General features: G+C 39.3%; 5 protein-coding genes, 2 long non-coding RNA genes and 1 pseudogene across 8 annotated transcripts in view; 2 read left to right on the top strand and 6 right to left on the bottom strand.

Annotated features, from left to right (window-relative positions):
• Window positions 1–7870: 7870 nt before the first annotated feature.
• LOC140674781 (uncharacterized) lies at window positions 7871–8506 on the bottom strand. The gene is made up of 2 exons (XM_072908548.1): window positions 8104–8506; window positions 7871–7929 (listed from the first exon to the last, which is right to left on the bottom strand). The coding sequence occupies exons 1-2, from the start codon at window positions 8504–8506 to the stop codon at window positions 7871–7873; spliced, it is 462 nt and encodes a 153-aa protein (XP_072764649.1).
• A 193-nt stretch (window positions 8507–8699) lies between these two features.
• Window positions 8700–9826, bottom strand: LOC140674780 (uncharacterized; annotated as a pseudogene).
• A 13169-nt stretch (window positions 9827–22995) lies between these two features.
• On the top strand, window positions 22996–24212 carry LOC140674463 (uncharacterized). The gene has a single exon (XM_072908004.1). The coding sequence runs from the start codon at window positions 23028–23030 to the stop codon at window positions 24111–24113; it is 1086 nt and encodes a 361-aa protein (XP_072764105.1). The 5' UTR covers window positions 22996–23027; the 3' UTR covers window positions 24114–24212.
• A 1875-nt stretch (window positions 24213–26087) lies between these two features.
• Window positions 26088–28630, bottom strand: LOC140674511 (uncharacterized). Its single transcript, XM_072908097.1, has one exon. It carries the CDS (start codon window positions 28622–28624, stop codon window positions 26117–26119), a length of 2508 nt encoding a protein of 835 aa, XP_072764198.1. The 5' UTR covers window positions 28625–28630; the 3' UTR covers window positions 26088–26116.
• A 96-nt stretch (window positions 28631–28726) lies between these two features.
• On the bottom strand, window positions 28727–29865 carry LOC140674779 (uncharacterized). The gene has a single exon (XM_072908547.1). The coding sequence runs from the start codon at window positions 29863–29865 to the stop codon at window positions 28747–28749; it is 1119 nt and encodes a 372-aa protein (XP_072764648.1). The 3' UTR covers window positions 28727–28746.
• A 6853-nt stretch (window positions 29866–36718) lies between these two features.
• LOC140674801 (uncharacterized) lies at window positions 36719–38088 on the bottom strand. Its single transcript, XR_012048277.1, has 3 exons — window positions 38016–38088; window positions 37690–37932; window positions 36719–36882 (listed from the first exon to the last, which is right to left on the bottom strand). It is a non-coding gene; the product is annotated as an uncharacterized lncRNA (long non-coding RNA).
• An 11835-nt stretch (window positions 38089–49923) lies between these two features.
• LOC140674778 (uncharacterized) lies at window positions 49924–51163 on the top strand. Its single transcript, XM_072908546.1, has 3 exons — window positions 49924–50144; window positions 50427–50938; window positions 51030–51163. The coding sequence occupies exons 1-3, from the start codon at window positions 49924–49926 to the stop codon at window positions 51161–51163; spliced, it is 867 nt and encodes a 288-aa protein (XP_072764647.1).
• Window positions 51164–59669: 8506 nt separating this feature from the next.
• The window catches only part of LOC140674510 (uncharacterized), a 3285-nt gene continuing 2006 nt past the window's right edge, over window positions 59670–60948 (bottom strand). For both annotated transcript variants that reach the window (XR_012048238.1, XR_012048239.1), the window contains exon 3: window positions 59670–60948. This exon is cut by the window's right edge and continues 1033 nt beyond it. This is a non-coding gene — a long non-coding RNA (uncharacterized lncRNA).

Here is a 60948-nt window from a genome sequence, read left to right as displayed (position 1 = left end):
AATACTTTTATGCACAGAATAACGAGACGAATCAATTGGTATAATTAAAACACATAATTATGTTCAAGTAAAAATCTGAATTTGCAACTAACAGTTACACATTTTTACTTTAACATAATTATGTGTTTTCTTTACACCGATTGATTCGTCTCATTATTCTGTGCATAAAAGTATTAGAGCAAGATAATCAAAAAATGAATATTTTACGAGATATCTTGTATTTTATGTAAAAATATTGCAACTTTGAAGTCTTATAACTCGAAAAGTACTTCACGAAAAAACATTTGATTATAGTGTTTTGGAAAGCTCTCGAGATAAGCTACAAGAATATGCAATAATATGTAGGGTGACCCATTTAAAAAATTAAACATGACATTCATGTGACCTTCAAATGACTCTTCAAGGGCAGACCAATGGTACCTTCTTATGACCCCTCCGAACCAAACACTTTAGCCTGAAACATTTTTTTCTGCCGGGCTTGGTTTTCGAGATATTCGACTAGATCGATCAAAATGGCTCACCCTGTATATATATATATATATATACTATTATACATTATTTTTATATAAAATGTTCGGAAAAGATATTTTGGCAAAAAATTATTGTTTTACTTTCTAAAAAAAATATTATTTAAAAATCAAATTACAGAAATTAATAATTTCAAAAAATAATTAATAATTTTTATATCGGGTGTCAATTAAAATTGTCTTTTTTTAGTTATGCACTTTTGGAAAATGTCCATAAATTTTTAAATAGTTTGAAATTCTTCACTAGCATCTCGGGAAAAAAAGGTCCATATAAAATTGGCCATATATGGATTTTGTCAATATCTGAGCATATCTTGCCAAATATAGTTATATATGATAATATGATAATTAAATAAAATCACATATATGATATCATATGATTTCATTTAATTATCATATAATATCATATATGACTATACTTGGTAAGACATGATCAGATATTGACAAAATTCATATATGGCCAACTTTTTTTTCTGGGACATTAGAGGAAGAACTAATAAAAATATAGTTATACAACTAAATCTATATGTAATTATTGGCGATTCTTTGAATCATAATTGTAGTAGTACATTTTTTGTCTTGAATACCTAATTCTTGAAAAAAAATTACATTTAACTGAATTTTATTTATTTTGCCTCTGTTATGTCCCAGCACCAAAAATTTTTTCATTAGCTTTAAGAAAACACCAAATTTATAATATAAGTCTAAGCGATAAGTTACCGATTACATCTTAGCCAATAAGTTACTCATTAGATAAGTTACCCATCATAATTGTTACCGACTCTAGCCGACAGTCCGAAAACACAAATCATAAATAGTCGCCTTCCCACCACCATGGGACTCCCCCGCTATTCCGAACCCTTAGATAACCCTTCCTACGCGTCCACCCCCACTCTTCAACCCTGACCTGCACAAACCAAGGGACCTCGAAACAGTCCCAAATTTCGACACATAACTCGAGACTCTGAGCGATGCACTTCTCTTTCTAGAAGTGCTCCTCATTCTTGTAATACTATTTCGACACGCGATTCCATTTCAAAGTACCGTTCCAAGTCAACACGTTTTTCCATATCCATATTCGTTTCCATTTCAGTACGCGATCCTATTTCATACGGTTCTACTTCAACCTTATTCTACCTCACGCGAGCGCATACCATACCGTCACCTCGTTATACTACGCCTGTACACCCTGCGTCAGTTCTCCGCGCCGATAGCTCTCAGATTTATACTCACGCGTTACCTCTGTAAACCATCAAATGTAAGTGTAGTTAAAATATACATATTTTCGTGAAACTTCATTGTGCATTAATAACCGAAACCCACCTAAAGCCAGTGCGCATTTTCTGCATTCGACGTCATACTAACTTCTGATCCGACCCCTCAACAAAACCTGGTTTCGACCATTAATAAAAACTGACAACATAGCGGTGCAGACGATTGCACACTCGTTACCATCCCCAAACTTGAATAAATACGAGAAACCTATTTTCGTTATTTAATTATTTGTATTCCTAGCTACTCCTTCCCCTTTCCCGACCGCTACTAACAACCACGTTTTATACGGATAATAATAATAATAATATTTAACCATAGCCTACTAATAACACATCTACATGTGTTACGAGCGACTGCGCCCCGCACAGGAGAGCCACCCCTCCCCTCCCACCGTCAAAGCGCGCCATCGATTAGAAAACGTCCGCTGTACTTATATCTCGGGATTTGCTCACAAATCCGAGCTTACTCCGTATTGCGCATCTTGCTTCGTAAATTCCAATAAAATCGATAGAGACTTACGCGTACTTTAACGTACATCTCGCGATCGACAGTACGCGCTATACCGGTGTATATTGCGCGGCCTGCCTCCGTAACCTAGCAGAGTTTTTCTCGTTCGACTGCGAACGGTGTGTCAACATCTACGCCGACTTCCTCAGAGGTTTAAGAGATAAAAATATTTCCTATTATTCGTTAGAGGACCCTGTTAAAGTATTCGTTAGCGGAACTATCCCCGAGAGATTCGCATCGCGAGACTTCCCTTAATCGGTAATCGCCATTTCTTGCTACTGCCGTATCATCATATATACGGCATCTGGTAACACCACCGCCGACAAAAAAAACATAACGCATCGCACCGTCATACTCCTAATACACCGCCTTTGGTAAAGGAAAATATTCATCGTTCGGATAGCCCTAGTCGCGGGGAATCCCCAGAAGCTTAGCTTCTGAAAATAAGCGACCGGTCAGGCGAAAGGTCCGAGCACTCTTAGGAGCCGCAACCCCGTTTGACGTAACACCTCTTTTTTTTGAATAATTGAAATTTTTCACAAAAATACCTTTTGTGTTATTACACTATTTCTTATTATTATTTATGTGCACACTTACGCGCACGCGCACACACACACAGCACGCACACGCACACGCATACACACACACACACACACACACGCACGCACAAATAATCGTGAAACAGTGATTATATTTGAAAAATAAAAGTATAGTCTTTTGTTTATCTAATATTAAAATAAAAATTTATTTAATATATATATATATATATATATATATATATATATTATAATAGTTAGTGCCAGAGGCGATCTATTCGTGTGCTGGATAAAAAATATTTTATATCAGATGTGGTTTGCATGAACACTCTGAAACTATTTATTCCAGATGCGATTTCCGTGTGCTGGGTATTTAAAAATTATTTATCCCAGAGGCGATCTATTCGTGTGCTGGATGAAAAATATTTTATATCAGATGTGGTTTGCATGAACACTCTGAAACTATTTATCTCAGAGGCGATTTCCGTATGCTGGGTATTTCTTTATCCTAGAGGCGATTTCCGTATGCTGAGTATTTAAAAACTATTTATCCCAGAAGCGATCTATTCGTGTGCTGGTTGAAAAATTCTGTATATCAAATGCGGTTTGCATGAGGATTACAGTTTTTTCAAAATGTTGAAAACGCATTTGTTATTAAAATATATAATTATTAATTTTTAGTATTAATTAGATAAATATTTGTAAACAAAAGACTGTGCATTTATTTTTCGAAGAATATTATTAAAAGTGATAAAATAAATCTTTTTGTATCAACTTTACATAATATTAATTTATTTTTTGCAGGCGACAATTATTGAAGCTAGTGAAGACCAAAGATGACTCCAAGAGCACTAACATTAGTATGGGTACTATCGACGGATCCATCGATTTTCGTAAATCGACAGAATCACTTCCTGATGTGACGGATTCGAAGGGTTAGTATCCAGACAATACAGTGCCTGGAATCAACCTCAGATACAGGTATGTGTAATGAAAATGTCGATCATTGCGAAGATAACTATTTTATTATCGATAATGGCCCTCTGGATATAAATCATATTCAGAAAAGCATGCCTGAAGGCCGTCGCATTGTCGATATTTCTTTCATGTGGAATGAAATCCACAGAACATTCAATAATCATACGCGAGGTATAGAGTGCCAATTTAAAGATTGGAAACTCATAAATTCTCGTCGCATTGGGTTCATGACGCAATTATTTTTCAAGTGCCAAATGTGCAATTATAAAGCCACCATTTGGTCAGAACCCAGAAAATCGGAAACATTGGACATTAATACAGCTGTTGTAGCAGGCACTGTTACAATGGGAATTGGTTATGCCCAGCTTGAAGAGCTGTGTGCAGCCATAAATGTTCCTTGCATGTCCAAAACAACTTATGTCAAATACAGAGAGAATGTGGTTGACGATTTTCAAAAGACAGCCATTGAAAATATGAAAATGGCCGCCGAAGTTGAAAAGCAGCTCGCTCTGGAAAAAAACGAAGTTATAAACGGTATTCCGTATATAACAGTCGTGACGGATGGTAGTTGGATGAAGAGATCGTACGGCACCGCCTACTTACCTCTCTTTCCGGTATTGGAGCCATAATTGGTTACCGCACGGGAAAGATTCTCTTCGTTGGTATCCGCAATAAGTACTGCACATTATGTGATGTAGCAGAGTGTAAAGGTATTGAGCCAAGAGCTCACAAATGCTACAAAAACTTTGATCGCAACGCAAGCTTCACAAGTATGAAAAGCGATGCGATCGTGGAAGGTTTCAAATGTAGCCTCGAAATGCATGGACTGATTTACAAAACTGTTATTACCGATGGTGACAGTCGTATATCAGGCCATTGTTGATAACAGACCATACAGTGAACATAATGTGATAGTAAAAAAAATAGAATGTACTAATCACTTGCTTCGCAATTTATGTAAAAAGCTGAAAGCTGTGGCAGAGACGACTCAGCCAAAAACCATGCAGAGACGGCATGGTTTTGTAAAATTGCGAAATGTAAAGCACAATATTTTAAATATGCGTAAAGAAATAGAAAAGGCCGCCGAGCTACGGAGAAAAGAGGAATAAAATAACATCTTCGATAAAATAACACCTCAACATCATAAGGCTATGGAATTACAAAAAAATATATTGAACATTCCTAGTTTTTGGTGAACATAATCTCGACAAACACAGGGAAGGCAGACAAAATTAAAACAGGAGTCAGGGACAGATCGTTATTACGGTCCGCAATCACAAAAACCGGATCTTCCATCCGATATGTTCGAACAACTTCGACAAAATAATTTAGAAAAGTTGTCCGAAAATGGAAAAAATTGGCAAAAAATTGAACTTGATACCAGAGACCAAAATAAGTCCGAATTATAGTTGTCATTAAGACGTGAAATGTTAACGGCATCTAATTTTGGAACCGTATGTCGCATGAGGCCGACAACGTCTTGTGCTGCGACTGTCAAAAATATTTTATATCCTCCATCTATTGATAATGGCGGCTATGAAATATGGTTGCGATAAGAGGAAATAGCAAGGAAAGAACTGGCGATGAAATTAAATAAAGAGATAAAACGTTGCGGATTATTTATCGATACTAACAATCCATTCTTGGGTGCGTCTCCTGACGAACTTATTGAAGAAAATGGTCTTGTGGAAATTAAATGTCTTTTGTCGGCTGAACATTTAACAGCAGAAAAAGCCATAGAGACATTGCCTTCTTTAAAAGCCATTTTTGATAAAAAAGATCCTAATAAAATAAATCGGAATCACCGATATTTTTATCAAGTTCAAAGTCAATTAAATATAACACAACGAGAATATTGCATTTTTGCTGTTTGGACGCCGAAAAGTATTAAAATAGTGCAGATTAGTACAGACAATACGTTCTGGAAAAATCAAATGCTGCCTTTTTTAACATGCTTTTATCACGAATGCATGCTTCCAGAAATATTGGATAGTCGCCATAATAGGCATTTGCCAAGCAGAGATCCAAATTATATCATAGAAGCTAAAGTAGAAGCAGCTAAACAATTAATTAATCGAAAATCTGTTCGGAAAAATATTATAGAAAACGAAAATCTCCAAGAAAGAAAAAGATTTAAAACTAATATTTTGTCCACAGAAGCAGCAATTACTGCTACTACTACTGCTGCTGCTTTGGATACAGATCAAGATGATAATTGTATCATAGTTAATTATTCAAATCACAAACGTGATATAACTAAAGATGATTTAGCAAGACATGAAAAAATTTTAAATGCGATTGCTTCTCTCTTTGTTATAATGAATAATATCTTGCCTATTGATAACAAAATAAACGATGAATCATTAGAGCGTTTTTTGCGTATCGTTAGAGAAACTTCAGATTATGAAACACGAAGTGTGCAATATCTGGAGTTCCCTCATATGATTGCAGCCAGTCAGAGTAAGAAAAGCTTACAAATCATTGGAGGCAATTGTAGTGATCACTGGAGATGTATTTTTTTTGATGGCATCAAACTTCACGTATATGACAGTCTATCTGGCTGTACATACGACAAGTTGGTAGCTAAAGAGAAAAACTATGTACATCTACGTTATCCTACAATAAGTAAAAGTGATATTATTTTTGAAAAAGTTAAAACACAACCTGATGGCATAAGTTGTGGAATTTATGCTGCAGCTTTCACCACAACTATAGCCTTAGGAGGCAATCCTTGTGAAGAAAGTTACTCGAACAATGTTAAATGTATGAGAGAGCATCTTTTTAACATTATAGAAAGCAATAAACTGCTGCTTTTTTCTAAATAATTTATCATTATCTTGCAGAAACTCTGCAGAAAAAGATGCCTCAATCTTGTTCGTGAATTAAAATCGGAGAGACGTAAAGATAAATAAAATATTTTGGTTGCGTTCTCACGGGAATGGGAGGGGCCCATTATATATTTTCAATATTCAAAACATTTCACATTTTTGCTGATCTATCGTCTTTTATACGTTTATCTAACTGTATCTAAACGTATACATAACAGTAAAATAGATGTATCTGCTTTATCCGCTTTTATGTATTTGAACACAATATTTCTTATATTAATTATTTGCTAAGAATGAAGTGTGACTATATGCCTAGTAAACACAAAACAACAGTAATATAACATTGTTATAATTTTTCACTCAACAATATAAATGTTATATACAAAGCATGTTATATTGCAATTACATTGTTGAGTGGGCAATTATAACATTGATGTTACATTACTGTTTTGTGTTTACTGGGTGTATATGTGTGTGTGCATATATACAGGGTGCCCCAGAACAACCTTCCGTCCGTAAAATGACGTATTCCTGACACAATCTTAAGACAATTTTTCCTTTACCAAAATTTGATTTGAAGCTTAGTTTTTGAGTTATAAGCAAAAATAGCAAATCACACGTCGAGTACAGAAGGCAGATAGGAACGGCGCGGCACATCGCGAGCGCGGGCGCAGCTGACCGTTCGACGAGTGATTACCGCCGCATGAGTCGCTAACTATTTTATCTTATAACATAAAATTATGCTTTAAATAAAATTTTGGTAAAGAAGAAAAGTCTTATAATTACGTCAGGAATAAGTGGTCCTTAAAATAACGTTGGACGCTGCGATCAGCTGATTGCTACACGCGATGTGTCTCTCAGCTGAGCCGGAAAATCAATATATCGATCAGTCTGAAGTCGTTGACGACAATGTCGATGACAATCGAAGGAGCGTCGCCATCGCGGAGGCGGTTATTTCTCTCTCTCTCTTTTTTTCACTCACTTTGTCCCTTCCTTTTACGCACACACTCAGACATACACACATCGCGTGTAGCAATCAGCTGATCGCAGCGTCCGACGGCTGGCGATCCGGGACAACTTTTGGTCATTAAAGTAATGTTATTTTAAGGAACACGTATTCCTGACGTAATTATAAGACATTTTCTTCTTTATCAAAATTTTATTTAAAGCATAATTTTATGCTACAAGATAAAATAGTTAGCGACTCATGCGGCGGTAATCACCCGTCGGTCAGTTGCGCCCGAGCCGCTCCTGCCTGCCTTCTATACTTGTTGCTACCTGGATAAAATCTAGAGAGGTAATTCGAGACACAAAAAGGCTTTTACAGTAGTATAGATATAGTATAGATATATCTGCGGCATATTATACATTTATGGATCACAGCTCGCACAGATTTACGACAATGTAGGATCCAAAATTTCTCTCGTAGATTATTCATAGTAATGTTTATACCTGCATGATTGAATTTCACATGAACGTGTTGAATGATTTTTTCAGTTAGTAGATGTTTCGGATCAAGAATTATTGGATATCTGAAATTGAGATTATCTTGGCGATTGGAAATGATTGTTCGCGTACGGAGTAGCCTCTTATCCTCAAATATATCCAATCCTTGTAAACGTGGATCTTTCACTCCTTTGAACGATTCTTGTTGTGCCAATCGACACAGAAGCAACTCAGATGCGATTATTTCTTTGGCCGTTATTTCTTTATCTTTGATCACATCAGTTTTCCTGCAATTAGTTAAGAATCTCAACGTCCATGCAGTCAAGCGCAAGATTTGAGAGTACGATGAAAATCTTCTCAAATACCACGGAACATTATTTTCTACCGATTCTGCAGAAAGATTGCTCATGACGATATCTTCTTTAATACTAGAGGGACTTTTCTTCTGTGCTGAAGTCTTGCGAAGTTCCTCATTGACTAATTTTTCATCCACTTCTATATCTTCAATTGGCCATTTTTCGTGTGGCAATTTTAACCAGGACGGATCTTCCCATCATCTAGACTCAACAAGTTTCTTTGCATCGCAACCCCGTGATGGTAAATCAGCTGAATTCAATTCTCCTGGTATGTATCTCCAAGACTCTGGGTGAGTGAGTTTCCTTATTTCTTGAACTTGATTCCATACAAATGTTGCCCATTGTTTTTCTTTACGTATCCAGTATAGAACTGTAGTCGAATCGCTCCAGAAATATCTTTTAATGTGTTTATAGTTCATTGCTCTGTCAAAAGTACGCATCATTCTTGCTCCAATCGAAGCAGCAAGCAACTCAAGTCGAGGTATCGTTCTTTTTTCTTGAGGTGCTACTCTCGATTTTGCTTCCACAAGCTGCACCCTGACTTCAGAGTTCAAGCTTACTCGAACGAACAGAGCAGCTGCATAGCCATTTTTACTCGCATCTACGAAAATGTGAAAAGATATCGAGTTTTCATTCCATTGTTCACCAAATATCTACTTAGGAATTCTTATAATTTGAAGTAGATTTAACTGCTGTAACCATTCCAGAAATTCGTTTTTACTGTCTGCATCAATTTCTTTGTCTCGGTGCAACCGTTGAGTCCAAAACCGTCGTAACATTAATTTTGGTTTTAATAACACAGGGCAAGTGAAACCCAATGGGTCAAACATCTTCTGTGACCAAGAGAGGACCACTCTTTTGGTTATCTTTTCCGGAATTGCATTCAAGGAGGGTCCTGATAAAGCCAACATATCTGTGTCTGTATCCCATAGAATTCCGAACACCGTAGTTTGACTATTTTGCTCTTTCATGCCTGTATATCTCCATTCTCTTAAGTCAAACTTAGCTTCATTCATTAAGGAGACGGCTTCATTTTTAAAGATGTGAAAATCTGCATAAGACTCAACACTAGTAATGCAGTCATCTACATAAAATAATTTTGCAAGTTTCTCACAAATCTTCTTTCTGTGTGGAGAATCCGTGGAATTTAAGATTTGCTCAATATGTAACTCAATAGTAGCTCCCAATAGGAACGAACTACTTGACACTCCAAAGACTACACAACGATGTCTGTAAGTTTCAATTCTTTCTTGAGCATCCCACCACAAGAATCTAAGGACATCTCTGTTTGATGGAGCGATACTTACTTGCAAGAAGGCTTTAGCAATGTCTGCAGACACACCTATCTTCTTTTCCCGGAATCGATGCAACATGGCTGGAATCAACTCAATTAAATTAGGGCCCGTCTCTAAACATTGATTTAATGAGGGCTAATTTTTTGTTTTAGTTGAAGCGTCGAATACAGGTCGAATCTTCGTCGTACTTCCTTGTTTAACGACATGTTTGTGCGGGAGATAGTAACTCCTATCAGCAATTTCATCGATTGGTACTTTCTCGATGATACCTTCATCTAGCCAATTGTCGAAAACAGCATTATAATCCTTGAATAAATTTTCTTGCTGTAGCCTTTTCGTTATTAATTTTAATCTCTTTTTGGCCGTGTCTCTGTTGTCTTGTAAAGCAGGATGATTTTTCTTCCAGGGCAATAAAACCTCATAACGCTTTTTCTTGTTAATCTTAGTTGTATCTTGAAATAATGTTTTTACTTTTGCTTGCCGTGCTTCCTTAGACATCGTCTCTATAGGATCATTAATACCTAAAGTATCTAGTCTCCATAAATCCGATATGTCACTTCTTGCGTCATCATAGATACAACCATCAAGGTCGCATCTTCTTCATTTTCGTCAAGTAGATTCTTACCCAGTAAAGTCCACCCTAGTCTAGTTTCTATGGCGGTTACGTTATTATCTAATTGAAGAATGTTCCCCGTGAGCAATTTGCCAGCAACGTCAGCTCCTAGTAATAGAGTAATACGTTCGTTTCCTTCTCCGGTATCACTCAGCTCGAGATTATTTTTTCTAACAAGTACATCTATCCATGACCTGTCGATTCTCTCGGTTCGGGAAGTGTTATGACATATGACATCTTGTTGAAAAGCTATAAAATTACACTTATACGAACTATTCATATTTTCTACATAGATTCGAAAAGCCTTATGAATTTGCGGTTTAGTCTGAACTCCTCCGAACAATAGATGTACCATCTTTTGTTCACCTACGGCCTCATAACCTAATTCCTCAGCTATTTGACCTAAAATATAAGATTTGTGTGAGCCTGTATCGATAACAGTACGAACATTTTTGGTTTCTTTAGGACCTCGCAATCTAACTTTTAACATAGGCAGAAATAATTTAATATCTAAAGATAAATTCGTAAGACAACTGCTTTCTTCATTAAAATCTTGTTGACTGGCATTTTTCTCTTGTTTTCTTTCCGCGACTTTATTTGGTCCTCCTTTATTTGCAAAACTATTGCACAACAGTAAACAGTGACTCTTTCGACATCACGGACATTTTTCTTTGCTACGACATCTTTTATAACTATGACCTATTTTTAAACATTTAAAACAACCCTGCTTGTCCTTTACAATATTAATTCGCTGATCCATAGGCATGTTCCTGGCTTTCTCGCAATGTACGCTGTCATGACTTTCTCCACAGAATAAACATTTCGATAAGTTTACTTCTTTCGTGAGCAACCCAGCGGCTGTAGCTACATCTTCATCTTGACCGTTTTTCGTCTTCTTTTTATTTTTGTATTTCACCGGATCATCATTTGCATCAAAGCACGTCTTTGCCATGTGAATGCGTTCCTCGCTCTCCACTTCTTTCCCTAGAAAGATCATTAAATGCGTAAGACGATCTTTTACAGTGACATTTGTATTAGAAACATGCGCTGATGTAGTCATTGACCGCTGCCACGTTCGCAATATTTCTTCTGGCAGTGAGGATTCAACTAAAGGGAATAACATAGCCGCACACATATCCGTAGTCACGCCTAGAGAATCAAGTGCTCGAATATGCGTTTCTAATTTATCATAAATGGTCACGAGCGAAATATTCTTATTCTTATTTAAGACTAACTTTAAGAGTTCACGTACATAAAATTCTATCAACAAATCTTTTTTACCGAATCGGGATTCAAGACTCTGTTTAGCTTTTTCGTAATTATTTGCCGTTGGAGGGAAACTATTAACAATCTTAAACGCACGCGAATCTTTTACTGTAATAAATAATGAAATTTATCTTCTCTTGACAGTGTTGTGTCATCATGAATTTTTTTAAAAGTACTCCAAAATGATAACCAATCTTTAATTTCACCTCCAAATTTTCTTAATTCAATCTTAGGTAATTTTAATGCACGTATACTTTCCTGAGCTGAAGCGACTGTCGGTTGTAACGACGGCATCGGTGCATCGGTTATATTTTCTTGTTCCGTTATAAGTGACAACAGTATCTTTGCTTGATGATGTTTTTCCATATACTCGTCGGCATTCTCCATTTCCTTAGAAAGAGCTTCTTCCGTTTCTTCAGCTTCGAGCATTGCATCCTGTATCCTGTGACTCAGTTCGCCAAGTTCACTCGCCTTTTCTCTAATTAACGCAAAATGTGTCTGCAGCGAGGTTATGTCAGGCGACTCTTTTTCCATTTCCTTTTGGAAAGAATTGAGTGCTCTCGTGAACGAGTTTCGTGTAACTCTCTGTGCTCGTTTCAATTTATCCATTGTATTCTGAGATAACCTTTTACTACTGTCTGTTCTGAAACCGGTCAGCAACAGTCCAACTAAAATAGTCCTGTCACGGTCGCCAAAATGTTGCTACCGGATAAAATCTAGAGAGGTAATTCGAGAAACAAAAAGGCTTTTACAGTAGTAATGATATGTTTAATAACGTAAATCAGATACAGAAAAACTCTTACAACACACATAGGAAAAAAACTGCGAACAAAGCGGGTACAAAAAAAAGTCGAGAGTGCCAGCGCTCTCAGTATATAATAGCGGATAAAACATCGGTACGCATCGGGACACGTTGAAACCAAGAGAATCGACAGTAGCGCCATCTTTAAATATTCAAAGTGAGAGTGTAAACTAAAAGCTTATTCGCAACAATACTCGATGCGTGATTTGCTAACTATTTTTGGTTATAACACAAAAACTACGCTTCAAATCAAATTTTGGTAAAGGAAAAATTGTCTTAGAATTGTGTCAGAAATACGTCATTTTACGGACGGAAGGTTGTTCTGGGACACCCTGTATATATATAAATTAATAACTATATTAACTCTATTTAATATAATAATCAAATTTTATATAATACTTTGAAATAAAATTTAACTTATTGCTTGTTATTATCTCATGTTATTAGATTACCATGATAGATGACTTAGATGAATATTTTGGACTTCCTGGGAAGAAAACAAAATATCTCTGCGAGAATACCGAAGTATTTTATAAGAGATCAATCAAATCCTTTTGAATATTTTTTTGAAGAAGCTTTCACTAAACGTTACAAATTTACTAAAGATCAAATAATACATTTAATATTACTCTTAGTAAAAGACAAGTTAAAAAGGTCTAACAATAGAGGCTTGCCAGTACCTCCGATCCTTCAGCTTATTATGGCGCTTCGTTTTTATGCGACTGGAAATTATCAAGTCAGTACTGTAGTAATGCATTAAATTATTAATTTTTTAGTGCTAATAAACGTCTGATTTCCAGGCTGTTACAGATGATCTAAGAAACTTTTCTCAAGCTACTGTTTGTAGAAGTATCAAAGCGGTATCAATAGCACTTGCTGAAAAATTACATAATTATGTAAAATTTCCTACAACTATAAACGATCAACGAAAAAATATTCGCAAGTTTTATCAGATTGCTAGATTCCCTAATGTAGCTAGATGCATAGATAGTACACTCATAAAGATTATCTGCTCTGCTAAAACAAATTGGAGAAATGTTTCCCTGTAGAAAAGGCTTCTTTGCTTTAAATATATTGGTAAATATATTGTCAATCAATTTAATTTTTATGACAATTAAAATTTTTATAAACATTTTATAACATTTTATGTAGGCTACTGTATGTCCAAGAGGAGAATTTCTGTTTATAGATGTGCGACATCCAGGTAGTACCCATGACAACACCTGCTTTGACCGTAGTGCTTTAAAGTTGTACTTTGAACAAAATCAAATAAAAGGTATTATAGTTCATATTTTACTTTGTAATTAAAAGAAAATTTAGTTAAAAATGATATAAATAATTTATTTTTAATTTTTTAGGTTTAATGTTAGGTGACAAATAATACGGTTGTAAATCGTATTTACTTACACCAATTTTACATCCAGTAATTTGAATGCGATTACAATAAAAGCCATATAAAGACAAGAAATGTCATTGAAAGAACGTTTGGCAGATGGAAAGAAAAATTTTCATGTTTAAAAAGGGGACTTTTGAACAAATTAGATAATACCATTGCCATCATTTGTGCTACCACAGTTCTTTGGAATTTATACATTGACTTGAATTATCCAAACGAAAATTTTGAAGATGTGGAACCAAAAAATGCTGAGTATCTTGATGATGATCTTCGCAATATGAATGAACTAGATTATCGTTTGGACTTTATTAAAAAACATTTTACTAATTGATTGTTATATTCTCTTGAAAATAATTAGATTTCTCTTAATAATATTTTTGTAACATAAATTTTACATAAAAATTTTTATAAAGTTTACTTATAAATATTAAGTACAATTTTAAGGAACTTGTATTATATATTTATATTATATTTAATTATGTATAAGTAGATATATATAGAGAGTTCTAATCCAGGGATATGAGGGGGGTGAGGTAAGCGGGGGGGACGAGGCGAGGTACCTCGTCACCCCCCGCACTGACGGGGGGAGGGGGAGGGGGGTAGTCCCCCTCAATCGCGGGGGAAGGGGCAAATGTCCCCCCCTAGACTGAGGGGGAAGGGGGAGGTACCAAATGCCCCACCCCCCAGATTAAGGGGGAGGGTGGTACCAAACATCCCCTGATTGAGAGGGGAAGGGGGGGGGCATACATATGGTTCCGCACGTGGAGGGAGTGTCCTCTCCGAAAGACTGCGGAGGTCTGACGGTGAGAGAGAGGAATGTCAACTGTTATAGATAAAATAATCACCCCACTCTGTTTATTCAAAAATGTATATTTGCAATAAATAATTACGTTCGCAACGCGGTAGAGGGAGACGGTGCGATAGACGTCCGCAACGTGGTAGAGGGAGACGGTGCGATAGACATCCGCAACGTGGTAGAGGGAGACGGTGCGATAGACGTTCGCAACGTGGTAGAGGGAGACGGTGCGATAGACGTTCGCAACGTGGTAGAGGGAGACGGTGCGATAGACGTTCGCAACGTGGTAGAGGGAGACGATGCGATAGACGTTCTATATAGCGTAGGACAAGGAGAGTATGACGTGGTGTGAGAAGGAAAGCGCTGTATGTGTATGACAAGGGAGTGCATGATGATAGGAAAAGGAGGACATAATGGTAAGAAAAGGAGAGCATGATGGTAGGAAAAGGAGATATAGGTGCGAGAGAAAAGAATAGAGATGAAGAAGGATAGCGAGAAGGAGAGCGTGTTATGGGGTGCGAGAGAAAGAATAGAGAGGAAGGAGGATAGCGGAGGCGCGATAAGACGGAGGCTAAGGCGTACGCGAGAAAAAGATATTTTTTGTATGTTACGTTTTTTTTTTTCTAATATTAAATGTTATCTTATTATCTAATTATATCTAATACAGAGGAAGAAGGATGGGATAGATGATGAAGGTGGAAATAAGTAATATATATATATATATATATATATATAAGTTTAACATAAATTTTTATTTAAAAAGTGTGTATGTGTATACATATAAAGTGTGTGTGTGCGTTTGTGCATGTATTAAAATTATTATAATATAAAAAAGAATTAAAATTGTAATAGAAAATTGAAAAAATTAAAATATAAAAAGAATTAAAATTATAGTATAAAATTTTAAAAAATTAAAATAATGATCTAGGGTAGCAGCTCTGAAACAGAAAAAAACATTTTTTATTAGTACTTTAAAAATATTTTCTAAAATGATAAAAATTATAAATACTTACAATCTATTCGGAGTCTCTCTCTCTCTCTCATCTGACGACCTGGAGTCCTCCTGCAGAGTTTCGGGGAGCCACGGTTCCTCTGTCTCCCACACCTCATACGGAAGCTCACCAAAGAGTTTCCGCAAACAAAGACGATCCTCGTTAAACTGAGGAGTCACCTCCTCGCGCCTCCGGTTCTCGGGAGTGTCACCCCAAAGATCATCACGCACCCATGCGTATAACTCTCTCTCGTGGCGCCGGAACATCCTTTTAATTTGTCTATCATAAATATTTACGAATCCCTTAATTTTTATATCAGCCTGTGACTCGTACTGTAAAAAAAAAATTTATTATTAGTACTATTAGTAACGCTATTAGTGCCAATATTATTTTTAAAAAAATAAATACTTACATTTTTAAATGCTACTATATTTAGCACAACTCTTATTAATTCATGTGCGAGATCCCTCATCGTCCTTGCCAAATAACCCCAGTTTTGAATAAAAATTATATCCACTAACGAACACATCTCGTGGTGTGGCATCCTTAAAACTTGCGCACTTTAGTCGTTCACAGACTAACACAGTCTTGATGAAAGTTCTAACGGAGTTAGCCAACGTCTCGGGAAAGAAAAGTAGGGGATGTGTAGCAGCATCTAGGCTTAAATTACACAGCAAGGTCGATAGACAAAAGATCCTTTGAGCCTTTTTTAGTTTTTTTCAACACATGTGTATGCATTAAATGAGTTATGTACAAATCGCTTTCTTCTTTCTTCTAAAAAGGCTTTCCTTCTTATTCTTTTTACCAGTCGCAGCCTAATTTTTTTAAGATACCTCATTTCCGGAATATGTTTTAATCGCGTACGTTCTATATCGGTATTTTCATCAATGAAATCACATAAAAAATCTATTTCATCACGGATCTCGAAAAACAGTTCTAACGATCTTGTATAAGTCTTTGGTAAACCAATTTCACGATTTTGTAAAAATTGCACTACAGAATTCATGGCACTACCGAAGGCGTTGTAGTTTAATGTGTGTGTGTGTATCAAATGAGTTATGTACAAATCGCTTTCTTCTTTCTTCTAAAAAGTCTATCCTTCTTTCTTTTTTTATCTGTAACAGCCTCTCTTTTCGAAGATACTTTATTTCCGCAACAACAGGATCTTCAAATTGCATAAGTTCTATATCGGTATTTTCATTGACCACATCACATAAAAAATCTATATCGTCACGGATCTCGAAAAACAGTTTTAACGATTTTGTATAAGTCTTTGGTAAACCAATTTCGCGATTTTGTAAAAATTGCACTACAGAATTCATGGCACTACCGAAGGCGTTGTAGTTTAGGCGATACTAAACTATTCAAAAGCTCGAGCGCCATGTGTGGCTGTCGTATGATGAAATCTAATCAAATGTATACAACGATTGAAATATTCGGTTACAAATGTATACGCCAAAGCGTGAGATAAAATTTTTGGCTAAATGATAACATAAACAGACCGTCGACAGTACGGATGTTTGCGCTAAAGAATAACGTGCCGCATAGTGGGTGGGCATTATCATATATATTTGACTATAAATGTAAATAATAAATATAATCAGGCGTTCTATAGTACGATGTGGTGTATGTGTAGGACAAGGAGTGCATGACGATAAGAAAAGGAGAGCACGATGGTAGGAAAAGGAGATATGGGTACGAGAGAAAGAACAGCGCGCATGGTGAGAGAAAGAATAGAGAGGAAGGAGAGCGCGCATGGTGAGAAAAGGACAGCGCTATAGACGTAGGACAAGGAGAGTATGATGTGTAAGGAAAGGAGAGAGCATGATGGTAAGGAAAGGAGAGAGCATGATGGTAAGGAAAGAAGGTGACAAGTAAAAGAAATATATAAATGTATAAAAATTCCAAATTTATTTAAAATTAAAAAAATTTAATTACAGAATATAGAAAATAATACTTGAACTATAGTTTTTTAATGTAAATATGGGTTGATTGAACCTTCATGATGATGATTCGACCACCAATTGAATATTTTAAATACATTTTGTAAAGCGCAATTTCGTACATGTCTATCGCAACGCAGAGTAGCATCTAATTTATCTAAAGCAGGAACGTCATCATAGTCGTTATCCAATGTCTCGATAATAAGACCGATTCTCGCATCGTCTTCCAGTAAATTTGCCAACCATTCTCGTTTTTCATGTCCTTTGACATACACTCGAGAAGATGTATCTTTCAACGTCACAGCCTCAGTGATTAAACGTTTAGCCATGTAGTATGGAACGTTCCCATCTTCCCATTGCAGATTATGATGTTTTCCAACCAACCATGCAACCTGAGATCTCTCAGACCTCGTGAGCAAACGAAATGGTGTAAGACTCGTAAAAATATAATGAGAGAGTACAGATCCCTTCGTCAAAATCGCAATTTCTTTCACGATAAACTTTCCTCCAACGATAAATCCTTGAAGATCCACAAACGTTGGCACAACCATAATGAAGAGATATTAGCGAGAACTACGACGACGAACGACTAACGTTAATCATCGAGTATCGCAAGTTTTTATGTTATATGATCCGGTATGCGATTCTCCAATTTCGTTTGCAGAAGAATCGAACGTTGGTTGGTTGGCTGATAAGACGAGCGTTCCTGCTAGTGTTGATTCATGTAATTTTACATACTACGTTCGTTAGAGGATTGTATTCGACAACGCGATCATGCAAAATGAGACAATAAGCGGTAGTGTTTGCCGGCACATTTTCTTTACAATCAAATTCTATTCTTACGTCTACGGTAGCATTTTTCACCGATTCGTTTTGTCGAGAACAATCGATGATTACAAACGGACCGTAAAGTAGAAACAGTGAGACGGTGAGGCTCGGTTCGAGGTACTCGTATCCGTAATAGTTTTTGCAGAAACGCGCGTACGTGTCGTATAGAATCGACCATCTGTTTTTATCGAAATCCAGATTCATATCGTCGTACGGATAACATTCCGAGTTCAGATAAAGTTTCACGTTTGTTAATTTGCAGTCGTCGAATTTACTCATATCCTCGAGCATAACATTCTTCCGACCTGTCTGCAGAGCAAAGATAACGTATCGTGGTTTCTCTAGCTGAGTCGCGGTCTTAATGGCCCACGAATGCTTGGTTGTACGCTGCAACAGCGGAAACTCATACAGATCCCACGAGCGAAAACCCATGCTGAGGTAGCGTCCGCTTTCCAGAGCGCGCAGCATAGACAACTTCTTAATTTCACTCAACAGCACATGTGGCATTCGCCATTTATCTTGAATATGTTGATCACAGGCTCCACCACCGAAGCTCCAACCAGACAATTGTTGTCATTGCGCGATCGTATTAAGATCAACTCGTGACGAGCGTTAATTACTATGCGTCTGTAATCCTCGCAAAATCCCAATAACATGTAAAGCGGCACGCAAAAATTAAAATGTCCATTTACAGTAGTTGGATCACTCCAGCCAGCATTTCTCATAATCACGCTTTTATCGGATGATATTGTTACATAGTTTTTGAGCATACTCGTTATTCCCACGTTTCTGTTGCGATCAATCTCCACGCCATTGAGTTCGTATCGAATCTCATCAAACATGAATGCTACGCAATTATTTTGCAGTACCACATTAGATCCGTCAGTTGGATTTTTTATCTTCAATTCTCCCTCGATGTATAAGAAACTCTCGTACGGTAATGTATACAGATCCTGTTGTTGTATGGGTATTCTTATCTCGTCACTGTGTCCGAACGTTGTGTTGGCGAATGGGTTGTATGCGTGAGTCTCAATCTTGACGATGCGATCGTCAAAGATCGGTTCGTCCGCGATGTTGAGAATGTCAGTCATCGTTCAAATGTTTCGCACCGCGAATCCCAAAGATTGTAAAAACGCAACGTTTGATGCGTTCAATTTCTTTTTCTTAGCGCAAGATGATTGCATATTAGCAAATCTCGATGTTGTTGTTGTTGTCGTCACGGGCGTCGTAAAAATTGTGTTGTCTCTCACGTCTTTCGATCCGTTCAGCACGAGCATCACACGCTAATTTTGTCGCCGTCGTACATGCACTCTAATGGTGATCTCTTCTCCTCGAAAATCGAGTAATCGTCCTTCCTGATCGACAACGCGTAACGTTAAATCCGTAATGCTCCGTACGATGATCGGTAGGTAAATGATGTGCGCCGGTGTTTCCGATATCTTATATCCTGGTGGTACCCTCGGTGAAAATTCATGTATCGTATGAACGAGTTTACCGTTGTTGTACGCACCCGCGGTGACATTACATTCGACGCGGATAATGTTCACGTTGATAATGTTAATCGGCACGTCCGACTCGTACCATTTTCGCGGCTGCAGTATACGGTTCGAGAATCCTAGCAGCGATCCAATATTGTTAGGCTTGCTAAAATTTATTCTGTAGGCGCATTTGATCTCGCTCCGCATCGTATTGTAATTAGCGCGGAGCACTATCGGCCATTCTCCAGCCTCGAAGTCATCGTCGTCAGTTTGTTTTTTATCACCATCACGAACTGCGTGTTGCGAACGTTTTCGTGAAATTGTTTTTTTTAAAAATTCATGTATCGCTTGCAGCTCGTACGATCCCTCGGGAATCGTAATTTCAGCATCGTCTTTGCCAAAGTAAAATTTATTATTCGAGGAATTCACGTTCGATATCGTGTGATAACTCTCAAAATCCGCTAGACCGAGTTCGTATTCACCATCGCTTAAATCTACGGTGGGCGAGTAATTTGCCGCGAGAACGCTGCTCTTCCCAGTCAGCGTGAATGTCATAGACATGTTGACCAAACTGTTTAACGAATACTAAATTAAATAGCGGAATGTATGTCTTTAAATTCGCGTGCATCGACCGCTCGGAAAAACTGCAAGCACAATAGAGCGTATGACAAGGAGAGTACGACGTGGTGTAAGAAGGAAGGCGCTATAGACGTAGGACAAGGAGAGCATAATGGTGGGAAAAGGGCAGCGCTATAGACGTAGCACAAGGAGAGTATGATGTGTAAGGAAAGGAGAGAGAGAGAGAGAGCAAAGGAAAAGGTTGCAGTAAAAGAAATATAAACGTAACTTATTAAGATATTAAAAGTATTCTTGACACATTTCCAATAAACTATACATTTCGATTAAAAAATATATCAATGTAACATATTATTATTATTATTATATAATATACAGGAAGAAGGATAGGATTTTATAAAGAAGATACATAGCGATATATATGTTTAATATATAATTTTTATTCAAAATGTGTTTTCATACATATAATGTGTATGTGTTAAAATTTAAATTCGCGTGCATCGACCGTTCGGAGAAACTGCAAGCACAATTGTCCGCAGATGCTTTGATTATAAGTTTGATAGGATGTATAATTATAATCTATTTTTGACACATTTAAATATCGTATCAATTCATTCGGCGGGCGAAGATTGCCAAAACTGTCAAAATATATAGCGCGATTCCCTCTCTTTGCATACGCTACCCAGTGAGTACCCGAGCCTTTAGCGTTATCCAAATTTATGATACCGCTCTCGTTTCGATATATACCACCGATCGGTAATGAGTCACGCATAAAAACGCCTCTAAAATATGGAATGCGCATACGTTTTGCTAGTTGCAGCAGTTGTACGTTGGTAGTTGCACCCTTTGGCATTTTTAGTGTCTCTTTGACGTTTTTTTTTTTCTTCTTCTTTCTCATTGAGATTCCTCGTCCGTATTTGTATGGCGCGAGATACAATCCGCGACCTTCCATGGCGCGATTGTGACGTAGCATCTCTTGAAACTGACGTTGCGTAGATTTTCCGTCGTTTACCATCTTCGCTACACCAGCCGCTCCACCAATCAGAGATCCGAGAGCACCCAACACTGGTAGAATCGGTAATACGCCTCCGCGTTTCGCTACCGGAAGTATTCGTTTTTTCGTAATCTTTTTCTTCGTCGATGACTTTTTCATCCCCATACCCATTTTCGTCTTTGCTTTCATGACCGTCCAAACGGCCGTGGCGGCTGCTCTTTCGCCAAAATTCGAATCTTTCGCGGTAATACGTTCCCGCGCCCTCGCAGCTAGTATACTATCCGCTACGTGTCGTTCGCCGAGGTTGTTGCTTCGCGAGTAAGCTAAATCGTGTTCGCGAGACGCGACGTCCAATGGGTTGATGCCTCGATCGCCTCTAACCAATCGTTCTTGTAAACGAGTTCCCGGTCCGCAAAACTGATATCCAGGAATATGTAATTCGATAGGGAGTGCGTTTATCGCGCGATTCAACAGACCACAGCCTCTTACGGTTTTCGCTGACATTCGTAACAATCTTTTATCATCGGCGCTGGACCGTCAATGTGCGTTCGTTGCCACGGTCGATTGTAATGTTCGAAACAGCGACGATAGGTCTGAACCTCCGAATCAGCCTTTATATATTCCGGAAGTTTGTCCCACAGACGTTCCACGTAACGACCAAACTGTTTCAATAAAATAATCTTCGGTATATATTGCAACTGTTCTGAGGTAAGGTTGAGAATATCACAGTCATCCGACAGTGAAAGAAACATGTTTGACACTGAGCGGTTTCGATTTGATGCGCATCTATAAATAGGCTCTCCTCACCCTCCTCCTCCTCATAAAGTATCGTTAAGTCTGATTAGACAAGTCATGCGATTCGTGCTACAACCAACGGTAATTAAAGTAACAAATTTTGACAATAGACTAATGCCTGAAAAAGAAATACACAAACATGGAAAAATGTTACCGAATACAATACGCGGTCTCATTTGCGGCCCTTCGAATTGCGGTAAAACTAACTTGTTGATAAGCTTGATAGAAAGTCCAAACGGCATACGCTTTGAAAATTTATACATATATTCAAAATCTCTTCAACAACCAAAATATCAATATTTGGAAAATTTACTATCATCGATAGATGAAATTGGTTACTTTACGTTCTCTAATAACAGCGATGTCATTTCATCGAGAGAGGCGCTTCCGAATTCGGTTTTTATCTTCGATGACGTGGCATGCGACAAGCAAGATACGATAAGAGAGTACTTCTCAATGGGTCGACACTCAAGCGTCGATTGTTTCTATCTCTGTCAAACGTATGCCAAGATACCCAAGCATCTTATACGCGACAATGCTAATCTGTTGATTTTATTTAAACAAGACGGTACAAACTTGCGACATGTGTACAACGATCATGTAAATACTGATATGTCGTACGATGATTTTTGCGCGTTATGCCAAAAATGTTGGCAGCACAAGTATGGATTTCTAGTAATTGACAAAGACAGTTCAATGAACAATGGACGTTACAGAAGAGGTTTTAATGAATTTGCGGTACCGTAAAATGATCAGTTGCTATCGAAACATTGACAGAGCAACGTCTACATAAAAAAAACATGAGTGATCGTGAAAAGATTGCGCGAAAAATTGTACAGACGAGCGAGTCAATTCGCAAAAAATATCGCGCGTTAAAAACTGATAAAATTGAGGAAGATGTAGCGTTGGAGAAACAGTTTAAACCGATTAGCGAGCCTCTAAAACAGCTTGTTCAAAATACCATCGATGTAGAATCCGACGTATCGAAAATCGAACCGTTCGATATACTCGAAAAAGACCATGTGGAAAAGAAAATTATTAAAGTTAAAAAACGACCAAGAATCTCATATAATGATTTGAGCTCAAAGCAAAAACGATTAAACGTCTCATTAAATGATTTGCCGATAACTTCTACACCTAATCAAAGACGAACGATACCGGACACATCTACTCAGATAGAAATTGCGCAACCGCGTCAATTATCGTACGAGCAACCACCCGTCGACGAAATTTTTGAAACCACACCCGATTCGTTGGTTACGACGGTACAACGTGAATTGCAAACGTCCGCAGGTGTAAACATATTTCGAGAGCATTTAGGTCCACTCGGACAAAAATATATATTAACTGTTATGAATCAAGATAAAGATAAAGCTATGGATTATGTGTACGGCATTAAGTTTTCTAACGATGGAATAATGCTCGGTGATAAACATTTTGACGTAGACAAAAATGATAATATAATTATCAATGAAGTAAAATATACGGGAACGCCTGGTCTCTATGAATTAATTTTCAAAAAAATCCCCGACGATGAAATATATACCGAAGATGATTTGCTTAAATATAAAAGTATATTATTAGCGACGAATGCGCATAAACGTGGGAACAAAGCACATAATCCAGTATTAGGGACTAAAGGATATAAGTATAAAAATGTAATTGCGCCGTTGTTGTCTAGCAGAAAAGCTGGAAAGGGTATACTACCGCGCGCTATGACTCTAAACGACAATAAGATCGACTACGTGCATTGGAACGATCCAAACGAGTTGGTAGATCGTCTGCGATTACTGGATGCTTCGCGTCGAGCCGGTAACAATGCTCACGACAATGAAATCATGTCGATTATCGAAGAACTTCGCGAAGATGGTCTTATTATAAATTGAATGATGTATCGACAAAACTAATCAGTCGATCAGCGTCGCGTGACACTTTACGAAGCGTCGGAAAAAATGCCTATCAACAAATTTGGCTTATTCGATTCAAGAAATGATGCAACCGGTACAAACGGCTCTTGGGATAGATTGGTAAAAAGTTATGTGCACGAAAACGCTCTGTGTCGCATCGTTACAGACTTCGATGCGAGGTCGCGTAAGATTCGTCGTGTAGCGCAACCTGAGGCTGACACCGATGCCGTCAACAAATTGTACGTACAGTCTTGCGTTAAAAGATTAATGAATCGACAGAAACAATCAGACGAGAAGCTTACTTCGCTTGAGAAGGACGTGCGAGCATTACAGATTGCGCTAAACAATCTTCAACGCGCGGCTAACGTTAACTCAGAGACGGCTATCAACCCGAATGAGCATCAGTGAACGGGTTAGGAGCGGCTATCGAACGGCTATCGAACAGCTACGAAGGATTATCGAACGGCTGCGAACAATTATCGAACCGCTACGAAGAATTACCGAACTGCTATCTAATATACTACAATGAGTGGCAGTGGTAGTGAACGACCTAGCAGCAGCAGCAGCAACAACAGCCTCGAACGAGGCTATCAACATCTCAAGCAGGGCTGTGAACGAGGCTACGAACACGTTCTTCACGGCTACACTCAAGGTTACAAACAACTCAAGAACTCCTACGATCGTTCGAAAGACGTCTGTGAACGAGGCTACGAACGGGTCAAAAGCGGCTACGAACGAGTCAAAAACGACTGTGAAAAAGGCTGCGAACGGATCAAGAACGATTTTCGAATGGGTGAAGGACGGCGGTGAACAACGCAAGAACGGATTAAGAACGGATCAGAAAACGTGAAAAAATAAAAAAAACATAGAAAAAACGGAACTTAAAGAACGGCTCTTAAAGGACGATAAACGAAAAATGAGTGATAAAAAAGCAAACAACAAACAACCATCGAGAAAAACTGGCAAAGCAAAGAATCAACATAGTTTGGAGAGACGGCAGTTGGTAAACGAGCTGCACGCGCCAGCGAGAAAAAATTTTCCCCGAAGACACGTCATAGTGCGGGGATACGATGATCTGTGGCAAGCCGACATCGTCGAGATGCGTCCGTATGCTCGAGTCAACAAGGGATACAATTACATACTCACTGTTATCGATGTGTTGAGCAAGTATGCGTGGGTCGTACCGCTCAAGAGTAAAGGTGGAAACGAGACGGCCGATGCGATTGCGGAGATAATTCGAGACGATGCGAGATGCCCGAAAAATTTTCAAACCGATCAAGGAAAAGAATTTTACAATGCAAATGTACAAAACCTCATGAAGAAACACGATATTAATCATTATTCGACATATTCCGTCATGAAAGCCTCGATCGTGGAACGCTTCAATCGTACTTTGAAGAATAAAATGTGGAAAATGTTTACGCTCAATGGAAACTACAAGTGGATCGACGAACTATCGAGACTCGTTGAAGAGTACAACACGCAAAAACATCGCACTATCGGTATGAGACCTATCGATGTTACTCCAGCCGTCGCGGAGAAACTTTTACATACGGTGTACAGCAACGTAAAGATTGCGGCGCTGGCGAAATTTAAAATAGGCGATTCGGTGCGCGTGAGTAAATTCAAGACTTTATTCGAAAAAGGCTACACACCAAATTGGACCACCGAAGTGTTTGAAATTGTTAAGATACAGAAAACTAATCCCGTGACATATATATTAAAAGATTCGCGCGGAAATCCCGTCGCCGGTGGATTTTACGAATACGAACTACAACGCGTTGCTAATCCCGATATATATCTTGTGGAAAAAATATTGAGGAAGAGAGGGGATGAAGTTTTTGTGAAATGGTTGGGATTCGATAGTTCACGGAATTCTTGGATTCATAAAAATAATGTATTGTAAAAATATAACAAATATTATATAAAGTTTACATATATAAATATATATAATATTCAAATATATACACTTTTTTTCTTTTTTACAACGGTATTCTGTAATGCCCCCATGGTAGCGTATCGATACTTTTAGGTATTATATACCGTTTATCATCGTGTGGACTTAGAGCAATTTTTTTCTGCCGCATGGTATATACTTTATGCATTTTTGATCTTATAGTCGATTGCTGTCGCGTCATTTCAATTCCTTCGTTCAAACATTGCATGTAATCGTCAAATGTTATCGTTTTCGCGACGACGCTATTCTTGACACCTTTTACCTTTTTCGTATCCTTTTTACCATCTATTTTTAGCGCGTACATTTTTGCTCTAAGCCCGACAAATTCTGTCATTATCATACCGTTGTTTTCATCCTTCATCAGACCCGGTACCTTTTTATTCACGAGCGGTATACCGTACGCATTGTCTATCGCATAGTCGCTCGTGTCGAACTTGTCGATGTCGCGCTTCATATTCTCGTACACGTCTTCGCACTCAATGTGATATATGAGACTATCCGTGTCGGTGTACATGACTTTACATTTTTCTCTATACATTGGAATCATGTAATCGTGATGAAATTCGTACAAACACATCTTGGATACATCAAGTATACACATACCTACATAGATTGGTTTGTAAAACTTCACCTCGAGTCTACGCAATTCCACAGCGATTAAATTTTCCGAAAAAATGCTCCTGCTATGAAAATTTGGTTTCGCGATCATCGCCTCTGCGCCGTACCTATCGTCCCATTTTGTTATAAGTTTTACATCTACGCGATTGCGCACATTTTCCATCGTTTTGCCGAAAACTGCATTATTCATTAATTTGTATAAATTCTTTTCAAAATCATTTTTAGCCATTGTTCTAAATTGCGTGTTTAATTCAATATATGTACGTAACCATGGAGATTGCGCGAATTGTAATATGCGATGAATTTTTGTAACGCGAAGACCGTGTCGCGTACATTGCTGCAGATTGCGGTAGTGTATTACGTATCGTTTCTTATCGTATAAGGTCGCGAGCAACTTGTTCTCTCTCTTGCCGGGTGGTTTGTCACGCGTCGGACAAAACGGTAAGTCAGTATGCGCGTCGTGAAGATGTTGCGGGTACTCGAGATCGACTTCGAGGATATAGCCTGTAGGCGAATCGGACGCGATCGATGATAGATCAAAATTGCATATATTGTCGACCCATTGAAAACTAGCGTAAGGCAAAGGTTGACACATTGCCCATCCGTATAAATTATTTACATCGAAATACATTAGATACGATGACGGTTTCAATGGGTCGTATGACTGCATGTACTTGTTATTAGCATGCGCGTATCTGTTGGAACATTGACTCAAACCACCGCGTATACCTCGTTCTATAAACATTACCATATCGATGTCAGTGAGCAATTCAAACTTAATATTTGTATGCTTCAACATGGCATCCCACGTGTATCCGGGCAGAGTATAATAATGCGCAGGGTCGAGCCCGTAACTCTTGATACAATTGTCACGAAAATTTTCAAAAACATCTGCTAACAACAAAACATCGATTTTTAAATACAGATCGCTATATTCGCCTAGCGTTCGAATGGAGAATCGCTTCCACACAATCTCAGCGTGCGCGTAATCGCTCTCAGATACTGTGTTACCTGTCAAGGAACTGTAAAATAATTCGCGCGGAGGTAAACATGTATCGTGCAATTTATCTACACAATCGATATATTCGTACGGAAAGACGCCTTTACGCGTTAACAGATCAAAGTCTTCTACCCGCAAATTTTGATATTCAGATTGTAAAATTTTTAATTTATCTTTACTGAGAAAAGATGCTAATTTGTTGAGACTTGTTGTGAGAAATTTAAAAGAATCGATGAAACGTAATTTAATGTGATTTCGCCAATTGTCTTCCGTAAGTTTAACATCTTTCGTAAATGAAACGTATTTTTCTTTAGTTATCGGAAGTAGATCGATTCTTCCTTCGAACGCTGTAGCTATTTCCTCGATTATAAAATGTGAATCGTAACCGGATAAATTGTGGAAAATAATTGGAATATAAAAGGATTCCTTATAATTTAGATTGCAATTTGAATGCGCGGGACCTCTGTACCGCCCAGTGAGGTGGCAATGATCGTGTACGCGCGTATCGTCTTCCACGAATGGTTTCTCACATATGTGACATTGAGTAGCGCTGTTAAACTTTTCCAATTCTTCACGCGTCAAATTTATCATGGGAAGATTTGTAGATAAAATTGTTTTCACGCTCGTTGCTAAATTTTTTAATTCTTCAGCAAACCATGCGACGCAATTGGCTTCGCGACGAGAATGATACGCGGACAACAAATTATCGTACGAGCAATGTACATAATAAGCGATACTAAACACTTGATGATGCTGATATAAATTTTTTTCTGCTTCTTCTTCTTTGTACGTCTTTCTCAAAACACATTCCAGGTCGGCATACACGACGAAAGGAACCTGCTCCTTCCTGTTATAGTTGTTAAAAGCGAGCCACTTATCCTTATCGCTCGGTAATCGGATAGCGCAGTCGTTCATCTTCCCGCAGTCTACAGTATGTGACTGTAGTTTCTCATTCGAATAAAAATAATGTAGACATCTATAAAAAAGAAATAATAATTATATATATATTTTAACATTTATAAAAATAGAAATAATAATTATATATTTATTTTGAAAAAAATCAATAATATTAAATATACATACCGATCACAGATATATTTTTGTCCATTGTGTTTATTGAGTTGCGAACTCACGAGTCGCGATAAATTCTTGATCCACGCGAAATGTCCGATATCTTGCGCATCTTGAATGTAGAGCAAATTGGCGTGCTTGTCCCTCTTTTGCTCCGAAAGACGAATAGGAACAATATTTTCGTTTTCGATGGTATACACATTGATTGAAATATTGTTGTTAATTTCAAACTTTTTAATTTGATTAAGAGTCACTGGAAACTCAATGTCTCGAAGATTTAGCACATCCGTGTAACGCGGGTACGATAATTCTCGTTCAACCCTTCTTTCAGCGGGATACATAGCAGCAGTCACTGCCCATGCGAAACATGCATTGTCTTTGGATCGCACGTTAACTATCGCTCGCTTCATCATTATCTTTCGCGGTAATATAATATGACATCCCGCACGCATAGGATTATATTTATTTATATTTACAGTCAAATTATGTATACGCGATAATGCCCACCCACTATCACGTTCTTGAAATTCTTCGAGAGATGCTAAAGTGGGCTCGATAACACGTTGCTCGTACCATTCGCGTAAATCAGATGTACGAAATAGTTCACAGTTTTTTGTACTTACACTTTTATCGTTGTGCTTTTCACCCGCCACAAACTCACCGTTAAACATAGTATTCACTTTCACACTGCAGTGTGTTTCGATAGCGTCTCGCACATGTTCGAGCACGATATCACTCGCGTCTTCGAGAAACTGGCGAGGTTCGATATAATTGCTATTGATTATCGCACCAGTCGATATACGGTTCTCGAACGCTGTATCAATTTCTCGCCAAAATAGTGCAGCTTGATGCGCGCTGTGTCCGGCACCCGCGTGTACGAAACGTTTGCGCAACGCATTTTTCAGTCCTTCGAGTCGCGCGATCTTTGCGATCAACAATTGTCGATATCCGATCGATATTCGCGGTCGTTTAATTCGACTCTGCTCTTCCAACGACTTGATATAATCATCGCATCGCACCTCCCACGCAAAGTACTCCTCCACCGAATTTATCAAGGTGGATTGATGCGTTAAAACCTGCTCCATTTTTTTTTTTTTTTTTTTTACATATAAGGTACACTCGTGCAAGCTTCGACAATAATGGCGAGATGTGACTCTCCGTTCTGATTTATATCTAATCGTTATATTCTTTTCAGATTGCGAAAACGTTATTCTTTCGTATAAACATCCGTCATTTCTATAATATCACGTCTCTTTATCTCACGCATATTTTCGTGGTAATATAATATAATATGACATCCTCTCCGCATAGGATTATATTTATTATTTATAATCAAATTAAATATACATGATAATGCCCACCCACTATGCGACACGTTATTCTTTAGCGCAAACATTCGTACTGTCGGTGCGTTATTCTTTAGCACAAATATCCGTACCGTCGACGGTCTGTTTATGTTATCATTTAGCCAAAAATTTTATCTCACGCTTTGTCTTATACATTTGTAACCGAATATTTCAATCGTCGTATACATTTGATTAGATTTCATCATACGGTGGCCACACACGGCGCTCGAGAAAGCACGTGGGGACGCGATTTTTAATAATTTCTAGCAACCTTACATTGGCGCTTGCAAAATTACGTCACAAATACTCCCCTCCTCATTACGTTTTGCGATATTACAAATTGATCGCAGTACTTTCAATAGTTTAGTATCGCATCAGTTGTCCGTGCATAAGGTTGTGCTAAAAAAAATGTGCTCCACAAAAGAAACCAGCAAGATGAATTTTTACATTCCGATTGAGAACGGTGAAATTCAATCAAAGAACATGTAAGTTTCAATTATTTTCTAAATATTATTTCCTAAAAATTATTTTCTAAATATTATTTTTTAATATATTTTAATATTTTATATAGCGTTTCATCTCGTCGTGCGGTTTGCATACTTGGAAGAAGGTATATCTTAACCCCGACATCTTACAAATATTTGGAGATTGGAATAAGCGTTGGAGCTATGTCGTATGTCGAATTGATACTTGGTGACAACCGAGGTAATCGATTAGTATTGCCTATCGTACTCTGGCACTCATTGATGCAGAAACGTGCAGACATTGAACGACATGTACAATCGACTGAAAGTCAACCATTATGGATTTGTGATCTATCTATCCAAATGATCGCATTAAACGGATCGAGAATTGTTAAATTAACATTATCTAATAAGTCTTTGTATATGCAACCTCAAACATTATTACATTTATTCGATTTTGAAGATTGCATCGATCATATGCATTCATGGTTGTGTCAAAATACACATTTCGTGAATGAAAAATTTAAACAATTTTGTAACGTCTTGCAACGAAACAATATTACTGATGTAAATGATGCTGTGAAAGCGATTCGCGAGAGTGACGCGTTCGATAGTGGATCACTCGTAGATTGCGAATTGTTGGCGTGTGCTATAAATGATATACTTTATGATACTTGTAACAAATAAAAAATTATTATTAACATTAATGTTTCTCTTCACACTATTTTATTCTACGACTCTTCCTCCTCCTCCTCGCGCTCTCTTAGTCTCAGTCAAACAAAGACGTTTACCTCTCATAGGATCATATGCATAGTCTATTTAAAAAGAGATACTCTGTTTAGAGAGAGATGGGATATGGGATCCCGTGTATATATTTGAGATAAATGTGCGTGGCGCGTGGTTAGTTTTTCCTATACGCTCTAAGAAGAAGCTTATTGCGTACTCGTGTCGCGAGGAAATATATGAATTGTGCTCGTGTCGCGAGGAAATATATGAATTGTGCTCGTGTCGCGAGGAAATATATGCGTTGCGCGTGTGTCTTCCGAATATGGATGAAGATAATGGTGATAATTATTTTATGATAATTTCCGATGAAGAAGACTCAGACATTGAAGTGCCGCTTTTAGAACTATCTAGTGATGATGATGATGACAATAACGCCAATATTGGAAATATTGGTTTGGATGTTATAGAAAATAATGGTGATATTGATATGAACAGTTCTGACGAAGAGGGTGATTTGGACGTTGAAGTACAACACTTAGTTGACAGTGACTATGAAAGTGCTGAAAGTGTTTTCGAAGATAGAATTGATCGTGCATTGGACTTAGCGGATATTAATTCTTATAATGAATTAACAAGAATGTGTTGCATATATTTTTGTTATGCAACTGCAGATGGCACATACTTCTGCACATCGTGTTTCATAAGAATGGCGTACCTTTTTGACGAGATTTGTGCTGTGCGTGAACACTCGATTAATATGTACGCATTAATACTCGGTTTATTTTGTAGTGAGTGTCGAACTCCATTATTTCAAATTTGACCTTGCAATATATGCCCCATTTGCATGACTTAAGACTTGTGTGAATACTACAAAAAAACTTTTATTATTATTGTGTAAGTGTAGCACATACACCGAGGACTTATGTGTAAAAACTAAACAAACTATTATTGTTACCTTTGGGGTGACACTTCCGAGAACCGGAGGCGCGAGGAGGTGACTCCTCAGTTTAACGAGGATCGTCTTTGTTTGCGGAAACTCTTTGGTGAGCTTCCGTATGAGGTGTGGGAGACAGAGGAACCGTGGCTCCCCGAAACTCTGCAGGAGGACTCCAGGTCGTCAGATGAGAGAGAGAGAGAGAGAGACTCCGAATAGATTGTAAGTATTTATAATTTTTATCATTTTAGAAAATATTTTTAAAGTACTAATAAAAAATGTTTTTTTCTGTTTCAGAGCTGCTACCCTAGATCATTATTTTAATTTTTTTAAATTTTATACTATAATTTTAATTCTTTTTATATTTTAATTTTTTCAATTTTCTATTACAATTTTAATTCTTTTTTATATTATAATAATTTTAATACATGCACAAACGCACACACACACTTTATATGTATACACATACACATATGTACACACTTTTTAAATAAAAATTTATGTTAAACTTATATATATATATATATATATATATATTACTTATTTCCACCTTCATCATCTATCCCATCCTTCTTCCTCTGTATTAGATATAATTAGATAATAAGATAACATTTAATATTAGAAAAAAAAAACGTAACATACAAAAAATATCTTTTTCTCGCGTACGCCTTAGCCTCCGTCTTATCGCGCCTCCGCTATCCTCCTTCCTCTCTATTCTTTCTCTCGCACCCCATAACACGCTCTCCTTCTCGCTATCCTTCTTCATCTCTATTCTTTTCTCTCGCACCTATATCTCCTTTTCCTACCATCATGCTCTTCTTTTCTTACCATCATGCCCTCCTTTTCCTATCATCATGCACTCCCTTGTCATACACATACAGCGCTTTCCTTCTCACACCACGTCATACTCTCCTTGTCCTACGCTATATAGAACGTCTATCGCATCGTCTCTCTCTACCACGTTGCGAACGTCTATCGCACCGTCTCCCTTTACCACGTTGCGAACGTCTATCGCACCGTCTCCCTCTACCACGTTGCGAACGTCTATCGCACCGTCTCCCTCTACCACGTTGCGAACGTCTATCGCACCGTCTCCCTCTACCACGTTGCGAACGTCTATCGCACCGTCTCCCTCTACCACGTTGCGGATGTCTATCGCACCGTCTCCCTCTACCACGTTGCGGACGTCTATCGCACCGTCTCCCTCTACCGCGTTGCGAACGTAATTATTTATTGCAAATATACATTTTTGAATAAACAGAGTGGGGTGATTATTTTATCTATAACAGTTGACATTCCTCTCTCTCACCGTCAGACCTCCGCAGTCTTTCGGAGAGGACACTCCCTCCACGTGCGGAACCATATGTATGCCCCCCCCCCTTCCCCTCTCAATCAGGGGATGTTTGGTACCACCCTCCCCCTTAATCTGGGGGGTGGGGCATTTGGTACCTCCCCCTTCCCCCTCAGTCTAGGGGGGGACATTTGCCCCTTCCCCCGCGATTGAGGGGGACTACCCCCCTCCCCCTCCCCCCGTCAGTGCGGGGGGTGACGAGGTACCTCGCCTCGTCCCCCCCGCTTACCTCACCCCCCTCATATCCCTGGATTAGAACTCTCTATATATATCTATTTGTATATTATTGAAGATTTGAAATAAAAATACACATTAATTTTGTAATTTTCTGCTTTATTTATTAAAAAGACAATTATTTTCAACTAAAAAAATTTGACACTTTCTTAATTTTATAATAAAAACAAGTATTTTCCTTTGGTTTATAAATGATTCAATATAAATCAATTTATGACAAAAAGTTTTATATGATATAACAGTATTTTGTAATAATTTGTTAATATCTTTTCTCACTATATGTATATGCTTTGTGACGGCACGCCGTCACTAGCGGTCGCGAAGCCGAACGCCTGCTCCAAATTTTGCGACCCGGCGCCAATGGGCGCCCCACCGCGCGAACGATCGCGCACGCCACTGGGATCCCCCTCTCTCTCGAACGATCCGAGAGAGAGGGAAAGCTCCCGGGTATATAAGCCTGACCGACCGACGACCAGACACCTGTCCTGATCCTGAATCCGGCCGGGCAAGAGCTAAGCTCTGAAGCGAAGCCCACAGCTAGCTTCGATTCTCTCTCCAAGTTCCTGACCGTCGATCCGGGAGAAGGGTGTTCCCGGTGACCGACTCCGCTCCCGACCACGCGATCCGGGAGGAGGGTGTGCTCTCCTTCTGCCGGGTGTTCCCGGCGGTCACCAGCAGCGCGCCCCGGCGGCCCGCTCGCGAATAACAGCGCCGCGATCAGCGTACCCCCACGGCGACTCGCCCAATTGTATATAGTCGCGTTGCACCGCGAACCGTTGCGCACCCGCCTAGCCTGTAAGATCTTGCATGTACGGCGACCCGCTCGCAACCTCGCGCCGCTCAGCCTGATAGCACACCGCTTGTAACGCTTGTACCGTTCACGTCGCTCGTAGATAGCCGCTTGCCTAGTTCGTAAGTAACCGCACGCCTAGCCTGTACGTACACATACCGCTTGCCGACCTCGCTTACACCCCACATACACTCATCACACCTACACAACTACACTTGTATAAAGCACACGACCCATCTACATGTAAATACTCCCAATAAATAAACCACTGTTGTACGCAAACCCGGTCTCGTCAATTGGAGTCTTCCCCTTCTCCCGAGCCCTGGAACCGACGAGCTGGTCCGAGACGTCGGGAAAGGTGCACCGTTACAGCTTTATCACAATTTTTTTCTTACTCTGTAATATAATACAACTTAAACATTTAATAAAAATACTATATATATATCACACAAACTTTAGTATCCAAACTTTAGTACATACGCTTTATTATCTAATAATTATAAATACTTTATAACTATGTTAATTTAACAGCGTCTAATTATATTTTTCATCTTATCTTTTTTTATTTAATTTTTGTCATTAATTTAAGAAATAATTTTTTATCAAAAAATTCTTTTTTTTTAACTTAAAGTCTTAATAATATTTATATACTAATTTAAAAAAATTAGTAGCAATATAAGTTTTAATATTTTTTTAAAATAAAAATCTGTAATAATAAAAGCAGTGTTTTCAACTCTTTGTATCTGTTTGGTTATATTATAAACGTATTAAAGCTTAAGCTCTGATTAAAAAATTATGTTCTAAATATAACTAAACTTTTATATCACACGCACATGTTTTTACAAGGTACAATAAGTATAAAAAGAAAAATATGCTTTAAATTGCAACACTTAAGTTACATAAAATATTAAAAAGCAAAGTAATGGTAGCATTATTTCATTATTATAAATTTTAAAATATAAAATTTATACATAAAAATGACATTAGGAAAGACCATTAGTACCTAATTTTGTTTCTCTTCCCAATACTTTATTTGTGCTTTCATTGCTTTAATTTCTAACATATAAACACTTTTTTTCAATATGACAGTCTTTTTCATTTCTTCCCAATACTCTTTCTCCATAGTTATAGCGTGAAGTCTTTTCTGATGTAATTCAACTTGCTGTTGTGTTGCTTCTTCCAATTTCTGTAATCGAATATCTTGCTCTATTTTAACGCCAGATGAAATTTTGCTTTTGTTATATAAAATTTCACGTTTACTTTTTTCTAGTAATAAAAAACATTATTAATACATCAAACAATCAATGAAAATTAAAGTTACAATAATAAGTAATCCATAAATATAGAAAAAAAAGTTATTCAAAATTTATATACATTTAAAAAAATATATAATTATTTTATATAAATCTAGTTTTTTTGTACATTTTTTTATAGTAAATATTGAAAAACATAATTTTAAATTTAAATTTGAAAAAACAACAAATATAAATTTTATATGTTAATTATATGTAATTAATATGTAATTAATATGTCTCTTCATATCTTTACATTTATTAAGACAATTCTTTAAAATTTTGTTATTATTTATTGTAGTATTTGCTTTTACAGAATATTTCTTTAATCTATTTTAAATATTAGATATATTACTTTTATATATAAAATACATCTTAATTTGTTTTCATATGTAGATATATTATATATGTTTCCAAAATTACCTGACACTGCATTTTTGTTAAATTGACTCAATGGCTTTATGGCAAAAATATTGGTATCTGTTAACATTTTCTTTGCAACGTTTTTAACACTGCTTGTAAAAAGGCGTTTCCTTGGCTGAACATTATTTACACTTGAATCAGTGCTTGCACTGAAAGTTGGAATTTGGTCGTTGTTTTCACCAAAGTCTTCATAATACTTATCATCATTATAAGTCTCATGCATTTCCATATTTTCTTTTTCACATGAATTATCAAAAAGCTCTTTATTTATACTGCATGTTATATCTTTTAAATTAAATAAGCACATAAATTTCATTTAAATATGCATACATGAAATATATCATTATATAAAATTAAAATAAAAGTAATTATTACTTTCTAATTCAGCTGTGCTGTCCTATGGATTTTCTAAAGTTAAATTTATTGTAAGAACAATGGAATGAACAATTTCATTTATGTCTTCGTTTTCGTTCATTTTAGCTAGTGGACCACCACCAGTCTGTAGCTGATATTGTTTTCTGGCTGAATCAGATTTTCTACATCTACAAAAAAATAATGTTTTCATTGATTGTAATCCTATTAAATATTATATAATAAGACTTAATTATAGAAATAATTTTAATTAACGGCATATTTAACACACATATAGACATAGGTAATTTCAAAGACATAAATTTCAAAGATTATTTTTAAAAACATAGACATAATAGACGGTTATTATATTGTTAAAAATAAATATAATAAATATAATAAATGATACAAATATAAACATTCAATATCAACACGATAAATAATAAAATTAAAGCAACAATAAAAGATTTATTTATGTATAGGAATTTGCATTTCTGTTTAATTTATTTAAAAAAAATATATATTTTAAAATTAAATTAAAAAGATGATGACAGACAAAAATATTGTATTTTGAATATCAACTTATGTTGACATAATAACTTGGCTAAATATATGTTAAAGTCAAGTATCAATTTATTGCTGTTAATATTTGGTACATTATAAGAAACATGATAAATATGAAAAAAACATTAAATATTTTTTTAGCAAATAATCAAGATTTAATCGAGATCTGTACAAACTATGGAATAAAACATTTTTTCATTAAAATCTTAAAAAATGTTTATAATGTACTTTGTCAAATCTTTTATTTTAAATATAAAATTATAAATTAAAATATATAGGTTATGCCTGATCTTTATTATCTTAGTATTTAAATTTTATAAAGTACTTCTTTGCTTGAATTTATAGTTGACGATTAAATTTTTAGTGAAATTTCTAAAATCGCTATTGAAATTTTTAAAAAGCACTATAATTATACATTTACATATATTTCTTACCTATGTTTTAAATTAATCCAACATCTTTTTAGCTGGGCCTCTGTTCTTGGAACAAATATACCATTTTTCATTGCACTAACTCCATACTATTGAGCAATAGCTTTCCAAGCATTGTTTTTTTTCTATTGTTGCTCCATCAGTTTTTCGACTTTCTATGATATCTTTATAATCTTCAATTATCGACGTCAATAACATAAATTCTTTTTTAGAAAATTTTGGTGTTGTTTTTTGCAATTCATGTACCTAAATTATATTTATCACAATTGACAATAAAATTTTATAAATAATGTCAGTTTTTGAAATATAAATGAATTTGTTCTGTTTACCTTATCATAAATTTTAGATTCCATTTTGATACACTAAATGTCGAAGTGGAAAGAATATTAGACAATATTTTTTTTACTTTTCACTTTTTATTTATTATAGTCACTTACATTTTACATATTACTTATTAAAGGTTATTTTTTGTTTTTCTCGCGAGTTACCTTTCTTTCTTTTCTTGAACCATAGATTATAAAACAACCAAGATCAGCTCTACAATTTAAAAAGATTTAAGATTTAAGAAATTCTTAAATCTTGAGAAACGACTATGAATTCGGGCCTTAGTAGAGCACAGTCGACTGATATCGGAACAGGGTAGATTATTGAAATATTGACATCTACTTGAACACTTATTACGTATCTCTCGTTAATTAACAAAACATTGACGATAGTGTAAAAGTCACCGTAACACGGAAGAACAAATTCACTACGAACTTGCGGCTCTCTTGGCTTTTCCTCCCGTACGAGCGGGTGAGAACACGCGGCCAACGGTAGTTTACACATATATACACCGCGGACCGCCAATTAATGTTCGAATGTTAACTAACAACTATAATTGTCGACACGTGCGCGTAACCCGATTGCAACAACAATGGCGGCCATTTTAGGAAGCGTACAGCATCGAACATAATACCTGGTTAAGATCGAAGGCATAGGTAGTTCGCAAAGTCACCAGACGGAAGGCTGGTTCTTATGAGCGAATGCGTTCAGCGGCGGCCATTTGTTTGACGCAGCCAACCTCTCGTGTCACATTATGAGGAAACTAGGGCGCGTACAGGTGATTCGAGCATAGGGTAGCGATCACCAATGAGAGGCGAGCTCGAAATCAGTGACCATTGGTGCAAAGTTTAGGGCCTGCGCAATTGCGCTATGTGTGCCTCCGGGGATGCGCGTCGAGATTTTTGGGGACTAGGAGACCTCCCCCCCAAGCACCCCGAGTATCTAAAAGTTACTATCGATGCGCAGTAAAATACTGGTCTTCGCAGTGCATGCGCACCGACACGGGGGCATTCTGGGGCCTTCATAGAGTGCCCTTGACTGGCTGATATGGTGATTTTATCCCCGAGTCAGCTATGGTAAACAAAAAGCGTATATCATCGCATGACGCTTTTATAGTGGACTAGATGGACTTGTAGGCTATTTGTATATACGTTTGATTTATTTATTTACTTGCGTTCACGATAGTTATATAATTTTTGTTGATCGCGATATTCGCACCGCGTTTGATTATTTATTTAATCCTTTTGTTAATCGCGATACTCGCACTGCACTATATTTGATTTTATATATTTAGCATAAGTTATAAGTTTGGCTTTGTTTTGTTTATTAATTACTTATCTTGTATATACTTAATCTATAGTGATAGATAGATGTATTTAGTTCATAAGTTAGCTTAGACCTCGTGCCTACGGTGTGAGGACGTGCCAAGGGGCTCGTGGTTGCAACGAGGTAAATAGGTGCAATCTCGAACGACTCCTGGGGGTACCGGCCGACCTCTCCCCCAGTGTTGGTAGGCTTACCTGAGTAAGCGGCTCTACCCAGGCCGACTGTTAATTCCGATACCACTCGTGGGACAAAAATGGATAATACTCAAACTCAAACATAAACAAAATTAAATAAGGAAGAAGTAGGAGCAGGGGCGGAAGCAGGTAGTGCTGCGACCGCTCTGGACGGAAAGCTAGGAACGGAATCGTCCGCTATGCAGGAAGTAAGTAGGGCCGCTTCTATTACGAGAATCGTAGAGTTGCCGATAACGACGAAAGAACTGTTTTTCACACCGGTTAGAAAAGAACCGGGAAACGAGATGCAGGCGCTGTCAACGACAACTAGTCGAGATCTAGCAGGTAATTCCTCTGAATCGGAGGAGGAAATGGAAGTGCAACCCAATAAAACTGCGAAGAGGACACGGTTGTTCTCGGATGACGAGGACGATGAAGGATCATCAAGAGCCAGCAAAAGCTAAAGAAGGACATCAGACGGCGATGTTGTTGACCTAACGGGAGTGGACGAACTCGTATTTAGCTCTGCACAATTCACGGATAAAAACGGCTCGACGGAGGCTGAAAGGAATTCGTCCAGCAAGAAGCGGACCAGGAGAAAACGGGCGATGAAGGACCCCAAAGATGTCTCGGTCGAGTCGCAACTAGAATCGTTGCCGACGAACCGTAAATCATTAAAGAGTCTTCCCGCCGCAAAGCTGAAGACGGATATCAATAGATGGATCCACGAAGCGGACTTAATGAGGCACGGTACCATTAATATGAAAGGCACCTTCAAGCGATGGATAAGAGATAGGTTTGAACTAGTAACGGAAGCTGTTAAAATCCTGGCTGATCGAGAGCAAGAAAAAAGAAATCCGGCACAGCTCAAAATCGAAAACATTGAGTTACGGGCCGAGGTCGCTAGCTATAAAATAGAGATGGATGGTCTCAGGAGCGACCTGCAGGCCATGCAGAAGGTAGAAAGCCTCCAAGCTACTAAAGCGAGACTGCAGGCGACAGATAAGATCCTAGTAGATAAATCTACCTCTTCTAAAGAGAATTTCGCGGAATTTGAAAAAACCACAAAAAAGAAGAAGGAAGACTTCCCAGCGCTTAAACCCTCGGCAAGTGGAATGGATATGTTGATACCAGGTGTAGCGATGAATCCGCTCCCTGGAACCCCCAAGGCAATATCGGAAAAAGTAGCACTTTTTGGTTTGCCGCAGAGAACCCCTCGGGTTAGAGGCGTTCCAAAAGTTATAAGCAATGTGCAGATTGCCTCACCACGGGAAGCGCTGCATCTACAGCAGACAGTGAAACAACGACGACGGAATGGCGAAGACCTAAAAGGAAAAGGAACAGAACACCCACAGGTAAACACAAGGAAGCCACAACAGTTACGAAGCCCACAACGGTCCCCAACAACCCTAAGGTGAGACGGAGGGTGCCCAGGACAGCAGCGGTTGCTATTAAGAGCAACACGGGTGACTTCTCATATGCTGAAGCAATTAGAAGAGCCAAAAAGGACTCTATCAGTGACTTTGGAATTACAAAACCAAACATGCGTAGAACAATTAACGGAGGTCTCATAATTGAGATATCCGGCCCGGATAATGGCCACAAAGCAGCTGCGTAACAAGCTGGCTGAAGTGCTAGGTAGTGAGGCTACCATAACTAGACCCTCCGCGAAGGGGGACATCAGGCTGATCGGCTTTAACGGCTCAGTGCAGGCAGAGGACATTGCGCAGGTCATCGGAGAAACTGGAGGGTGTTGCCAACAGGACCTACGGGTTAGTGCAATTAAACCGATGCGCAATGGTATGTACATGGCCTGGGTACAGTGCCCTCTGGCGGTAGCGGTGAGGATGGCCAACCTAGGAAAGATCCTTGTGGGATGGACGATGGTACGAGTAGAATTGCTAGAAGCAAAAGCGCCCCAGTGCTTTAGATGTCGGAAGTTTGAACACACTATGGGAATGTGCAAATCACCGACGGATAGAAGGGGCAACTGTTTTCGTTGTGGATCGGAGGGCCACCAGGTTAAGGATTGTAGTAGTGAGTGGTTTCGTTGTCTCCCGTGCAGGGAGCTCGGTTACAATATTATCCACCCACTGAGATATGAGCGTTGAGGAAAGCGCAGAATGGCTGACAAAATCGCTTAGGGATGCGTGCAACGCGGGAGTCCCAAGAACTTCTAAACCACCAGATAAGAAGCAGATGTATTGGTGGAATGAAGGCATCGCTGAATTGAGAAAAGTCGCCATTACGGCTAAAAGAAAATGGAAGCGGCATCTGCATAAACGGATACGAGGAGATGGGTATGACCAGTTAACCAGCAAGCTACATTGGGAACATAGACTGGCTAAAAGGAATTTAAGGATCGGGATCGCAAAAGCCAAGAGTTAATCGTGGCAAGACCTCATTGACACCATAGAGGAGGATCCATGGGGGCTACCATATCGAATTGTCTTCAAAAAACTCAGGAGGTCATCTCCTACCATCACGGAAACGATTGGCCACAGTGAGGCTACTAAGCTAGTTTCATCACTGTTCCCAGCTAATCCTGGTGTTGGTATTAGAGACGCGACGCGTTATGAAGGACTACCAGGACGACGGAGAGTGAACTAAGACATAACGGAGATCACTTGGAGAGATATGACTCAGGTGTTCAGGAAAAGACCTGCTGGGAACACAGTACCGGGCCCGGACGGAGTACCCATGAAGGTGCTGCGTATGTTGCCGGATGAAATATTGGAGGCAATTAGGTAAATATACAACAGCTGTTTGAAAGAAGGGGTCTTTCTCAAGGCGTGGAAAAAAGCCCGTTTGGCCCTTATACCTAAAGCCGAGCAGAACGCTAGGGCGGTACCAAAGGTAAGGCCTATTTGCCTCCTCAATAACATCGGGAAGTGCCTGGAACGCATCATCATGGAGCGAATCAAGGAGGTTATGAAGAACAACTTTGCTATCCTTGTCAAACATCAGTTCGGCTTTAAAGAAGACAAGTCGACCGTTGATGCCCTTGATCTAGTGAAGGGTATAGCCGTTCGTGCGATGGACCGGGGAAACGCCGTTGCGGTCAGCCTGGACATTAGGAACGCGTTCAACTCCATACCGTGGGTGGTGATCAAGAATGCTCTGCTTAGGAAGAGGTATCCTTGGTACATTAGAAGGATTGTGCGACGCTACCTATCGGATCGCCGAGTGAAGTTTCAGACCGAGCAGGGTATTGTGGAAGTGTTGGCTGTGCCACAGGGATCGGTGCTGGACCCGGTCCTGTGGAACATCGCATTTGATTCAATTTTGGACCCCACCGGGAAAGACGGTTGTGCGACTATTTGCTTCGTGGATGACACATTGGTGCCTGCGGAGGCGGGTAGTGCCGGCCTCGCAATTGAAAAGGCCAGAAATCAAGCCGGTAAGGTATTGAGAAGAATTAAGAATCTAGGGCTAACTGTGGCAACCGAAAAGACCGAGATGATGATTTTCTACGGTAAGCGATCAAAACCGTCGCATCCTCTATCGCTGAGGGTAGGTAGTGACAATATAAACGTAGGATTTTCTATGAAGTACCTCTGATTGATCCTAGATAGTAGGCTTAGCTTTAAGAGATATTTTTCATACGTCGAGAACAAAACCTCTAAGGTGATTCGAGCGCTGGCGAGACTGACGCCTAATTTGCGTGGACCTGGCGAAAACAAGAGGCGGCTGTATGCGTCAGTCCTTTTATCAGTCATTATGTATGCGGCACCTGTGTGGTCCGATGCGTTTAGACGGAAAGAGATGCGTATTGGTCTCAATAGAGTTTGGAGAAGCACGGCGAGCAGAGTCATCTCAGGCTACCGGACAGTTTTCCTGGACGCGGCAACCCTACTCGCGAGAATGCCGCCATTACACCTGGTGGCAGATGCGAGAACGCGTGTATATGATGAAACCGTAAAACTGCGCAGGAGAGGAGCGGTCACCGTACGGGCAACCAATGAAATCAAAACCGCAGAAGAAGAGCACCCAAGGAAGGAGTGGCGCGTCTAGCTTGGTGGGAATGATGTGGCAGGAGCTAGGATCATTGAGGTCATTTAATCCTGCTTCGATGCGTGGTTGAAGAGGAGGCACGGGAGGCTGAATTTCAGGCTCACTCAGGTCCTGACTGGTCACGGCTGTTTCGCGTCCTACCTCTATAGAATAGGGAAGCTGGAAAAACGGGACTGTTTTGAATGCAACCAATCAATTGAGGATACGACGGAACACGTACTTCAAGCATGCCCCCGATGGACCACCTACCGGGAGGAGCTGGCAGGCAAGATAGGACGCGACCTTGCGCTACCCACTGTGGTTGGCGCTATGCTAGCAGCCAAAGAAAAATGGGAAGCTGTTTACATCTTTGCGGGAACAGTCATGTCGATCAAGAAAGAGGAGGAGAGACTGGGTTTGGTTCCTTGTCGCTCCCTGTCTTCACATGAGATGAACCCCAGGGGGCAGGCGGTGGAGAAAATAGTTTCCTCGTCTTTCTCCCGTGGAGTGCCTGACTTAGAAATAGAGTCTTGATTCAGACATCGACTCCGGTAAATAAACAAATAGTGAGCCCATCAACAAAATAGCATAATTTAGGGATAGTATTTATAGTACTCAATAAATGTATTATAAACCACTCATGAATGTAAACGTAAATATAGCTATAGGATAGTATGTAAGATAATTCTAAGGAGTGAAGTAGAACTTAGGGAGCTCTTGTGGTCTCTCACGTTCTGCTTCCGCTAATAGGAATGGCGGAGCATGACAGGGTCTTACGTGACCCGGTGTCCCGCCTAGTGTAGGAGGACCCGAGTGACAACCGTGTCAATATGGGTCGAACATGGAAGAGCGGAATACGAGGACCTACACGACAACCCCAGGTCCCCATTATTGCTATCCCCGGCCCCAAAACTAGGGCCTCGCCAGGAACAAGAAGCCCCGGGCGGGGGGAGTTGGTGGAAGCGGGAATTAACTTGCCTTCCCCCTCTCCTGTTCCCCGGAGGCCTAAATTAGGAATTGGTAAGATGATGGATCCAACCGGGATGGAAACAGAAGAGGCGCTTTGCGCCACACCGCCCGGGTTGCGGTAGTAATGCGACCGCGTCTCCGTGACCCGGGTACATCGGTGGACAGACAGGCAATTGCCTGGCGGGGGGGGAGAGTTTGACTCCTCCCCAAGGGGGGTTTAGCGTGGTAGGCTCAGGGGCAGTTAGCCTGTCCGGTCTATCTACCGGCGGCTTATCGCTTCTATTGCACAGCAGTCCCGCACTATCCCTGGGCCGGCCTAGGGATGTACATAAAGTATTTCCACCTCCCGGTCAACGAAACAAAAAAAAATGGCGACCGTGGCCTGAAATTCAGGTAAGAGAGCCCGTCTTCGGGGTGTGCTCGGGAAGAGCGTCTTAATAGACCCTATAGGGGACCAATAAATTTGAACGGTTCGGTCACACTCCAACCGTCCATGGGGTTCCCCGGTTGGCACCACCTGCTGTGGTACCTACGAGGTCGGAGACGTAGGATCCCTGAAAGCCCATGGAGGCGTAAAAACCTCAATGGGTCAGTAGGGGGCTGGGGACCAATGCTGGGGATGGCCATCCCCCGGCCCGTGTCGTATGCCACCTCCTCGAGGGAACTCGGGGCCCGGTCGTGGAGTGTTGCCGCTCATGTTTCGGGACACTCTGCGACCGGTGAGGGTACACCCTGGGTGGCGGAGCGGGGCGTGGGATTTACTAAAAATGAATCCTAACGATACACATTAGTTTTGACAACTGCGATTTCGTTTCGCAGCTGTCGGAGGAGCAGGAACAACAAAAGGCTCAACTCATGGATAACATGAGCGGGGTAGTGGACGGAGAAGGCGAGGTGCTCGTTGGGAGGTGCAAAAGCTCTCCCAAGGTCACCTGCGTCGTGTCCCTTGACCGGCTAGTGGCAGTGGCAGCTAAACCAGGCCCTGCTTAAAAAAAGCCTGAGTTCATCTTGAACTAGGAAAACTTCTCCCCTTCTCTCTCCTGGTGAGAGGGATAGGAACGGGAGAAGGAAAAGGAGGACCGAATCCTCAGATAGTGAGGAGGATAAGAAGCGTAGCAGATCCAGGGCTTTCAAAAATAAGCAAGGAGATGAGTCTTGGGACGAGACAGAGGTCATCTTGGGCAATAAGACTCCTCCAAACACCTGCTTTAGGGGCAAAAAGAAGAAGGGAAAAAGCGGGCCAACAACAATAACAACTGGTAAATATGTTGGCCTAGCCAAAGCTAGGAAGAACCTAGTGGCTATTACAGAGAAGGAAAATTTCCTTGCAGCGAAAAAAAAACTCTGGAACAAGAAAAGTCCCAAAGAGAAACGAGAACCGCGATGGCCAAGAGCTGGAAAGAGGAGGTGACCCGAGACCCCGGAAAGGCAGAAGAAGGAAAACGTATAATCTGCCTTAGACAGGCAGAAGACTATGCAGATTCTTGCCTAAGGGTCGCGAGAATGTTCAAAAATTTAAAAGGGACGTTTGTAAAACTTCTAAAGAACACAGCGGAGAATATAAGAGATGCCTCCAAGAAACTGGGAGAACTCACCGCTACGGACGAAATAAGAGCCCTAGAAAGAGATAAACTAGCCCTCCGTGGAGAATTGGACCTTCTCAAAAACGAGAAGATCAAGGAGGAAGTGAGAGGGCTAGGCAGCGACTCTCACAACCTTCAAATGGCCTTCTCACCACGGAAATGGCAATTACCGGAGTGGATAAGGGGATAGCAGGCTCCTCCATGCTAGCGGGAAAGCAAACCAATGCCAACCCGACGAGCATGGAGGAAATACTTCAGAGATGGGCGGGAGACGTCCTCCGGCAAACAGGACAACTGATATTAGTTTCGAAGTAATCGAGGACAGATTAGTGTCTGAAGAAAAAAACAAATTCAGGCATACATCAAATAAAAAGTTGGGAGCTCTCACCACAAGCTCTAAGAATTTGGCAGAAGCCAAATCCAAAAAGAGCAAAAAGGAAGCGAATATAAAGATCTCCTCTCCCATAAATTCTGCAAGCTCACCACAACAGAAAAAAGAGAAAAGAGGAGAGAATGCCATAAAGGAAGTAAATGCAACAGCCCATATGGATGTAGCAGCAACAGCCCATATGGATGCAGCAGAAGCCCACCCCTCCCAAAAGTCTCAATCAAAATGAGCAGAAGTTGTAGAGAGGAAAGGAAAAGGAGAGAGAAGGAAGGAAAAGATAGAAGATGTCCCTAAAAAGGATGCCCCCAGAAGAGTGGTCCTCCCTCTTCCACAAGGGCCTCCTCCACCCCCGTAAAAGGTGTGGGCTCAGGCCGAGGGAGGAAGGAGTTTTACCCAAAAAGGGGAAAGGTAGGAAAAGGAATAGAACGGCAGCGATCACCTTAAATGTCCTACCGCAAGCGGAAGCAATGGGAGAATGCACCCCCTTGCCAACATAGCGGGAGAGCTCATGCAGAAAATAGACCTCAAAGAATGTGGGATCGACTACTGCAACCAAGAAGAGCGAAAACAGGAGGACTCATTTTGGAGATACCAGAGGAGGACAGTGTTTCCAAAGCCAACCTCCTAGCTAAAAAGATGGCAAAAGCCTTGAAAGACAGGTTGGAGGTACGCATGGCCAGGTCGGTGGAAATGTCAGAATTTCGTATAACCGGTCTGGACGATGCGGCCACAATATAAAAAAGTGGCAATCGCAGTAGCGGAAATTAGCGGATCCAATGCGGACGAAATCCGAGTGGGTGCGATTAAAAAAGCCCCGTCGGGCTTAGGAATGGCTTGTGTTAAGTGCCTTAAGGTTGTAGCCCAAAAGATTGCGAAAACAGGAAAGGTAAAGGTGGGGTGGTCTATGGCAAAAGTAACGACGTGTCTCTTGAGTGTTGGACGGGTTGGGACATGTCGATACTTGAGCCAAGACCACTCCAGTGCCACTGCAGGGTTTTAGCCATGTCAGGGCCAAATGCATTGCTCTGGAGGACCGTAGCAATAAATGTTACAGGTGTGGTCTTCCGGAACACAAAGCAGCAGAATGCAAAGCGGCTCTGAACTGCCAGCTATGTCAGGCCAAAGGAAACCCAGCGGGGCACAGGATCGGAGGAACAGTTTGCTCTCTCTCTCTCATTTTTAAAGGAAAAAAGGGAAAGAGAGCAGACAAGAAGAAACTGTCAAAGGGAATGAGAAGGAAAAGGCGGGACAGTAATCCAAGCCCAAGTCCTAGTCACCAAAATAGGAAGAGGTCAACAAGCCAAAGAAGAAGTCCAAGCCCAAGGAAATAGAGGGCAGTAAAACAGCTCTTCTCCCTCCAGGAAAGAAGGAGGAGAAAGAGAAGGGCATAAATGAGGAGAGAGGCCTGGAGGAGGCGATGGACAATCGTAAATGACTGTCTATCGCTTTCTCCAGGCCAACCTGAACCACTTTGTCGCGGCGCAGGATTTGTTATACCAGCATGCGGCGGAGTGGTCAATAGACCTGGTAGTGGCGACCAAACCGTACTCAGTTCTCCCGAACAAAACGCTTTGGGCGGGGGACGAGTGTGGCTCGGTTGCCATAATGTTCAGTGGTAGGCCGGGCTCTCTCCCCTTCGCACCAGTGGCGAGGGGGAGGGGTTTTGTGGCCGCTACGTGGGGAGAGGTGCTCGTGGTGGGGGTGTACGCCTCACCAAATAGAGGTCGTGTCAACTTGGAGTGTTGGACGGGGTGGGACATGTCGTTAGACGGTTCCTGCCCCGCCCTGTTTTGGTCGCCGGGAACCCTAACGCCAAATCGCGGGCGTGGGGCTCATTGGTGACCGATGCAAGGGGCACGACCCTTGAGGAGTGGGCCGAGGAGCTTGACCTGGTAATCTTAAACCAGGGCCTGGTCCTCACATGCGTTCGCGGCAACAGAGGATCCATCATAGATGTATCGTTTGGATGTCCTCGTGTCGCGCGCAGGGACTCCGGGTGGCGCGTTATGGATTTAGCAAAGACGATGTCTGATCATAGATATATAAGGTTCAGCGTCTCCGACCCGTTCATGGATGCCATGTCGGGGAGGCCCACTGGACGGGGGGGGCTACACCCCCACAGAGAGAATGGTGCTTGAAGAGGCTCGACTGTGACCTTTTGATGGTTGCCGCCGTCGCTAAATCGGCGACAGAAGAGATGACCCGTCCCGTCGAGGATGTTGACGAGAGGACGGCTCGACTCCGGGAGATGCTCACAGAAATATGTGACGCATCCATGTCCCTAAGAGGAGCGTGTACTGTGGTGGTCGCCTGAGCTTGCCGAACTCCGCTCGGTATGCAATAGGGAGCGCTGCCGGTACATGCGCCAAATGAGACGACGGGACTGGGCTCAAACGGCGGCATCGCTGCGGGAAGCGTATTATGACGCTAAAAAGTCTTTGCAGCGAGCCACCAGAGCGACCAAGGCCGGGGCATGGGACGAGCTCGTCCAATCGGTTGACGGTGATCCGTGGAGGCGCTCGTACAAGATTGTGCGGAAAAAGCTCAGTGCGGGCGGTCCACCGATCACCGAGGGGATGGACCACAGGTCCTGGAGAGGGTGGTTCACCCTCTTCCCGGGGGACGCGGGCCAGACAGACGATATTTTTAGATATCCGAGGGTCGGCTGCGTCCTCTGGACAGAGGACCTGGGGGTCACGAGGGACGAGCTCGCGTAGAAGATCCGTAAAATCCAAGGCAAGAAAACAGCCCCGGGCCCAGATGGGATCCCCGCAAAGGCACTGGCCTTGACCGCTGAAGTCACAATAGAAATGATATCGGGCCTCTTCAACGTGTGCTTGAGGCAGGGAAGGTCCCCTAAGGAGTGGAGACGTGCACAGCAGGATCTTCTTCCGCGTACCGTCCCATATGCCTCTTCGCTGAGGCGGGCAAGCTTTTAGAACGCGTCATTGCTGCCCGCCTGAGGAGGCATTTGTCCCGGAATGGTCCCGACCTGGCGAAGCGTCAGTTCGGGTTCCGTGAGAGCTTTTCAACGATTGACGCGATAATGCGTGTAAAGGCCCTCACGAAACAGGCTATGGCCGAGGGGAGGGTGGCAGTGGCGGTATTTTTGGACATCGCCAATGCATTCAACACGCTCCCCTGGAAAGGTGTGCGCGGGGCCCTAAATTATCATAGGGTTTCCGCGTACATTCAGGATGTAACTCGGGACTATTTCCAGGACAGAAAGATCATGTACCCGGGACGGTACCATAAGATCAATGAGAAGGAGGTCCATTGAGGAGTTCCACAGGAGTCGGTCTTAGGACCACTCCTGTGGAACCTAGGGTATGATTGGGTCCTGCGAGGGGCCCTCCTCCCGGGACAGGAGTTTGTGTGTTATGCAGATGATACACTGGTCCTGTCCTGGGAGGACGACTGGAGCAGCGCCATCCGTCTCGCTGGAGTGGGAGCGAGGCACGTGGTCGACCGCATAAGAAGGATGGGTCTTGAGGTAACCCTGTCAAAGACAGAGGCGATATGGTTCGCCCCTGTTGGCAAAAGGGAGCCGCCTCGAGACAAATCAAAAATAGAAATCGAGGGTGTCGTGGTCGAGGTTGGGATCCAATTGAAGTATCTGGGCCTCATCCTCGACAGTCGGTGGAGCTTCGGGCCTCTCTTGGAGAAACTAGCTCCCCGAGTGCGGGCGTTCTGCCTGTTTGGGCAAGCTCATGCTCAATCTCGGGGGGCCGGGTGATGGGGCTCGCCGCCTCTATATGACGACGGTCCAGTCCGTGGCATTGTACGGAGCCCCCGTGTGGCATAATACGGTAATGGCCAGCAATAAGAATCTGCAGGCCCTCCGGGGCATGCAGAGGAGGCTGGCCATCCGCGTCATATAGGGGTATCGGACCGTCACTTTTGAGGCGGCGTGCCTGATGACGGGGATCCTACCCTGAATCCTCACGGCGGGCGCGTATGCTGAGATGCATCGGATACGCGTAGCCCGCCAGGAGGATCCGGACCCGGAAATATCGGGATCCCTGCCACCAAGGATGATTGCAAGGCTCAGGCTCCAGGCTCGACAACGCAAATCTTAGAGTGGGAAGAGGACCTGTCCAATACTAGGACAGGTCTACGCGCCGCCGAGGCTATTCGCCCAATCTTCATTGACTGGGTGGACCGACGACACGGCGCCCTCGATTTTAGGACGGTGCAGGTGCTCACCGGACATGGTTGCTTCGGGAAGTACCTGCACCGAATAGATAGGAAGCGGTCGGCTGCGTCCCACCATTGTGGCGCCTCGGAGGACACGGCTGAACACACTCTGGCTGAATGCCAGGCGTGGGAGGACCAACGCCGTGTCCTCCGGGACGCCATAGGGGAAGAGGTCTCCCTGGCCGCCATGATGAAAGCCATGGTGACCGGGGAGGACCAATGGAGGGCGGCCGCCACCTTCTGTGGGGACGTCATGTCCCGGAAGGAGGCGGCCGAAAGAGAGAGGGAAACGGACCCAAGTTCCTCTCCCTCTCAGAGAAGGAGGGGGGAGTGAGAATGCGGGCGTACAACGCTCGCATCCTTTAACCCCCTTAAGTGTCCCTTCTCCAGGGTCGCGGGTGACACTCGCGTCCCATTGCACCGCGACCCATAGCAGGGGAAGCGTTGCGAGGTGGTCCCGCAACGCCGCCATCGGTGCGGCAGCGGGTGTCTACGGACATCCACTGCCGCCCGCGCAAATGTGAGTCCTCCCTCCTTCCGCCCTAAATGGGGCCGAAGGACGGAAGATTCGGCGGGGACGGGTCCCGGTCAAATGCGAAAGAGACCCTAGGGCCCGTCCAGAACCGCAGCGTGAACCACCGACAGATTTTAGTGGATATGCTCGACCATAAATAATTGGTCGGGAGAGCCCCACATATCCTCTGGGAGTTCCCGCTCCCAGAGGAATGCGTTAAATAAGGAGGGCTGTTGGGTCCTTAGGTTCTTCCCTTCTCTGAATTGAGACTGGCCCGTGTTGAAACCAGAGGGGGAGCTCCGTTCCTCAGAGAACGGCACTAAGCCGTCAAACCGGTATTCCTCTCCCACATACCTTCCTTTCTCGTAGGGGCGCTTTGTTGATCGGCGTCCCACGGGTTTGGGGATGGGGTGGGTAGGGAGAGAGGGTCCGAACGGGGTCGATATGAATATATCGACCCCTCGTCTCTCTGCCGCGGGAACCGGTCGGCGGTCGGGATTGGGGGGGCGCGCTGGGGAAGGGCGCACCCCGGTGTCCCTCTCGTCTTCCCCCTTCCGGAACACCCATTTCGCGGCGCGTGTAGGCAGGGGGAGGTCGAGGCAAAGGCAGAGGGTCGAGGCACGACGAGCTAACGCGTAAGCGTGCGCTTCTGGGCTCCGACTCCTCCCCTCCGCTGGGGAGGGAAAGGGACTCGGGCAGGAAACCCGGGTCTCCCTTCATCCAACCTCCTCAGTGAAGGACGGCGGAGTGAGTGGTGCACACTCCGCCGTCAGGCCAATGGTGCCACTTCAGAGACGCTGCAGCCACACGTACACGGCTCGTTCTTTGTGTGACGCTCGACCAACTTCGGCTAATAGAAAAGCGCAGACATACAATACGTTTTCTCTTTCTTTCGCGCTATAGCTGATGTTGGCTGAAGCATTGAGGTTTGACGCTTTGAGATTTCTAGAATCATATTAGCACGACCAAAGTAATAGTTAATTAAATAAAATTGAGACATAATAATAATTCGACGAATTAAAATTATATAATATAATAAAAATTCGAAATTATTTTTTATGTCCGATATTATTTTTATATAGACGTAATTTTAATTCATCGAATTATTATGACACGCCGTTTTATTTTTTTAAACTTTTATATTGAATGAAATATATTCTATGCTATTAAAAAGTAAAACAGCGTGTCATAATAATTCGATGAATTAAAATTACGTCTATATAAAAATAATATCGGACATAAAAAATAATTTCGAATTTTTATTATATTTCGACATAATTTTAATTCGTCGAATTATTATTGTCTCAATTTTATTTAATTAACTATTACTTTGGTAATTATTTACTATAGGGGAGGCAGCTCCAATGACCTTGATGAGCCCGCTTTATTAAATATATATATATGTGGTGTGAAAATTGTCTTATTTATGAAACTTTCTTTATTAATAACTTTTTAAGAAATAACGAGCGACGGCTAAAACCTTTTAAACATTACTCAGGACAGTGATCTTGACAACATATGTCAAGATCAAGGTCATTGGAGCTGCCTCCCCTATAGTAAATAATTACCATTACTTTTCAAATTTTTCTTAAGACAATAATTTTTATTATATTGAGAGAATAGATGCTTTTGTAGTGTTAAAAAGTAAAATGGCGTTCGATAAGCGCGGCTTGACTCATCGTCTATTTAGATTTCACGATTAAATCTAAAAAATGTATAAAATTATTAATTACATAAATTTTTTAATTATATTATTATTCTGTATTATATAAAAGAGATGTAAATTAATTAAAGAAATAAGAAATAGAAGAAATAGAATAGATGAGGAATAGCAAAATAATAAAAATCCACTCCTGGCCAACATGTAGGTCAAAAACAAATCATGATAATATTTCATTTTATAAATCATTCATAATGGACAACGTACATGTTGTTGCTCGACGAAAACCGCGAGAAGGTGGTGGTCTCTTCCGTCAAGAGGAAATGTAGAAAAATGTTTTCTTCAATGTTATATAATATATAGTAATATATTTAATATAATAATAATTTTAATATAATATTAAAAACACAATTTTTGTACATTTCCAAAGAATGTAGATATAATGGAGAATAGAGAATAGGACAGTAGAAAGGATACATATAAAATAGATATGAAAGGATAGATAGGTATAAAAGAAAATATAAAAAAGAGATAGAAAACAAAACATGAAAGAAAAACGCGCATCATTAAATCTGAAAAAAGCGCACGTTCTACTTAATATAATATAATATTGAAAATGGTATATATAAGAATATTTCCAAAAGTACTGAGTTGAATTACAGCAATATTGCGGCAATTAATACAGCTAATTATTGAAATTAGTTCAACAAATATATAAATATAAATAATGTTATAAAAACAACGGACATAAAATTTAATTTATATACCTCTATATGATCAAATTATTTTTATATATTTCTTCCTTACACAATAAATATCAAAAACAAAATAGAGAATGTTTTTTTTCTATTTTGTCAAGGAATATTTGAGGAAAATATCCTACTTCTAAAACTGTAATAAAAAATATACAACTTTAAAAAAATATAATTTTATAAATATAAATATTTATAAATTTCCCTACATTTTTTATCTATTTTGTAAAGAAATTTTAAAGCTACCTCTATATGTTATTAATATTTTATTTTTTAATTATATTTTATTTATTTTTATTTATTATAATTTTTTGAGTATCGCCGGATCTAATGTCATCTAATATGAATGGGAAAAAATTACTCGATCGAATTTTCACGTGTATATATACAAGGTGTCTCCAAATTGGCGGATCAACTCTCGTCGGTAGATAGAGCGTGTTAAACTGAACAAAAAAATCTTATATCATTTTGCTAAATTCGCAATAATTAATAAGATATAAATTAATAAAGATCGGCTAATCCATGCCAGTATAAGCGCATGGCGCGAAAAAACCTCCCAGTTGTTACTTTATACTAGACGCGCGGCAAGACATAAACGCAGAACGCTACAGTGCGTGTCTTTTTAAGTACGCCCTTTGTACGTTCTTTGTACGTCCTTTGTAGAGCGCTCCGCCTACTATCTCGCCGCGCGCCTAGTATCAAGTAACAAGTAGGAGGCTTCTTCGCGTCGCGCGCTTATCCTGACACGTATTGGCCGATCTTTATTAATTTATATCTCATTAATTATTGCGAATTTAGCAAAATGATATAAGATTTTTCTCTTCAGTTTAACACGCTCTATCTACCCACGAGAGTTGATCCGCCAATTCGAGGACACCCTGTATATGTGTGTGTGTGTGTGTGTTGTGTGTGCATGAGCAGAGATATTTTAATTCTATATTATTCAGTCACTTGAATCGATTTAATGATGCGTTCTCGTAAAGTCCAATAATGATTAGTGTTGTTAATGATCCAAACTTTTTCAAATTGAAAGTAAAGGCTGAATTCTTCTTTAAAATATAGTGCTCTCTCTCTTGAAATTCACGAAGAGCAAGTGAAGAGTATAGATGAAGAGTGCATATGAAAGTGAAGGCTAAATTCTTAAAAAAATTTAAATAGCGACGCTCCTGAACCGTTCACGCGCGATCGGCGGCTCGGTCGTCGAGCTTCGAGCGGTAGTGGGGGAACGGTAGGCGTCGCGTCGAAAATCGGAAATGAGCAACTATCTCCGAGCACTGTAATATAATATTGAAAATAGTATATACAAAAATATTTCCGAAAGTACTGAGTTCTCTTCTTTAAAAAAATATAATAAATAAAAATAAATAAAATATAATTAAAAAATAAAATATTAATAATATATACAGTTAGCTTTAAAATTTCTTTACGAAATGGATAAAAAATGTTATCCATTCCAAAAAGGGAAATTTATAAATATTTGTATTTGTAAAATTATATTTTTTTTAAAGTTGTATATTTTTTTATTACAGTTTTAGAAGTAGCATATTTTCCTTAAATATTCCTTGGCAAAATAGAAAAAAAAACATTCTCTATTTTGTTTTTGATATTTATTGTATAAGGAAGAAATATATAGAAATAATTTGATCATATAGAGGTATATAAATTAAATTTTATGTCCGTTATTGTTATAATATTATTTATATTTATATATTTGTTGAGCTAATTTCAATAATTAGCTGTATTAATTGCCGCAATATCGCTGTAATTCAACTCAGTACTTTCGGAAATATTCTTGTATATACTATTTTCAATATTATATTACAGTGCTCGGAGATAGTTGCTCATTTCCGATTTTCGATGCGACGCCTACCGTTCCCCCACTACCGCTCGAAGCTCGACGGCCGAGCCGCCAATCGCGCGTGAACGGTTCAGGAGCGTCGCTATTTAAAATATACTGGCGTCGTATCTTAACACAAGAAATTAAAACATTTTTCTCGTCAAGTAATTTTTATTTTTTTAACTAATTAAATATTATAAAATTTTTATTATTAATATAGTAATATAAAACTATTATACATATATAAAATGTTATGTTATGATAATATATTTTTTACGATAATATAATTACAATTTTGGCAATAGCTTTCCACATCACCCGTACTATTGTTCAATGCGTTTTTTTAAAGTGTTTTCCCCAGTAGGCCTATTCCACTAATAATAAAATGTTGTGGTTTAGCAACAAGAAGACAATTTATAATTTAACATAAAAATCTAATGCGATTTTCTAAATTTTAGATTCTTACTTACACGATTCTACTAAGGCTAATTGCCTTTGCATCATCAATTTTATGAAATTGCACACTTTTTTAAAGTTTAAAATATTGATATCAAATTTTTGGTTAACATCTTCAAAGATATTAATATCTATTGTTGTATTATGTAATAGGGAAAAATCTAAGAGCTTCTCGATATATGAAAAATCATCATTTTGTACGATTCGAGTAAAAATGCTCAATCGACATGCCGATTTTTATCAGTATTCTTATCAAGACAATGGAAAAAAAGAAAAAGATTCTAATAAAGATTTTAATTTTTTCTAACTAAGGAAAAACGACATTATTTATTCGAAATTTTATTGTGTTACTTAAAAAAATACTAGCAGCTTCTTTAACAGTTAACGAATTTTCTTTCTACTGTTGCGATTTTTTACAAATATTTTTTTTTCAATAAAAGGTTTAGAACTTTTCACGACAAGATTCGAAATGACGTTGCTAGAGTTTTTACCGAAGTATTATCGATATTTGAAATATTACTTTTTTTATAAATTAATTTTAAGACTTCAATAAAATTAAATTTTTTCTAGTCCATATGTTTCTTGTTTTCTCATTTGAGAATTTAACTTTATAATGCCTACGAAGAATGTATTTTTTAAGAAAAGGTTGACAACTACAAAGAAAACAAACGCGATTTTATTACAAATAAATGCGAAAGAAGTTTCTTTCCATTCTTATCAAAAGGTTGTACGTATCTTTGCTCACATTTTCCGGTACGAGTACAGTGATAGATTTAAAATATTATAGCAGCAAAAAAATAATATTTATACAAACACATTACATTTTGCTCTTTTATAAACATTAAAACATTTAGCACTATTACACTTAGCATTATGACTAATATGCGAGTATTATTTTGTCTATTAATATGTATAATTTTTTAATTTCGCGGCTTTATGTAAGGCGCGAACTCCTACTGCGTATACGCCTCCGCGCATTGATCTTCAATTGTTTTATGCATCTCCTCCGTTGTTCTCGCTCAACGGTTATTACCAGTATACCAGTGATACGTGCGCATTAAAAGTCTCGTATAAGAATACACAAAATGATTATTATCATTGAACAGTTTTTTTCTCTTTTTCGACTTTTTCTCTTTTTACGACTCGTATTAGAAATATGGATAGCAAAGTTATGTACAACAATTTGATAAGGTATGGGAAGAAATTTTCTTTGCATGTATTTCTAATAAAACCACTTGTCTTTTGTGTGGTTATCAGCCACCTCTTGTGAGAAAATACAATCTGTATAGGCATTACAAAATTAAACATTTAAATGAGTATTCTAAATATGTGGACCCGGAGAAATCCCATTTAATTGAGGGTTTAAAATTAGTTTATCAAGAAGGTTGTAGTTCGAATACTGATAATACTACACCTTCGGTAAAAGCTTTTACAGTGTCGTATGCTATTTCGAATATTATCGCGAAAAATTCAAAACCATTCATAGAAGGGAAATTTATAAAGGAATGCCTCATCGCAGCAGTAGAGTCGTTCGGAAATTCGTTGACTCTTGAAGAAGCTGCTAGCATTCCTTTAAGTGATAAAACAGTAAAATCTCGCATAAATGATATCGCCTTTTCTTTAGAAAAAAGATTAAAATCTTTATTAGAATCTTGTTCTTTTTTTTCATTATGTCTTGATGAGAGCACCGATAATCGACATGTGAGTCAATTGAACATTTTTGCTCGAATCGTGCAAAATGATTTTTCATGTGTCGAGGAGCTCTTAGATTTTATTCCGCTTCATGATACAACGGGTATTGTTATTTTCGAAGCTGTTCATTAAACTCTAAAAAAATTTGATATCGATTTTACAAAATGTTCTGCTATCGTAACTGATGGCGCAAAGGCAATGATAGGTTCGAAAAATGGATTCTTCGGTCAATTAAAACAGCGAGATTTAAAATTTCCTGTCATTCATTGCATAATTCACCAAGAAGCATTATGTGGGAAAGTTGTAAAACTATGTACCGCAATGAAAATTGTAACAAAAATTGTTAATACAATTAAAGGCGGTCACAAATTTCTTTCTCATCGGAAGTTTCAATACTTTCTCGAAGAGCATAATGCAACTTATACAGATATACCTCTGTATTGTGAAGTTAGGTGGCTTAGCGCAGGAAAATGTTTAGAAAAATTCTTTGCAATAAGAAAAGAAATTTTCCTTTTCTTGCAAGAAGAATTTCCTGTTTGATGAAAATTTGATGAATTTAAATTTTTTTCTGAAGATTTAGATTCTCTTTGTGAACTTGCTTTTATAACTGACATGACAAATCATTTAAATATTTTAAATTTGAAGTTGCAAAAGACCAATCAAATAATTTCGCAATTAGTTAGTCATGTCGATTCTTTTCTCAGAAAGCTGCAATTATTTAAAAATTATTTAGAAAATAATATTTTTCATTTTTTTCCTCCTTGCCAAATTATTTTTGAAGAATACGGCAAAAATTATAATTTTAAAAATCAAATCTTTATAATTAATTCGCTAATAAATCAATTCAACACGCGTTTCACTGATTTCGAAATGCTAAGGAAAGATTTAATACTTTTTGAAAATCCTCTTACTGTGCAAATCGAGGAGCAAAGCCTAGAACTTCAGGCAGAACTTTGTGATTTGCAAAATGACCTTACTTTGAAAGCACGGTTAGAAAAGGGGGTCGAATTCTTCAAAATTTTAGATGTATCGTGTTATCCACGTCTCAGGAATTTTGGTCTTCGAATTTTCTCCATGTTTGGATCCACATATTTATGCGAATGTTCTTTCTCAAAAATGAACTTAGTAAAAACAGAAAAACATTCTTCTTTAAATGACGATACATTATCCTCGCTGATGCGAATTAATTGTTCTAAAATTTCTATGGATATACCATACTTAGTAGAATCGTGCAAACGACCTAGAAGATCACAGTAAATTTTTATGTCAAATATAAATTATCTTCTTGCTAAGCTACAACATTTTATTATTAGTGGAATAGGCCTACTGGGGAAACCACATAAAAAAAACGCATCAAACAATAGTATCTCACGGGTGATGTGGAAAACTATTGCCAAAATTGTAATTATATTACCCTAAAAAATATATTATCATAACATAACATTTTATATATGTATAATAGTTTTATATTACTATATTAATAATAAAAATTTTATAATATTTAATTAGTTAAAAAAATTACTTGACGAGAAAAATGTTTTAATTTCTTGTATTAAGATACAACGCCAGTATATTTTAAATAGCGACGCTCTTGAAGCGTTCACGCGCGATCGGCGACTCGGCCGTCGAGCTTCGAGGGGTAGTGAGGGAACGGTAGGCGTCGCGTCGGAAATCGGACCGAAATGAGCAACTATCTCCGAGCACTGTTATATTATATTAAGTAGAACGTGCGCTTTTTTCAAATTTAACGTTTTTCTCATGTTTTGTTTTCTATCTCTTTCTTTATATTTTCTTTTATACCTATCTATCCTTTCATATCTATTTTACATGTATCCTTTCTACTGTCCTATTCTCTATTTTCCATTATATCTACATTCTTTGGAAATGTACAAAAATTGTGTTTTTAATATTATATTAAAATTATTATTATATTAAATATATTACTATATATTATATAACATTGAAGAAAACATTTTTCTACATTTCCTCTTGACGGAAGAGACCACCACCTACTCGCGGTTTTCGTCGAGCAACAACATGTACGTTGTCCATTATGAAAAATGAATGGTGTATAAAATGAAATATTATCATTTGTTTTTGACCTACATGTTGGCCAAGAGTGGGTTTTTATTATTTTTCTATTCCTCATCTATTCTATTTCTTCTATTTTTCATTTTTTAAATTAATTTACATCTCTTATATAATACAGAATAATAATATAACTAGGAAATTTATGTAATTCATAATTTTATACATTTTTTTAGATCTAATCGTGAGATCTAAATAGACAATGAGCGCTTATTGAATGCCGTTTTACTTTTTAATACTGTTTCCGAATGTCACGTCGAAGAAAAGGGCGAGGGTCAACGCTTCGTTATTACGACACAAATTGTCTCCTTTTTTTGCGTCCTTTTATTAAATTTGTTCAAATCTCAACAATTCACAAAAAAATAAACAAATACACAATTAATAAACCAGTTGTTCACGAAAGTAATCGCGAAAGTGCAGCGCGTCAGAAGCGATGATATTAGTATTGCGAAGAACAGCGGTCGATCGCAAAGCGATGCCTTTGACACGGCGATGGTGCGCGTATTTTTTCAAATCAGCGGTGTTACAAGAAATGCGGGCAAAGCGGTTTTTCAAAAAAGACTGTAAACGTTTATGTTTTGCGGTGATTGCTAGAGTGTCGTTGGCGCCAGAAAAAAGTTGTTTTTCTCTTGATTTTGAAACTTGTTTGTGCGATTTGTTTGGCTTTTGTGATCGAGAACTTTCTTGCTGGCTTGACACTCTAGCAATTAAAAATCGTATAACGACAAATTTGATTTGAAGGAAAAGGGATTTTGCGAAATGGCATGCAATTTGTTGTGCAAGTTTTCGTATTTCCAACAAATACAAAAGCATCCATTCTCTCAATATAATAAAAATAATTGTCTTAAGAAAAATTCGAATTAAAAAGTAATAGTTAATTAAATAAAATTGAGACATAATAATAATTCGACGAATTAAAATTATGTCGAAACAATAAAAATTCGACATTATTTTTTATGTCCGATATTATTTTTATGTAAACGTAATTTTAATTTATCGAATTATTATGACACGCTTTTTTACTTTTAACAGCATAGAAAATATTTCATTCAATATAAAAGTTTAAAAAAATAAAACGGCGTGTCATATGTGTTAATATGATTCTAGAAATCTCGAAGCGTCAAGCCTCAGCGCTTCAGCCAACGTCAGTTATAGCGCAAAAGAAAGAAAGAAAGAGAAAGCGTATTGTATGTCTGCGCTCTTCTATTAGCCAAAGTTGGTCGAGCGCGAGAAAAGCGGAGAACTTAAAAATCAAACTGATCGAGGTTATCGAACAGAAGAGGCGACCATCACCAGACCTGTCACCAACC

The sequence above is a fragment of the Anoplolepis gracilipes genome, chromosome 16, assembly GCF_047496725.1.
Source record: "Anoplolepis gracilipes chromosome 16, ASM4749672v1, whole genome shotgun sequence".
Lineage (NCBI taxonomy): Eukaryota > Metazoa > Arthropoda > Insecta > Hymenoptera > Formicidae > Anoplolepis > Anoplolepis gracilipes.
Note: the sequence above shows the minus strand (reverse complement) of the source record. Positions and strands in the feature narration are given on the sequence as shown.

Excerpts from the sequence above, each read along its gene's own strand:
- LOC140674779 (XM_072908547.1), bottom strand. The coding sequence starts at position 29,865 with ATGGAGCAGGTTTTAACGCATCAATCCACCTTGATAAATTCGGTGGAG.
- LOC140674511 (XM_072908097.1), bottom strand. The coding sequence starts at position 28,624 with ATGAACGACTGCGCTATCCGATTACCGAGCGATAAGGATAAGTGGCTC.
- LOC140674781 (XM_072908548.1), bottom strand. The coding sequence starts at position 8,506 with ATGAGCAATCTTTCTGCAGAATCGGTAGAAAATAATGTTCCGTGGTAT. Across the intron at positions 7,930-8,103 it reads TGTGAAATTCAATCATGCAG|GTAGCAACAAGTATAGAAGG; the intron begins GTATAAACATTA and ends GATTTTATCCAG.
- LOC140674463 (XM_072908004.1), top strand. The coding sequence starts at position 23,028 with ATGAGTGATCGTGAAAAGATTGCGCGAAAAATTGTACAGACGAGCGAG.
- LOC140674778 (XM_072908546.1), top strand. The coding sequence starts at position 49,924 with ATGGGTCTTGAGGTAACCCTGTCAAAGACAGAGGCGATATGGTTCGCC. Across the intron at positions 50,145-50,426 it reads CGGGCGTTCTGCCTGTTTGG|CCCGCCAGGAGGATCCGGAC; the intron begins GCAAGCTCATGC and ends GGATACGCGTAG. Across the intron at positions 50,939-51,029 it reads AGAGAGGGAAACGGACCCAA|GGTCGCGGGTGACACTCGCG; the intron begins GTTCCTCTCCCT and ends TCCCTTCTCCAG.